The sequence below is a fragment of the Geotrypetes seraphini genome, chromosome 12, assembly GCF_902459505.1.
Source record: "Geotrypetes seraphini chromosome 12, aGeoSer1.1, whole genome shotgun sequence".
In the NCBI taxonomy this organism is placed as follows: Eukaryota; Metazoa; Chordata; class Amphibia; order Gymnophiona; family Dermophiidae; genus Geotrypetes; species Geotrypetes seraphini.
In genome coordinates, this window is record NC_047095.1 from 105641782 (window position 1) to 105692838 (window position 51057).

The 51057-nt window shown below is 42.4% G+C and overlaps 1 protein-coding gene across 1 annotated transcript; it reads left to right on the forward strand.

Moving 5' to 3' along the window:
• The first annotated feature begins 237 nt into the window (after positions 1–237).
• Positions 238–34518, forward strand: LOC117346235 (extracellular calcium-sensing receptor-like). Its single transcript, XM_033915640.1, has 6 exons — positions 238–510; positions 6228–7028; positions 14271–14438; positions 22555–22782; positions 24758–24884; positions 33572–34518. Exons 1-6 carry the CDS (start codon positions 238–240, stop codon positions 34516–34518), a joined length of 2544 nt encoding a protein of 847 aa, XP_033771531.1.
• Positions 34519–51057: the final 16539 nt, after the last annotated feature.

The window sequence follows — 51057 nt, forward strand, 5'->3', positions numbered from 1 at the left end:
GTGCTCAGAACCATTGTCAGTCGAAAGACCACAACCTGGGTCTAGCCCTTAAAAGCAGCTTTCTTGGTCTATCATAGCACAAGGACATAACACATAACATAAATCTGTGTGTTCAAGATCCTGAATTGCCTGCATGATATAGGTATGAAATAAGTGCATATTTGGATTTGTTTCCAAGAACCTTGATTAAAAAAAATGTTATCTCCTTAATATCATTACAGCTACCTTCCATTTAACATGTATAATTTATTGGCCTTTGTGTTTGCGGTGGAGGAAATTAACAACAGCACTGAGCTCTTACCCAATCTCACTCTGGGTGTCAACATTTATGAGTCTTTTGGCAATTCACATATGTTAATTATCAATGCAGCACGGATCTTTTCTGAAACGCTCATCACTCTAAATTACAACTGCAAATTATCTAGGCCCCTGGCAGCTATCATTGAAGGCCTTTCAGCTGAGGAATCAACTAATCTCTACAACACGTTCAACATATACCACTACCCACAGGTCAGGGAAGTCATAATTTTACTTTACACAGTATACTATATAAACAGGTTATACAGACCATCATATTCCTCAAGATGATTTCATTATTCAGACACTGAAAATTGACAAACTGTAGATTAATGGATAATTAATAGAAAATAGATGAAAGTTAATAACTATGAGGGGAATTGGTAAAAACTTGCTTCACTAATTGAAGTGAAATCTTATCCAAAAACTGATGCCAATAGAATCTAAGGAAATTTGCACATGGAGAGTAAAGAGAGAAGAAAGTACAAGGGTGACATTTCAATGCATCAAGTTTGATCCCACAGAGTGATGATGTATCTAAACATCACTCAACTCTTACATCAGCAAAGTTACATAATGTATCCAATCAGACCAATATCCCACCCTCTGATCAGCTATTTCCCATGGCTTAGAATGTAGGAATAGGAAGGTACACAAGAGATAGAGAAAGTCAAAATTAATGTGTACAAGCTGAACTGTTGATGTTGGGCAAAGGGAGTATTTCAAGCTCAGATCTTGAATATATGCAAAACACAAATGTCACTGAAGGGCTGCAGCCTGAAGTACAGGAAGTGAAATATCAGAGAAACTCTACCCAAGAACCCCTGTGTCAGTGATATTCTTCCCTAGGACCTTAGGCAGAGAATCTCTAAGCCAGGTATCTGGAGTGACAGACCTTCTTCTCTTGAGTCAAAGTTATGATATCCTAGGACACAAGAGCACCCAATGTTCCCACCTACTTATCTATTTCCCATCCCTCTCACTATCCTCTGTCTATTAGTCTAACATAACTCCTACCCAACCTACAAGTCCCTGATGAGCTCCTCATACTTATGCATTCTACAGAAAGCCTTCTCCTTTTTCTCCATCTCCTCCTAGGCCTTTCCTTTATCCTTCAGTCTTAACCACCAGCAATTTAAAAATTTCTGGGGTCATCAGGATCTTAGGCCAAAGTACTTCAGTCTTTCCTAGGCCCTGGGATAAAGTCACTGTCTTTCTTGAGTTTCAAGACAGAAGATTTCTCAGGGGTGTTACATATGAGAAGAGGGATTCTGACTTGGTGGTTTCAGTATGAAATGGAGAACCTGGCATATCTAGTTGATCTAAAAAGATGTGTTACACTTTGATTACTTTTCACTTTGTAGTATGCATTTCCCTCCAAATTCTTTAAATAATGTCTAAAGCAATGTTCACAAATTGTACAGTATGTCCAGTAATGGAATAGAGTCAGTTATGTATAAACATAATTATCTAATTGGTGAAAAACTTTCACTCAATTGTAGTAGTACAGGCATTCCCCAGATTATGAACATTTGACTTATGTCAGACTCATAGTTATGAATGGGGGTCCTTCTTGTCCCTTCCAAGTTCCAACATACCCCTCTTCCCCCCTTAAGTGTCACAACATGCTCCCTCCTTCCGTGTCCCAATGCACCCTTCTCCCTCCATTCTGCATCCCCAGTTCATGCCCTCTCCTGCTCATGCCCTCTCCTGTGTTCTGGTCATCTCCCTCCTCCTGCTGCCTTCCAGCTGCACTTGTTTCTCTTTGCAAAGCTGTGGGCAGCAGGTCCTATACATGGCCCATGGCTGACCTGGAAGCATTCCCTCTGACACCAGAGTGAAGGCTTCTGGGTCAGTCATGGGCTGTGTGCAGGAGCTGCTGTCCATGACTGTGCAGCTGAAAGGTAGCAGGAGTAGGAAACCAGCCAGAACAGGTAGACACCCAAGGGATGGAGGCATAAACCTGGGACAAATAGAGAGAGGGAGGGAGGGATGGAAAGGGGTGCATTGGGACGTGGAAGGAGGGAACACAAACTTCAGGCAAAGGATGTAAGGAAGAAAAGAAGAAGATATTGGGCATGAACTTGGGATACAGAATGGAGGGAGGGAGCATGTACTTGGGACATAGGATGAAAGAATGGAGTGAGTGAGTGAAAGAGATGCTGCAGCGGGGGGAAGGGAATAGAGAGGGAGAATTGTTGGGCATGAGTGTCTGAAATGGTGCATATGGGGAAATGAAGAAAAAGGAAATTTGGGGGGCATAGAAAGGAAGAGAAAATTATTAGACATGGTGGTGTGAAAGGATGCATAAAGAAGAGGGAGATAAGAGGGAGAAATGTTGGATGTGGTGATGGAACAGTGGAATGGATGGAAATAGATGCAAGAGGGGCCTCAAGGATCTGGAGAAGGTGGGAAGAATACTGGGATCAGACTTTGGGAAGGAAAAATAAAATTTCCCACTACTTTGTGCTCAGAGGGAAGGTTTCAAGGTCAGCTGCAAGCAGCATGTAGGAAATGCTGCCCATGGCTTTGTGAAGAGAAACAAATGTGTAAGTGTAAACCTCCACTTTTTCTTTCTATTTAAACTACATTGCTTTATTTTGAGAACTGTTTCTTTCATGTTTAATGTTTTTATAAACTGTGTACTGCACAGAAGAACATAAATACACACAGATTCTCACATGATCCAACTTACATTCAAATTCAACTTAAGAACGGTTTTAAAAATGGAACTCGTTCTAATCCAGGGACTGCCTGTACTACTACTACTACTAATAATAATAACTTTATTCTTCTATACCGCCACAATCTTGCGACTTCTAGGCGGTTTACAATCAAGAGTGCTGGACATTCAGCGAAATACAATAAGTAGATATTCAGAGGAAATACAGAGATCAGAGACCTCAGGAGGCAATAGTATAGAAATACAATTTGCTGAGCGAAAATGTAATATGGACATTTTAGTAGGTAATGTCCGACAGGACCTGTTGGGGATAAATAGCAACGTAAAGTTACGATAAAATGAAGATAACAGATTATATTTGTAACAGTACTGTAAGTTCAGGTGGAATAGGGAGGGGGGAGGGAGAGGGAGAGCGGGTCAATTGTTTAGGTATTTCTGGAACAGGTATGTTTTTAGGCGTTTCCTGAATTCCCCGTATGTAGTGGGTGACAGCAGTTAACAAGCACTAATTGTCATATGTTGCATACATAACGGTCCCTATTCTATGAAATGAGGGCCAGATTCTACAAATGTCACCATAATTGACAGCCACCTAAAAAAATGTTGCCGATCATGTATCAATCATGCTCCAGTGCCATTTACAGAATTGTGGTTGACGTCAAAAATAGTCACTGCAAATGGAGGCCAGGGTTTTGTAGACCTACATTTCTGGCACCTACCTTTGATGAGAATCACATCTACAGATGGTGCCTAAGGTTATTTCTGGCGTAAACCACACCTACTGTGAACTTAGGAAAGGTTAGGCACCTCTGTAGACACTTTAGGCCCTCTAACACCACTTCCAGCATTAGCCACACCCAAAGTAAAATTAGGAGGCCTAAAGTGCCCATGGAGGTATGATTCTGGTGCCAAATATTTAAGCGCCAGTAGGTGATTTGAAACTAACTGAAAACCATTGTTTCAACAGCATTTTTTATTGAGTTTGAGTGCCTACTGAAGCCGTTTAGAGAATTCAGGCCTAAATTTATCAGGTTAGGTGCAGAATATCCATGCATAATCAGGTAAGTCAGACATGTCTGGGTTAGCAGTAGGCATTAACCATGAATATTCAGCATGATATAACCCATTAGCTCCTGCTGAATATTTATGGTTAGCTGCATGAATGCTATTTAATTGACCATCAGTCATTTCTGACCAGCTGAAATAGGGCTGAATATTGGGGGGATTATTGCTAAGGTTTCATTTATTGAAATAAAAATATATGCAACCTGTAGCATCAAACAATTCTGTGTGGGGTACAATAAAACATATAAAATAAAATGGATACAACACGGTATAGAAATTTTAAAAATAAATAAATAAATTAAACAAACAGAAGACAACAAGATTATATTAAGAAGCTATAGGAACATAGGACTGATAGTTTCTCATCCACTGCACAAAGTTAAGTAGAGGGCTTCTTTCCTTAGTCTAATATGTTATATTCAGCATCCTTTATTTGTTTTATGACTGGCTTGTTTACAAGCCAAGTTTGGCCACTGAACCAATATTTGTTTTTGTCTTCTCCATCCCTATCACTGCTTAGCTATATAAAATCAATTTCTAGCCTTATAGCAATTTATATGACCAAAATCTGATCACCTAAGTCACAGAATATTTCTTCAAAATCCCTTATGTGCATAGTTAGCTCTTCCGATTCCACAAAATGATGTTTAAACATTGAACTCAGAGGGTTCTAGAGAGTTAATTTTCCTTCTAAAGAAAAGAGCCTGTAATATTGATAGAGGTATCTGAATATTAGTGTAGAGATACCTAAGTTTGTATTTTTGTATTTTTAACTGGTAATGCATTGGTAAGTTGAGACAGCAGAGACCCCTAGTGGCTGTTTAAAAGTAGTATATGGTGACCTTTTGGTTCCACGTACATTTACAGGTCCTTTTATTAAGATGCGGTAGCCGATTTAGTGTGCGCTAAATGCTAATGCTTGCTAATGCGTCCATAGGATATAATGGATGTATTAGCATGCATTAGCATTTAGCGCATGCTAAAACAGCTAGCACACCTTAGTAAAAGGACCCCTTTAAGGTTCTTTTACTAAGGTGTGATAACCATTTTACCATGCGCTAAATATTAGTGCATGCTAAACACTAGCGCGTGCCAATGCGTCCATTATATCCTATGGGCGCGTTGGTGTGCATTAGCATTTAGCGCATGCTAATTTTTAGCACGTGCTAAAATGGCTACCGCACCTTCATAAAAGAGGGGGCTAGTGTCACAACATGAAAGTATTCTCTGCAGCAGGGAAGTAATGGTGGGAGAAAACCTCACTCAGAAAATTTTGAACAAGCATAAAAATAATACAACCCAAAGGCAGTTAGCTACCTTTGGTTACATCACAAGAGAAGAGTAAAAGTCCTTTGTTGACACATCCATTGAACTAGTATAGCTTGTACCTTCTGGACCCTGCCTCCACTTTTTTTCTGGTCTATACGGCGGTAGCTAATTATTTTTTTATTGTTATGTATATATTAACTGGTTTATACCATACCACCTCCCACACATATATGCTATACTTGATTGCTCCTATCTGTACGTTCTTCCAGTCACTGGTCAATGTGTCTGTTGAACCTAATGTGCCCTCCACACTGTGAGGGAGTCCTACAATCACAGTCTTGCAAGTGTGTGTATGTGTCTGTGTGTGTGGGGGGGTAGATATTTAAATATCATGTTTTCAATCATCCAAGATGGGCAGATCTTTAACAGTTCTATAGAACCTGCCTATTTTTGCCATTGAAAATGTGATATGAAATCAGCTCCACCACTGGCAAGAATATAGGTAGAAGACTCTTCCACAGCTTAGGGGGAACATTGGTTGGACCTTGCCTCCATATTTGCCTATCCCACATGACTGTCAGCAAGTGTTCCCAGCATGCTTTGTTACAGTGTACCTGAAAATCATTATTTCAATTACAAGGGACAGACAAGTACATCTCTTCCAACAAGAACACACAAGCAAGATGCCTGTGCAACTGAATTTTGGATTATGCGGCTCACGTCAATCAAAGTCTAATTTTTCCCTTGTTACCACCATCACATACCCCTTAAGCAAAAAAAAAAAAAATGGCTGAAAATGTTAACACATCACTTCCAAATAGACTCATAGAGATAAAACTATTTGAAATGTATTATACATGTTTTAAATTATCTCATTATGACAAACTGATGATGAGTATATTTTTGTCAACAGATCAGTTACAAATCATGGGATTATTTAATGAGTGACACCATTAAGTTCCCTTATTTCTACCGCACTGTCCCCACTAATTTTCATCTCTGGGCTGGGATAGCCAAGCTCCTGAAGCATTTTGGCTGGAACTGGGTTGGTTTAATTACACCCAATGATGACAGCAATGTAAGGGATGTCAAGATACTGAAAGGAGAGATTGAGCGCAATGGTGGTTGTGTTGAATTTGAAGTAACATTCAAGCACACAGTTGATTTTTCAGGCAACCAAATAAAAGAACTAAATAATCTTCTTCATCAATCATCATCTATTGTGATCATTTTCTATTGTAATACAGACAATGCATGGAGACTGTACATTAATTTGTTTGTTCGCCTTCTGCAGACATCTGGTAAGGTTTTCATCATCATGAATGCGTTGCACTTCTCAGCGAGTATTCCCACTCACTATGATTTGAAAAACAATACCTTGACAGTCATAAATTTTGGAAAGAGCATTCCACATTTTTCAAACTTTGTTCGTGAGATGAAGCCTATTCAGCTATCAGGAGATTTTTTTGCTCAGGACTGGTGGCAGAGTCTGTGTGATAGCCAATGCCCAAGAAGTATCAAAAGATCCTGCAATACCAATAGAACAATTTCAGGCTTTAAGCATTGTTCCATGAAATACTTTGCAAGCAGCTATAATGTGTACAATGCTGTGTATGCCTTAGCGCATGCACTGCATGAAATGATCATGTCTGGATCAGGAAACAATACAATACAGAGGGAAAGATGGAGATTTGTTGATTATTTGCCATGGAAGGTAATATGATATCTTAGTGGAATCTTATAGTCAGAAGAATGGTTTAAATTGTGACTAATGCTGCTTATGGACACAAAGTGCTTTTCATCCAAAAACTTAAAACACAGAGATGTTCATAATCAAAATGGAAATACATCTAAAAAAACTACCTAAATTGGCACTTGGATGATCAAAAAGACAGGTCGTCTAAGTGCCGATAATCAAAACAGGTTTTAGACTTATCTAAAAGCAGCTTAGGCCTTTTTCACTGCCACTGAGTAAAAGAGACATTTTCGAGGGATTGGTTAAGGCAGAAGGTAGGCGGGATATGGGCCAACCTAGACTTAGTCATCCTGCAGTGATAATCAAAAGTTTAATGAGACTACCTAGACAGGTCTAAATGCCCAGGAGGTATCCAAAGTGACAAGATAACTACTGCAGGGACAAAGTAGAGATCACCACACACACCCCCAGTGATTACTCCCCTCCACCACCATAAAAATTAGAATAAAAAGTGCATGCCTGCCTCCAGAACATAAGCATCTGGCATAGGAAAGCCTAGTCTGGGAGGTGGGTTAGTGAGTCATAGAGAGGAGGACCAAGGCTCATAAGCTACTCTAACCACTACATTCATGGTGAAAAATGTGTACCCACCAAAATCCCCCAAAAGCCTACTGTACTACCATATAGGTGACACCTCTAACCATAAAGGCTATTGCGGTGGTAGACAGATGGTTTTGGGGGCTCACTATGAACTATAAGGGAGTTGTGGTGAGATGTTTATGTGGCACCCTCTTTGTGAAGTTCACAGCAGTGAGTCGTGGCTCGTGGCTCGTGGCCAGCGTGCTGTTTATGGGACGATATTGGAATGGATGTTAGGGTGATAGTGCAGTATTTTTGTGGACGTTTTTCTACAAAAGGCCAGTTTTTCGTATGATTCTGGGTAATTCTAGTTAGACAAACATCTGTGTTAGTTAAGGACCGCGCCCAAATAGAAGCGTACGGAAAAATAGGTGAATAAAAATTTAAATATAATGTAGCTAAGGCCAGAGAAAAACACACTAAGGATTAATATAAGGGAAAGCATAATAATATCTTTATGTACTTTGCTATTAAGCCAGATCATAGAGGAAATTAGGTAAAGCGTAACATACATGCATAGAGATATTAAGAACTCCATCTTGGTTCCCTGCTGTTCTTTGTCCTCTCTGGTTCTTTGTTCAGCTTCCCGCCTTTAGCCTCGTGGTTCTAATTGATAACAGATGTGCTTAGGCCAGTTAGGAAGAGCATATTAGACTCCATATTCCAAACTGAGATATAACGTGTATTAAGTATGAATGTGTGCAAGGGGCCCCGAATGAACGAAGGAATGATTGATATATGAGAGATATATGAAAGAATGGTGTGTACTTAATTTCTAATATTTTATATATTTTAAACCTGAAGAAACACTAAGGAAAAATCCTGAGCACAACATCTGGAAGTAATTAGAGTCAGTCTCAAGAATAGGAAGAAGGGGGGCATTGGAAGCTCACGCTTCAGGAAGAGGAGAAGGGGATTTACCCCCCCCCCCTCTTCCTCCAGAGTAAGGTTTCTGTGTAAGGCCATGCAATTTGAATCTGTCAGCTTAGGAAGAGTTTTTTCCTTTACGGCTGAGAATTTCTCAGCACCATGTTAATAATTATAGATTCTCTTGAATGTTATAATGTTAATTCAGAAATCAAAAGTAATTTTATGAAAACTTTGTATAACTTTTAAACATGGAGGAATGTTTCTTTGTCTAAACTTTAAGACCACCCATAGAAATGTTATTGGTCGTTAAACTTGATGATGTCACTAAACCAAAAGTTATATAATAGAATGTAATGAGATAGAGAGACGAGACCATTGTGAGAAGGCCAGCCTTTGGCCACGATGATGATCTCCCATGAGCGCAACGTAAGCAATTATGCTGTTCTTTTGATCTAATAATGGAAAAATAGAACCAATAATTCAATAAATCCTGGTTATAATTTTAAAACCTTGCGCTGGTGTCATTTTGCATGTAGAATTATTTTCAAACCTGAAGCTTTCACAAATGGCGTCAATGTCCCTTGCTCAAGCAGGCCCACTTCTTTGTTGCCATGTCTGGGTGGCCAGTCTATCACTTTGCTGACCTTTCCCACATCCAAAAGATCTTTTTCTAGGCGTTTTGGACTTGGATGATTTTTTGGATGAAAATGGGGTATAAAAATAGAGAACTTAGCAGTATGAATGATCAAATGGCTGGATGTAGAAGTAGACGATTCTCAAAAAAAATATATTTTGGATATATTTTTCAAGATTGGACTTTGGATGCTGCCGACTTTGGACAACTATCACCATAAGCCCAAAACGGATTTAGACTTTTTTTTATTATTATTATGCCACTCAGAGTTTTATATCAATAATAGTTTTTTTGTTTTTTTTTGGTAAATCATAAATTTAGGGTGAATATAAATTAATATAATCATGCAAGTGTGCTTCTTAGAATAATTGTGATACAGGATACAAATGTGTACGCTTAAGACAGGCAATCAGACTTTCTACTCTGGTCAAAGGAAAATAATTTTTTCTTACACTTAAATATTATTTTTTCCCTATACAGTTCCTATTCTATGAACTTATCTGCTTACTTTCACAGTGACATCGTTAGCTATTTATTACCATGTTACCATGGTATTCCAGCTCTGTCCCCTTCTCTTATCTTTTAGGTAAGTCTGCAAAAAATGTGTACTTCTCATATATTTCTTTCAGGCTGTTATGGAGGAATAGCACTATACATAAAGGACACCGTTCACTCGACTGAAATGGATACGGCAGCGAAGGCAGAAGGATTGGAATCATTATGGGTCAAATTACCAGGAAGAAATGGGGCTGACATAAAATTGGGACTGTACTATCGCCCACCTGGACAAACAGAAGCAAACGACAAAGAACTGGAAGCAGAATTGAGGCGGAAATGCAAAAGCAGAAGTATGATGGTAATGGGGGATTTTAACTACCCAGGGATAGACTGGAGTATTGGAAGCTCCAACTGTGCGAGGGAAGCAGAATTCCTAGAGGTTGTGAGGGACTGCTTCATGGAACAGCTTGTCAAGGAATCAATGCGAGGGGATGTCACTCTTGTCCTAATCCTCAATGGGCTAGGGGATCCTGCAAAGAATGTGGAACTAGTAGGGCCGCTAGGAAACAGTGATCACAACATGATCCAGTACAAATTGGAAGTAGGAATATCAAAAGTGAAGAGAACCACAGCGACAACGCTCAACTTCAAGAAAGGGAACTACGATGCTATGAGGAAGATGGTGAGGAAGAAACTCAAAAATGGCCCAAAAAGGATGGAGACGTAGAGAAAGCCTGGTCCCTATTCAAGGGCACGGTGCAAGAAGCACAAAACCTGTACATCCCCAGGTTTAGGAAAGTGCAAAAAAAATTGAACAAAAGACCCAGTATGGATAACAAATGAAACGAAGAAAGCGATAGTGACAAGAAAAAATTGTTTTGAAAATGTAAAAAGGACCAAAACGGGGAGAACTGGAAGAAGCACAAAAAACACCAAAAAGAATGTCACCAAGTGGTTAGGAAATCAAAAAGAGAATACGAAGAGAGGCTGGCTGGGGAAGCAAGAAACTTCAAAATGTTCTTCAGATACGTTAAAGGGAAGCCACCAGCGAGGGAGGAAGTAGGACCGTTGGATGATGGAGGCAAAAAGGGAGTGGTAAAGGAGGAAAAAGAGGTAGCAGACAGGTTAAACAAGTTCTTCTCATCAGTCTTCACGAGCGAGGACACATCCAATGTACCAGAACCCGAAGAGATCATAAGTGGAGATCAAGAAGAAAAACTGTCGAAATTAGAGGTAAGCCATGAGGATGTCCTCAAACAGATTGATAGATTGAAAAGTGACAAATCAACAGGCCCAGATGAAATCCACCCAAGGGTATTAAAAGAACTAAGAAACGAGATAGCGGAAATACTCCGACAAATTTGTAACCTATCCTTGAAAACTGAGGAGATCCCGGAGGACTGGAAAATTGCAAACATCACACCTATCTTCAGAAAGGTATCAAGGGGTGACCCGGGGAACTACAAGCCGGTAAGCTTGACTTCAGTTCCAGACAAGATGGTAGAAGCACTGATAAAAGACAGCATCTGTGAGCACATAGAAAAAAATGGACAACTGAAAGCGAGCCAGCATGGCTTCTGCAAAGGAAGATCGTGCCAAACAAACTTACTGCACTTCTTTGAAGGGATAAACAGCCAGATGGACAAAGGGGAACCCATAGACATCATTTATCTCGACTTCCAAAAAGCCTTTGACAAGGTACCTCATGAGCGGCTACTTAGGAAGCTGTGGAACCATGGGGTGGAAGGGGACGTATACAGATGGATTAAACACTGGTTGGCAGGCAGAAAGCAAAGGGTTGGTGTGAAGGGCCACTACTCGGACTGGAGGAGGGTCACGAGTGGTGTCCCGCAGGAGTCGGTGCTCGGACCGCTGCTGTTCAATGTATTTATAAATGACCTAGAAACGGGAACAAAGTGTGAAGTCATAAAATTTGCTGATGACACGAAACAATGTAGCAGGGTTAGAACCGCGGAAGATTGTGAAGACCTACAAAGGGACCTAAACAAACTGGAAGAGTGGGCAAAAAAATGGCAAATGAGCTTCAATATAGAGAAATGCAAGGTCATGCATATAGGTAAAAAGAACCCGATGTTCAGCTACAAAATGGGGGGATCAGTGCTAGGGGAAAGTACCCTTGAAAAAGACCTGGGTGTGCTGGTGGACACAACAATGAAATCAACAGCACAATGTGCGGTAGCCTCAAAGAAAGCAAACCGAATGTTGGGTATTATTAAGAAGGGTATTACAACAAGGACGAAGGAAGTCATCCTGCCGCTGTATCGCACGATGGTGTGCCCACATCTGGAATACTGTATCCAGTATTGGTCACCGTACCTCAAGAAAGACATGGCGATACTTGAGAGGGTTCAGAGAAGAGCAATGAAAATGATAAAAGGTATGGAAAACCTTTCATACTCAAACAGGTTAGAAAGGCTGGGGCTCTTCTCCCTGGAAAAGCGGAGACTCAGAGGAGACATGATAGAGACCTTCAAGATCATGAAGGCATAAAGAAGGTAGAAAGGGACAGATTCTTTAGCCTACTGGGAACCACTAGAACAAGGGGGCACTCTGAGAAATTGAAAGGGGACAGGTTTAGAACCAATGCTAGGAAATTCTTTTTTACTCAGAGGGTGGTGGGCACCTGGAATGCGCTTCCGGAGGTTGTGATAGGACAGAGTACACTACGGGTTTCAAGGATGGATTGGATAAGTTCCTGAAAGATAAGGGGATTGAGGAATACAGATAGAGGTAGAGATAGGTTATGATAGTGCATAGATAGAAGGACAAGGGGGCTTAAATGATTTAAACAGGGATCACCTTACAGGTCATGGACCTGATGGGCCGCCACGGGAGTGGACTGCTGGGTGCGATGGACCTCTGGTCTGACCCAGCGGAGGCAACTTCTTATGTTCTTAAACCTTTTTGAGTACATCTTTTTTTTTGTTCTTTTAAATTCCTTCAGATTTGTGACATGCATATAGCATGATTATATTACAACTCTTTCACTTGACACAGTTTGAATGGGAAGTTTTCACAGAAGGAAGAGGCAAAAAAATCAAAAGCTACACAGATGCTCTATCACCATGGTGACATGGTTCATCAGATTGAGACAGCTTTGCAGTGATGGGTGATACAATTAATAAGGAGAAAATCACAAATCTACCCTCTTTGTCCTGAATAACTTTATTCATGTGAAAAGGAAGTTGCTTGTGACTCAAAAGAGCCACCCCTCATTGACAGCTGCTATTAGAGGAGTAATAGATTTCTCCAACCCAATCCCATCTCTGTTTCTTATGTTCTACTGTCGTGATGTGTTTCTTGTAGGAAGGCAATATCAAAATGCTTTTTATGAAACCATATAAACACATTCTTTCTCTTAATAGGGGAATGAATCCCGTCTACATTAAGTGTTGAGATTTTCAATTTAACCATACTCTACGGATCCCTGCATTATCACTAAAAAAAATTATTTAAAAAAAGGAGAAAAAATTAAGGGCTCCCTTTACAAAGCCATGACATAGGTTTCTACCATTGCTCAGCAAAGTAAATGCTTTGATGCTCAAAGGAATTCTATGAGCGTCAAAGTATTTACCTCACTGAGACAACAGTAGAAACCTCCACCATGGCTTTGTAAAACCCAACGTAAGTAATTTGGCGCTGGCCCTCCTTCAGCAACAAAATCTGGAAGGAAGACTACAGAAATAGTGACAATGAAATGTTGGGAGAGAAGAAGGCATGCAGGACCTCAAACCCTGAGGTTATGGGTTCAAACCCTGTGCTGCTCCTTGTGATCCTGGGCAAGTCACTTAATCCTCCACTGTCCCAGGTACAGTGACCATGAGACTTTCAGGACAGATAGGACAGATGGGAAAAATGCTTGAATACCTGATTGTAAACCACTTAATGCACCTTACCCATGCTGTACATCAAATTCTACTCCCTTTGAAACAATGGAAAAGAATAGCTATTTTTCTGCATCTTAAATGAAAAAAGGAAACCTTTGGACTTTTACCCTGTAGATTCGGAATCTTTATAATAACACCATATACATATCTATTTATTTATTTATTTCATTTTCTATCTCATTTCCCTAAATAACTCTGAACAAGTTACAGATCAAACATACATGGAGTGACATATAATAATAATAATAATAATAATAAAAAAGTCCAAGTCAGTTTTTGACCTAAGGCACTAGTCACTCAAAGTCAGCAGCAGGAAAATGTCCTTTCTTGAAATGTACAACCAAAATGTTTTGTTGTTGTTTTTTAATTGGCCTACATGTAAGTCTGGGTGTTTAATCACCCAGACTGCCACTATGTCTATCTTTATACCATATTCTCAACCAAATATTTGCCCAAGTCCCAAATGCCCAAAACAACCAGTTCAGTGTCATAAAAGCTGGTTAGAGAATCGAGGAACCCATCCCCCCACAAACACTACCAGCAGGAAGGATACCTAATCCCTCCTGCCGGACTTCTACCCCCACCTCCTGTAAAGATCAGCAGCAGGATGGATGCCCAGTCCCTCCTGCAAGACCATCCCTGGCTGCAGCATTCAGCATTTGTTTTTCTGCTGTGAAATTATTCTCTTTATATGTGGCCTGAAATCTATAGGTTCCTGATGAAGGGGTCTTCCTGAAACCAAGCTCGGTTTCCAGCTACAGCCATGGAATGAATACATATAATGCTGGTTCAACTCAGTGGTTAATGCCCCACAGGGATGATGATGAGAGGAAGGATGGAGTCTACAAAGGTATTTTTATCACCATCAGGAGGCATGGTGTACAGGGGTCCAGGTTGGAGCTGGAAGGGTGAATAGTGTCTAGTATATTGGTGTTGTCATCGTAACAGTTTCAAAGTAACCCCCTCTTTTATGAACCCATATCACGGGTTTTAGTGCCAGCAGTGGCGATAACTTCTCCAAAGCTCATAGGAATTCTATGAGCATTGGAGCAGTTACCGCCGTTGCTGGTGCTAAAATTCACACTACAGGTTTATAAACGAGGGTCTAAGTTAGGTTCTCAGCTGTAGTTTTAATTATTTTGTCTGAGTTATGGGGGACAACATCTGTAGAATGGTGGAGTCAAGGTGAGACCGTATTTTGTCTACTTTGTCAGAAAAATAGTCTGAGAGTATTGAGTTCAGTGTTAAGGCACTGGTTGTCTCCTTGCAATGTTTGGAGTATCATTTTTGTTACTTTAAAAATGTTTTTGATCTATTGGGGTCTTTAATGATTGTTTGGAGTGTTATATCTTTTTAGCATCTAGGGTGGCTTTCTTTATATTCTTCATGCAGTTTCTTCCATTTGGACCTGCCACTGTTAAGCCTGATTTGTACCCTTTCCATTCTCCTTAGTTCTCTTTTATTAATTCTTAAGTTTTCAGTAAACAAGGGGGAGGAGTATTTGTTGGCAAAGTATTTGATCTCTTTGACTGGGGATAGCCCTTCGTATAGGGTTTTTACCTCAATGTGCCACGGCGTCCTTGTCAACAGATTTAGAATTTGGTTTTGATGTTCTCACTAGGTTTGAAAGGCCTCTGGAGAGATCCTTTAAGTTGATAGCATCATTGTTATATATCATCTTATGTTGGGGTTGCTTTATGGTTGATGGTTGATTCATAATGTAGGTGTGTTTGAATGTGATCAGATGGTGATCAGACCAGGGCACTGGTCTGGTGGTACAGGCTTGGGTTTGTGTAGTGTATTTTTTTTAATTAAGATTAGGTCTAGGATGTGGCCCACAGAGTGAGTTGGTAAGGGGGCCATTTGCTTGAAATCTAGGTCCAATAGTGAAGTGATGAAGCCTTCCAGGGAACCAGTCTCATTTGGATAGCTTGCAAAGTTAAAGTCTTCAAGTAAGATGTCTTGGTTGTATATGATAACCAGTTTGCTAAGGATGGATAGTAGGTCATCTAAGATGATCATTGGAAAGTGTGGTGCTCTATCAAGGCAAAGGTTAGGTCTCTGTTGTGACTCACTGAGAAGGTGAGACACTCTAGTGCATCTAATGAGATGGTATCTATCAATGTTGAGTAGAGGTTGGACTTAATGATGGTGGATACACCTCTACATCTAGTGCTGGTGCATGAGTAAGCTTTCACTTGGTATCCTGGTGGGCAAAACATACTCAAGGTAGCTCCATTGTTATATTTGAGCCAGGTTTCAGTAATTATGAAGATTTCCCAGTTATTATTTGTGAGGAGTTCATTTAGTATAGTTTCTTTGTTGTTTACAGACCTTGCATTTGCCAGTGCTATTTTGAGCTTATTGGGTATGAGTGATGTGGATAGGGCTAAAGTATCAGGGTCTGTGTGGTAAGGATTTTTTTGTGGAGAAGGTGACAGATATCATCATATCTACCCTGGCTTATGATGACTGGGAATACATGCTGGCAAGGAGAGTAATTGGCATGAAATAGCAGAACACAGATTGTGGCATTGGTATTATGAAGGTAGTGTAATTTTGAATGATTGTGGTGGCTAAATTGGGAATACAGGGCTTTGGTAGGATTTGGTTGGGTAACAGGTAAACTGTATTGGGGATGATTGGTGGGTGGGTTGAAGGGAGGGTGGGAGGGCCTTGGACAGAATGTATAGGGTGGCTATAGAGACTATTTCAAAAAGGTTCCCAGGAGTTACTATTTTCTTTGCCAAAGAGGTATTCCTCAAATGTAGAGTCAGAATTGTACAGTTCAGAGGCTAATATGCTCAAAATAGACAAAGAAGTAAGTAAATAAATAAATAAAGGATTGTTATCCTAGTGCCTAACTTCGGGTAATCTATAGATAATTATCCTCTTGATTAGTTTCTGCCTGTGAAAAGTAGAGCTGGAAAGAGACTGGTTCTGTGTTGTAACAATAAATAACTTCTGTACCTGAATTAACTTACCTAGAATTACTAAGACAGTAATGAGATAAATCCAAATCCCTTTTACCTAAATCTAAATTCCTGTATACTATATTGCATGCTGAAACTAGGAATGACCATCACCCCTGCCCTAACAGACTCATTGCCAGAGGATGTAGTAACAGAAGTTAGCATATAAGAACATAAGAAGTTGCCTCCGCTGAGGCAGACCAGAGGTCCATCTCGCCCAGCGGTCCGCTCCCGCGGCGGCCCATCAGGCCCATTGCCTGAGCAATGGTCCCAGACTATCCCTATAACCTACCGCTACTCTTATCTGTACCCTTCAATTCCTTTATCCTCTAGGAACCTATCCAAACCTTCTTTGAAGCCTTGTAACGTGCTCCGGCCTATCACAGCCTCCGGGAGCGCGTTCCATGTGTCCACCACCCTCTGGGTGAAAAAGAACTTTCTGGCATTTGTTTTAAACCTGTCTCCTTTTAATTTTTCCGAGTGCCCCCTTGTACTTGTGGTTCCCCGTAATCTGAAAAATCTGTCCCTGTCTACTTTTTCTATACCCTTCAGGATCTTGAAGGTTTCTATCATGTCTCCTCTAAGTCTCCGCTTTTCCAGGGAGAACAGCCCCAGCTTTTTCAGTCTGTCAGTATATGAGAGGTTTTCCATACCTCTTATCAGTTTAGTTGCTCTTCTCTGGACTCCCTCAAGTACCGCCATGTCCTTTTTGAGGTACGGCGACCAATATTGGACACAGTACTCCAGATGCGGTCGCACCATTGCACGATACAGTGGCAGGATGACCTCCTTCGTCCTGGTCGTGATACCCTTCTTAATGATACCCAACATTTTGTTTGCTTTTCTTGAGGCTGTGGCGCACTGTGCCGACGCCTTTAAAGACGTGTCCACCATCACTCCCAGGTCTCTTTCAAGGTTACTTACCCCTAGCAGTGATCCTCCCATTTTGTAGCTGAACATCGGGTTCTTTTTCCCTACATGCATGACCTTGCATTTCCCTACATTAAAGTTCATTTGCCATTTTTTGGCCCATTCTTCTAGCGTCGTTAGGTCCCTTTGCAGATCTTCGCAGTCTTCCATGGTTTCAACCCTGCGGTAGAGTTTGGTGTCATCCGCAAATTTAATAACTTCGCAATTTGTTCCCGCCTCCAGGTCATTAATAAATATATTGAACAGGAGCGGTCCCAGCACCGACCCCTGCGGAACTCCGCTCGTGACCCCATGCCAGTCTGAGTAATGGCCCTTCACTCCAACCCTCTGTTTCCTGTCTGCCAGCCAGTTTTTGATCCATCGGTGGACCTCCCCTTGCACCCCGTGTCTCCACAGTTTTTTAAGCAATCTTTCGTGCGGTACCTTGTCAAAGGCTTTTTGAAAGTCAAGGTAAATGATGTCAATGGATTCTCCTTTATCCACCTGTCTATTTACTCCCTCAAAGAAGTACAATAAGTTTGTGAGGCATGACCTACCCTTGCAGAAGCCGTGCTGGCTCGTCTTTAGCTGTCCATTGTTTTCTATGTGTTCACAGATACTGTCCTTAATCAGTGCTTCCATCATTTTTCCCGGGACCGAGGTCAAGCTCACCGGCCTGTAGTTCCCTGGGTCCCCCCTTGAACCCTTCTTGAAGATGGGCGTGACATTTGCAATTTTCCAATCCTCCGGGATCTCTCCAGTCTTTAAGGATAGGTTACATATTTGGCGAAGTGGCTCTGCTATTACGTTCCTTAGTTCCTTTAGTACCCTTGGGTGAATGCCGTCCGGACCTGGCGATTTGTCGCTCTTTAGTCTGTCTATCTGTCTGAGGACATCCTCTTGGCTTACCTCTAGTTGGACCAGCTTTTCATCCCGATCCCCATTTACGATGTCCTCCGGTTCCGGAATATTGGATGTATCCTCCCTCGTGAAGACTGACGTGAAGAACTTATTTAACCTGTCTGCTATCTCTTTTTCCTCTTTTACCACTCCTTTTTTGTCTCCATCATCCAATGGCCCCACTTCTTCCCTTGCCGGTTGCTTCCCCTTCACATATCTGAAGAACGATTTGAAGTTTGTTGCTTCCCCCGCCAGTCTCTCCTCATATTCCCTTTTAGCTTTTTTAACCACACGGTGACACTTCCTTTGGTGTTCTTTGTGTTCCATTTGGTTGTCCTTTGTTTGGTCCTTTTTCCATTTTTTGAACGATGTTTTCTTGTCACTTATCGCCTTTTTCACTGCAGTTGTTATCCACGCTGGGTTTTTTGTTCGGTTTTTTTTGCACCCCTTCCTGAATCTGGGGATGTACAGGTTCTGTGCCTCTTGCACCGTGCCCTTGAGTAGGGACCAGGCTTTTTCTACAGACTCCATCTTCCTTTCGCTACCATTGAGTTTCTTTCCCACCAGTTTCCTCATGCCATCATAATTCCCTTTTTTGAAGTTGAGTGCTGTTGCTGTGGATCTTTTCACCTTTGATGGTCCAATTTCCAGCTTGCACTGGATCATGTTGTGATCGCTGTTTCCTAGGGGTTCTAGCACCGCCACCTCCTTTGCAGGTCCCCCTAGCCCATTGAGGATTAGGTCGAGAGTTGCATCCCCCCGTGTTGGTTCCGTGACCAGCTGTTCCATGAAACAGTCCCTCGTGGTTTCCAGGAATTTGGTCTCCCTTGTGCAGTTTGAGTGTCCAATACTCCAGTCTATCCCAGGGTAGTTGAAGTCTCCCATCACCATCACGCTTCCGCTTTTGCATATCTGCCTCAGCTCAGCCTCCAGGTCCTGGTCGAGTGCTTCCGTTTGTCCAGGTGAGCGATAGTACAGGCCCAATTTTATGTCTGCTCCAGCTCCTCCAGGTAGCTTAATCCATAGTGATTCCAAGTCGTCCGCCCTTACTGTTGTTTCTATCCTGGTTGAAGGTATGGAGTCCTTTATATAAAGCGCTATTCCTCCACCCTTCTTGTGTGTCCTGTCCCTCCTGTAGAGTTTGTACCCTGGTATGGCCACATCCCATTTGTTGTCGTCAGTCCACCACGTTTCTGTGACTCCTATTATGTCCAGGTCCTTTGTATTGGCTATGACTTCTAGTTCTCCCATTTTGGCTCTTAGGCTCCTAGCATTAGTGTATAGGCAATTTAAGTCCTGGTTGTTTGCCTTTTCCGCTGGTTTTCCTCGTGGTTTGGCGCCCCTGCCAACCTCCTCATGGGTTGCCAGCCCCGGAGCTTTGTTGTGTTCATCCCCATCTTGCGGTGTGTATATGTTGTCCTCAGCCTGCTCCCCCATGTTTGGATGACCCTCTGGCTCCTGTTGCTCTCTCTTAATTCTGCTTGCTAGGTTCGTTTGTGCATTGGCTCCCTGCATTGCATCCATGTATCCTTTTCCCAAAAGTTCCCTCACAGTCCCGAGCCCTCTTTTACAAATTTCTGGTTCAGTATCCTTGTTTGATACTTTGGTCCGATGTGTCGAGGTCAGGTCGACTGTCGGCTTTCCCCTTCTCCTCAGTTTAAAGCCAAGTCTATGCTGCTCTGGACGTTGCGTGCCAGCAACCTCGTCCCAACCGTGCTCAGGTGCAGTCCGTCCCTCCTGTAGAGCTTGTTCTTCCCCCAGAAAGTTGTCCAGTTCCGTACAAATTGGAAACCCTCCTCTTCGCACCATCTCCTCAGCCAACCGTTTACTGCTTGCAGCTCGGTCTGTCTCTTAGCATCTGCCCTCGGTACTGGCAGGATCTCCGAGAAGGCTATCCTCCTTGTCCTCAGCTTCAGTTTCCTCCCCAGGATCCTGAACTGCTCAGTTAGTGTAGTCCTGTTGTAGCTCCTCCTGCTGATGTCGTTGGTTCCAACGTGGATTATCACCGCTGTCTCCTCTGTTTCAGCTCCGTCCAGGATTCTCTCTATTCTGTCAATGACGTCCTTCGTTCTCGCCCCTGGGAGACATGTCACTAGTCGGTCCTCTCTCCCTCCTGCTATGTGACTGTCCACTTCTCTCAGGATTGAGTCTCCCACTACAATTGCAGACTTCCCCTTCCTTGGTTGTCTCTCTGGTCTCAGGTCCGTGTCGCGATCCGTTAGAATTTCCTCTGGGTTCGGTTGGGTCACTATCTCCTCTGTCTGTCCAGCTCCTCCGCAAGGTCCTACTCTCATGGCGTCTGGTGGATTCTGTCCAATTGTTGGTTCCATTCCGATGTGCTGTTTGTCCTGAGCCGCCACCATCCTGCAGGCCTCCTCGATGAATTTCTCGAGCTCTCTTACTTGCTCCGTGACGTGACTCTCTCCGGTGGTATCCTCCGTTGTCCAGCATGGTTCCTCTAAGGTGCACAGTCCTTCCAGCTCCTGGACCTTGGCCTGCAGTCTCCCGACCTCCTTCCTCAGGCTATCCAGTTCCTGACATCGACCGCATATGTACGCCTGCCTCCCGGAGGGGAGGTAGTCATACATATGACACTCGATGCAGTACACTGGGTAGCTCCGCTGGGTTCCTACAGCCTCCATTTCTTTTTCCCTGCTCCTTTGGTTCCTCGGTGTGTATGAGTGGTGTCCGGCGTGCAGCTAGCTGAAAGGGTAGAGAGAGAAGAGAGTAATGAGTGAGAAAAAAGATTTTTGCTGCTGCTGCTGTCTGGGCTCCTTCTCAAGGCTCCTTCGCAAAGGCGCTCTCGCTAAGGCGAGCGCCTTTGCCGCTCGCCTTCGCCGTGCGCCGAACGGCTGGGCGCCGTTGGCTCCCTTCTTCTTATAGGGGGAGCCCGGGCCCGATGTAACCTCTGACGCGGGTGGGGGTGGGCGGAGCTAACTCTCGCCGCGACCCCGGTCTAACAGCCTGCTCTGGCTGTTTCCTTCTGCCTTCCCCTCTGCCTCTCCGCTCCTGCAATTAAAAGAAAAAAAACAGAAACGCTGCCGGGTTTACCTCGTGCCCTGGCTCCCTTCTTCTTATAGGGGGAGCCCGGGCCCGATGTAACCTCTGACGCGGGTGGGGGTGGGCGGAGCTAACTCTCGCCGCGACCCCGGTCTAACAGCCTGCTCTGGCTGTTTCCTTCTGCCTTCCCCTCTGCCTCTCCGCTCCTGCAATTAAAAGAAAAAAAACAGAAACGCTGCCGGGTTTACCTCGTGCCCTGGCTCCCTTCTTCTTATAGGGGGAGCCCGGGCCCGATGTAACCTCTGACGCGGGTGGGGGTGGGCGGAGCTAACTCTCGCCGCGACCCCGGTCTAACAGCCTGCTCTGGCTGTTTCCTTCTGCCTTCCCCTCTGCCTCTCCGCTCCTGCAATTAAAAGAAAAAAAACAGAAACGCTGCCGGGTTTACCTCGTGCCCTGGCTCCCTTCTTCTTATAGGGGGAGCCCGGGCCCGATGTAACCTCTGACGCGGGTGGGGGTGGGCGGAGCTAACTCTCGCCGCGACCCCGGTCTAACAGCCTGCTCTGGCTGTTTCCTTCTGCCTTCCCCTCTGCCTCTCCGCTCCTGCAATTAAAAGAAAAAAAACAGAAACGCTGCCGGGTTTACCTCGTGCCCTGGCTCCCTTCTTCTTATAGGGGGAGCCCGGGCCCGATGTAACCTCTGACGCGGGTGGGGGTGGGCGGAGCTAACTCTCGCCGCGACCCCGGTCTAACAGCCTGCTCTGGCTGTTTCCTTCTGCCTTCCCCTCTGCCTCTCCGCTCCTGCAATTAAAAGAAAAAAAACAGAAACGCTGCCGGGTTTACCTCGTGCCCTGGCTCCCTTCCTATCTGTGTAAAAGGTTTGAACAATACCTTAGAAGACCAATTGGAATTTAGGTAGGCCAGGAAGCTCTATGGGGAGGGCTGTATAGGGAGTGGGTCACACAGAAAGGAACCATGCATTTCCCTAAACATGGGGAATTACATATAATTGAAAATGTTTGGGTTGTCCTCCTGTCACAGAAGAGACAGTTGTTAATAACTGTCTATCCCTACAAAGCACCAGTGGCAATGACTGAAAATTGTTCTCCACATAATTGTTTTTTTTTAAAGGTTTTTTCCTTGTTTTCTTGTTTATATGTATACTTGAAATTACCTATGTAACCTCCTAATGCTGAAAATGAACCCCTCACTCCTTAGTTTCATCGTTATCTGAGGAACCTCCACTTTAAGAATGGTATGGGGGAAGAGATATTTATGGATGAGAATGGAGACCTCGCTACTGGATACGATATTGTGAATTTGCTCTTTCTGCCTGATGAGACATGGAAATATGAAATTGTTGGCAGTTATAACCCTTATGCACCCCTGGAACAGGAATTTACCATTGATGAGAAGGCAATTGTGTGGGAGAGATCATTCACCCAGGTCAGATTTAAGTAATATGCACTAGAGTGAACATGATCAAAGATAATGAATCAAGCATCATGAACCTTGTTATACCATGGTGAGAATGGATGTTCATGATTGACTGTTTCAGGTTTTGCCCTTCAGAGTAACTGGCTACATTGGGGATTGAAAGGAATAACTAGAGAAAGGCCAGCTGGACCTTTTTTCAGTTTTTTTTCAAGTTAGGGAATTTTTTCTTTTTATGAAGCAGAAAGATCTTTTCATAAAGTCTTCATTTAATAGGAAAGGCATAGAATTATCAAAGCCATTACTCATGGTATTCCCTGTTTGACCTGCACCTCAGATGCTTGATTGCAAGCCACTTCATCTTTAGTTTACAAACTGGAGTCAAACCTTACCAGCTCGTTTACTAGAAAAGAGATGAATTTTCAGTAAGCTGCTCTGTGGTGAGAGAGCACGTATGCTATAGGCCCAGATACACTAAAGTCAGTGATCATTGCTAAACCTGTTTTGACAGCTTTAGCGATGATCGCATTTGCTGACCCTATGCAGAAAATGGCTCACTGCCTGGTTTTCTGCATGATCACTCATTCCCTGATCCAACCAAGCAAATAAGCGAATTAATATTTAAACCCCCATGACTGAGGAAAGGGAAGGGCACACATGTGGTAATAGGTAGTAAGGTGAGGGGCACCACTGCCCCGGGTGCTGCTCAACCTTACTACGGAAAACTGCAGGTACACGTACAATGATGCAGGCAAAGTTTATTTATATCAATAAATGCGGTTAAAAACAACACTTTAAAAACAAACCAAGAGACCCAACACGGTCCGTGTTTCAGTAACACGCCTTCATCAGGGGTCCTAATAAGCCAAACATAAAAATGACTCAAAATATGCGTCATAATAAAAATATGATAAAAATATCTATATATATCATCTGTGTGAATACATAAACATATATCATATAAGCATAAAAAGAAGGTGTGCAATGAAGAAATCAGAACTAAAAAAACCCCATAAAGGACAAGGATGGAAAATGAAAATAAATTGCAAACAAATTTTTAAAGGAATAATTAAAAGACATTTTAAGGTGTTGTTTTTAACCGCATTGATTGATATAAATAAACTTTGCCTGCATCATTGTACGTGTACCTGCAGTTTTCCTTGTTTTGTCTTTGTACCCCTCACTGCAGACCCTGTTGGTTCTTCCTTCTTGTTTGTTTTGCTCAACCTTATAAGGGAAATACTTTTTTTTTTACAAAAAGGATGGTAGATGCAAGAAAGAGTCTCCTAATAGAGGTGGTGGAAACAAAGACTGTGGGGTCCTTTTATCAAGCCGCACGAGCGGGGTTAGCGCGTCGGACATTTCATCATACGCTAACCCCCGTGGCCTGCTCAATGCAGGTGTTAGTGGCTAGCGTGGCAGGTGGTTTAACGCGCGGTATTACGCTGTGGTAGACAGCTGTGTCTGAGTTCAAGAAATTGTGAGACAGGCACGTGAGATCTCTTAGGGAGTGGAGTAGATATTGGATGCTGTAAATGGGCAGAGTGGATAGGCCATTTGGCCTTTATTTGCCATTGTTTTTCTCTGTTTCTAACCTCTTTAGACTTTCCTCATAAAAGAGATCTTCTATCCTCTTAATCAATTTGGTAATTGTTTTTCAAATCTTTTTTTTTTAATTCCTCTTTATCTTTTGTGAGATATTTCAACCAGACTTACACACATAACTCAGTATGAGAACACACCATGAAATGATACAGAGGCATTATAATATTCTTTGCCTTATTCTCATTGTTAGATGTTACCTAAAGGAACACTTTCAACCCATTTGATGTTGCTACATTTCAGTAGCTCAATGGTTTGTAAACAAACTCATGTTTTTTTTAAGTCAAGTGAAAATATCAACTCTGATGAAAAAAAAGAACACTGCTTTTAAAAATAACAGTCATTTGCCATAATAAGTTATTAAATCTGTCTCCCTAATTCTCAGACACCTCCATCATCCAGATGCAACCAAATGTGTCTTCCAGGTTATCGGAAATTCATCTATGAAGAACAGGTTTCTTGCTGTTATGACTGTATTCTCTGTCCAGAGGGAGAAATCTCCAACCAAACTGGTGAGTGAAATCATGGCATATGGTTATTCACTCTGGAACCTGTCTCTGTGAGATTAGGAAGGGCACCAAACCCCCAGATAATTCTCCAACATCCCAATCATGATGGTGGATATCTAAGAAGTGATACACATAGAGAACTACAGGTACAAAGCACTAGTTTCTGAGTTAGGGGTCACTGACGAATAAAAAGATCTTGAAGTCATTGTGGTCAATATGTTGAAATTTGCAATTCAGTGTGTCATGGTTACTGAAAGACAACTAATGTTAGAGATTATTGGAAAAGAGAAGGTGAACTAAACTTAGAATATCAGGTGACACCAAGGCACACCACAGTTCCATTTCCTTTTTACTTTTCCAACCATTTTTTACCTCTTGACTGCTGTCTGTGCAGCCATTTACCCCTTGAGGCTCACAATTATAGATAAACAAAGTAATAGAGGTTTATTTTGGCCGCAGCATTGAAACTCTTAACAATGACAATAATGTGACTATTGCGTAGACAGTAGAGTAAAGCCTATGGAGCTCATAATCAAAATGAAAAAATGTCCAAAAAAGTAAGCCTAAATTGGTACTTGAATGATCAAAAAGTACTGATAATCTAAGCTGGTTTTAGACGTATCTAAAACCAGCTAAGGCCTTTCCCATGCCTTTAAATGCATAGAGTGAAAAGAGGTGTTTTTAGAGGAGGGGAAAGGGTGGGAGGTGGGCGGGAGATAGGCCAACCTACACTTAGACGTACAGCAGGTATAAGCAAAACTCTTGACAGGTTGCCTAGTCGGCATTTATACGTTTTGTCTTAGACCAAGACAAAACAGGTATAAGTGCCGAAAAGGGGCCGCTGAGCTGATTGCGGCTGCTGTGATCAGCTAAGTGGCCCCAGCAACCTGCCCACCCCTCACCACAACAATCACGGCAGGAGAGATGCCTCATCTCCTCTGCTGTGATAACAATCCCCCAAAGTGCCACCAACCATGGCACTTCAGGGTGAGGTTCGTGGCAGGAGAGATGAGGCTTCTCTCCTGCTGTGATCCTTACCCTGAAGTGCCACGATTCCCAGCACTTCGGATCACTATTGCAGCAGGAGAGATAGCCAATCTCTCCTGCCATGATCCACCCTCCCACCGAACCGATCCAAGCAGGAGGGAGCCCAACCTCTCCTGCCCTTGCGACCCCCTACCCCCCACTCCCACTAAGATATGAGCAGGAGGGATCTCAGGTCCTCCTCCCATGATGCACTGCCCTAAGTCCGCCCCCCCAAACCCCCAACCACTGATCCTGCGACATCCACTGCTGACCCCAAGACACCCACCCCCGACACCCCGTAATCTAAAATAAGTTGGCCGGATGGATGGGACCCAAGCCTCTCTGCCCAGCAGGCCCACCATCCACTGAATGGCAGGCCTTAAAGCCTGATTGGGCCAGGTGCCTAAGGCCATGCCCACAGGAGGGGCCTTAGGTACCTGTGCCAACCAAACTTGGCCCAGATGCTTTAGGCTCCTCCTGTGGGCGGATCCTTAGGCACCTGGCCCAATCAGGCTTTAAGGCCTGCCATTCAGCGGATAGTAGGCCTGCTGGGTGGACGGGCTTGGGACCTGTCCATCCATCCAACTTATTTAAGATCAGGAGATGTCAGGGTGGGGGGTGGGTGTTGTGGGGTCAGCGGTTATGGGGGTTCAGGGGGCTGATCGGGGATTCTGGGGGTACGGCCATTGGGGGGTACATCATGGGCAGGAGGGGTTGGGCTCCCTCCTGCCCAGATCACATCGTGGGGTGGGGGTCACAGAGGCAGGAGAGGTTGGGCTCCCTCCTACCTGGGTCAGTTCAGTTGGGGGGGTGGATTGTGGCAGGAGAGATTGGCTATCTCTCCTGCCGCTATAGCGATCACTCCTCTACCTGAACTGCCACAAACCACGGCAGGAGAGATTGAGCATCTCTCCTGCTGTGGGTCATGGCAGTTTGGAGGTAGGCCGATCGCCATTGCAGCAGGAGAGATGAGCCATCTCTCCTGCCACAATCGTTATGGGGGGAATTCTGTAACTGGTGTTGTTTTTGATAGACACCGGTTACAGAATCCAGCTTTTAGGTGAAGGACTGGCCCCTCCTTTACCTAAATGGTCTGGTTTTGGGAGTTTGGTACTCAGGCAGTTTTTGGGTTGATAATGTTTTCTAAGAGTAGACGTAGTGGTGGTATGGCCTTTTAAACTGCTGAATGTAGAGGTAGGCCATTCTCAAGAAAAACCTCGTTTTGGATTTTTTTTTTTAGAATGGATATTTTCCCTGCTTCTACTTTCAGTGTTTAGGGCCTAGGCCAAAAAGGAACTTAGATTTTTTTTTTTAATTATTATGCCCCTCCACGCTGTCAGGTTATGATTTCCATGTGCTGGTTCAAACTATAGTAATTCAAAAACTAGACTACTATAGAGCACTTTATTTAGGCATTTTGTCAACATGGCACAGAGCCTTCTAAGTCATTCAAAATGTGGCCGCATGACTGATATAAGGCAGAAGTAGGTTTGAATAAGTTACACCAAGTTTGAGAAAACGCCACTGGTTGCCTATTAAATTTTGCATCGTCTTCAAGGTATTGGTTATGACTTTTAAAGTTATCCATGGTACTTGACACAATTGAGGAAGCTTTACCAGCCTCCTAGATCATTAAGATTAGAGGGAATGTTTCTATTATCAACAGATGGATTATCAAAAGTACATTATGCTAATATGAGAGCATCTATAATATCAGTTGCAGGCGCATTATTATGGAATATGTTGACAGGATATCTGATATTTCAAAATTTAAGCCACTGCTGAAAACAGCTTTACTTGTTGAGGCAGTCTCTTGCTTGAATTATGTTTCTGATTGTAAATGCTTTAAATGTGTTTATCTATTTATCTATGTGTTAGTTTTTTATGTAAACTGCTTGGGTTTAAGTGGGTTAGAAATTTTTTAAATAAATAAATAAAAGACCAGCAATTCATACAATACAATGTATAATCCATGCATCAGTAACCTTCACAGGGGGCTAGTTTTTCAGACACAGAGCTCAATCCTTCATACTAGCAGATATTTAAGAAGCACCTTTTGCTTCACCAATATCCATGGACCATGGAGGATCTGGTATGTCCTCTTCACTATGGGAATGGTTATAAAAGAACCTTTCACCCTACTTGTATCTTCCAATAATTAAATTTGCTCTCGCAGTCCATTCCATCAATGTCTGTGGTCAGCCACAGACATAGGCAGTGGAATGCTTTTTTTTGTTTGGGGAGCCCAAAGATCTGCCCTAGCCCCAGCATGGCAGGATCCTGCAGTATGACCTCTCTTTCCAGCTTCTGGGTCAGGCCTTCTCATTGACACTGTGCAGTGGTTGCCCGAAGATTTAAAATTGAAGTGACTAGGAAAAGTAGGTGGGGGAGTAGAGCCATAACTGACTCTTCTGACCACCAGTTTTTAGAGATGCCATGACCCCTGTGGCCTCCCCCATTCTAATGCCTATGACTGGATACTCATTGCCAACAACGCTGGCAAATAAGCATAACTAGAGCTCATTAATACATCAAAGTTAATGTTTCTCAGTCTGGGCAAATATCCTGTCAATACTGTGACATTGTTCCCTGTGCAGACCCAAGTTGGCTAGGCAGAGCAAGAGAATGGATGTCAAGGCAGAGGAAAAGATTATGTTGACATGTATATGAATCCTTAAGCTGTATCCAGTTCCAACCACCCCCAGTTCTGCTCCCTAGCTCCAATGGTTCATCTCTTTAAAGCTACCCCCTTCTAATTACCTACCCCTGGAGCCAGCCCTCCTAACCCATCTGGTTTTCTCTCCTTCCCTTTTGCTTTCATCCACTTTGTCTGCCTATTGGTACCCAGGACTCCAACCTGTTTGTATGTTACCACTCTAGTTGGCCCCTGTTTCTGGCTGTCCCATCTCCAAAAGGATATAGTTCAACTAGAAAAGGTTCAAAGAAGGTCAGCAAGGTGGCTAAATAGTGGAATTCAAAAGAGATTTGAGCAAGTGGAATTAAATCATAAAAACTAATCATTAAGGTATACTGTACAAGTACATTGGAGAGCCATGTTCATCCCTGGAAATTAAATATATTAATTAGATCTACATTTTGGGGTCTCCCAGGTACTTGTAGCCTAAACTGACTATTGTTGGAGATAGGATACGGGGTTCAATGCACCTCAGTTTGACTCTGCATGACTTTTCTTATTTCTTATGTTCTTATATACAGTATTTGTGTACATATCTTCAGTTTTTCTTTAAGCTTTCTGCAGACATGGAAATACTCATTGAATGTAACTCATCTTGTGCTACTAATGAAAAAGTATGAATTAAATTTAAAAAATCAATACATATATACCAGTTAAGCCTAGTTAAAGTAAAAATATTACATCTAAAGGTTAATCAATAAAATATAGAAACACTGGATTAGAAGCTGGTTGACGGACAGATGTCAGAGGGTGGTAGTAAATGGAATTTGCTTGTAGGAGGGTCTGGTGAGTAGTGGAGTGCCTCAAGGATCAGTGCTGGGACCGATTCTGTTCAATATGTTTGTGAGCGACATTGCTGAAGGGTTAGAAGGTAAGGTTTGCCTCTTTGTGGATGATATCAAGATTTGTAAAAGAGTGGACATCCCAGAGGGAGTGGAAAACATGAAAAAGGATCTGAAAAAGTTAGAAGAACAGTCTAACATCTGGCAACTAAAATGCAATGCGAAGAAGTGCAGAGTGATGCATTTGGGGGTAGAAATCTGAGGGAACCATATGTGCTGGGAAGTGAGAAGCTGATAAACACTGACAGAGAGAGGGATCTTGGGGTGATTGTGTCTGAGGATTTAAAGGCATATAAACAGTGTGATAAGGTGGTGGCTGTAGCAAAAGTATGCTAGGCTGTATAGAAAGAGGAATAACTAGCAGAAGAAGGGAGGTGTTGATGCCCTTGTATAGGTCATTGGTGAGGCCGCACTGTATTATGTTCAGTTTTGGAGGCCGTATCTGGTGAAGGATATAAAAAGATTTGAAGCAGTCCAGAAGAAGGCAACAAAAATGGTAAGGGGTTTGAACCAAAAGAAGTATGAGAAGAGACTGGAAGACCTAAATATGTATACACTGGAGAAGAGGATGGACAGGGGAGATATGATACAGATGTTTAAATACTTGAAAGGTATTTTTTAAAAAATCTTTATTAAGTTTTCAAAACTAACAAAAAGTGCAAACCAATATACATACATATATTAATAATCATAATAAGCACTTATAATCAATCAGTAACAATACAGAAAGAATAAAAACCCCTCTCCCTTCCAGCGTTTTCAATCAGGGAATAAAACCAAACAAAAGAGATATCCCCCCTTCTCTGGATGTGTGTGCTAAAACAACAGAAAATAAAGATAAAAGACAACTTTAACGAAGCCACAAAAGTCGTCAATGGACCCCAAACTAAATTGAATAACTTATTATGCTCTAGCATGTCAGCGTTCATCTTATACTTATAACATAAGCATAAATTCACCTACCAAAAAGTAAAACTAAGGCAATCCCAATTTTTCTCAATTGCGAGTAACCATTTGCATGGCTATACTGGTCCTAATAAGGAAAAGGTGACATTTATATCTGTCCATTGGGGGTTTAAGATGCAATATCATCTCACATATGATTACATCATATGTCAATGGAATCGATGACTCAAGTATGGTATTAATCTGTCCCCATATGGACCTCTAAAAGTTGAGTATCAAAGGACAATAGAACAACAAATGTTCCAGTGTCCCTATGTCTAGACGACAGTGCCAGCATCTATTAGATTTAGAACTATCTAATTTCTGCAAATGAACAGGGGTCCAGAAACTTCTATGTAACAAAAAACCATGTTTGTCTCATAGATACTGACACTGTACATCTCATCCTCCAAGTCCAAATCCTTGGCCATTGAGAAGCAGAAATTTGCTGCTTAATATCAATGCTCCATATGTCTATCAGACTAGTTTTTGATTTTTTGCTCAAATATTCTGATATTAATTTATATCACTTAGTGGCCTGATGCCCTAGGAAATCTGTCTGGAAGCATAGGCCCGGCAGGCTATACTGATTTTTAAAATTACGTCTCTCAGGGAACCCCTTCTGAATGGCCTGCTTCAACTGCAACCACTTATATGCTTGAGACTTTGAGATACTGAATGATTGTTGCAGTTGTGAAAAATCATGCATTTTTCCGTTTGATAGTACATTTAATGTGCATATGCTCAATGCTTCCAGAGGATCTTAGGCTCACCAATTTGAATCTTGGAGTTCAACCATAAGGATTGACACGTGGATTGTTGTACTGGCACAGATGTTAAATTATCAATAAATTTTAAGGTTTTCCAGATGGTAAAAAGAATGCTATTGTCCTTATAAATGCTGGGTAATTTGATACTCAACACATGACATATTCGTACTGAGGACATGAGTTGCCATTCTAATTAAAGCCAATCTAGAAGATGCTCCAAAACTTCAGGAAGGATCCAATACATACCCTGATGCAGAATAAATGCTTGATGGTATCTATAAAAATTTTGAAAATTTACCCCACCCGCTGCAATTGTTTTTTGCAAAGATATTAAAGCTATTCTAGTAGTTTTACCCAGCCAAACAAATTTAGTAAGAATACCATTTAATTTTTTACAAAAAGACCCTTGAAAATAAACAGGCAACATACTCATTTGGTAGCAAACTACAGGCAAAATCAGCATCTTGACAGTTTGGACTCTTCCCCACCAAAAAAGATTTAAAGGGTTCCAATGCTCACACATTTCTTTGACTTTCTGCAATAAAGATTTTACTGTCATTGTGTCTTCCAATGTTTTTTGAATCATGATGCCTAAATATTTTATATTCTCTTCCTTCCAAAGGAATGGGAATGGATCAACTAGTCCTTTTGCACAATGCACATTTAACAGAATAACCTCAGATTTGCTCCAATTTATTTTGTACCCAGAAAATTTTCCAAATCTATCAATCAATTCCAGTAAATGCGGAATTGTAGATTCAGGATTCTTCAAATGAAGCAAGATATCATCTGCATACGCAGAAATCTTATATTCCCGACCTGCATAAGGAATCCCCTGTATCTCCCTTGCCTGCTGTATAGCCAGCAACAAGCATTCCAGAACAATATTGAAAAGCAAAGGAGACAAGGGACATCCCTTTCTAACTCCTCTCCACAGACAAAAATGTTCAGAAAGTATATTATTAATATATAGCCTGGCAAAAAGGGAGCTATACAAGGTTTTAATCATTTGTATAAATCTGGATCCTATACCAAACCAATCAATTGCCTGATACATGAAAATCCATTCTACACAATCAAAGGCCTTCTCTGCATCCAATGATACAGCCTTCTCTGCATCCAGTGATACAGAGAAGGCCAGATTGTCTATTGTTTTTGTTAAATTTAACATATGTAGAGCCAATCTGATATTATTGAAAGAATGTCTCTGATCAACAAAACCCATTTGGTTCATACTGATCACATAAGGGAGAGCCTTGGCTAAACGCAAAGCCAATAGCTTAGTCAGGAGTTTTCCATCCACATTAATTAAAGAAATAGGCCTGTAGTTCGAAACCAAAAAAGGATCTTTATTTGGCTTCAGCAAAACAATGGTTAAAAATTCTGCCATAGTACCTGAAATACAACCTTTAGTTATTGTGACTGATATAAATTTATAAGATGAGATAAAAGTATCATTTGAAATGATTTGAAAAACTCCACTATAAAACCATCACCACCCAGAGTGGATCCAGCTCTGAAGGACTTCAATGCTGTCTGGTGTTCTTTGAATGATTTAGGTGCCTCAAGATTTCTTTTCATATGCTTGGGAATTTTAGGTCCCTTGATTAACTTTAAAAATTCTAAACATTCAACTTCTTTATCTGAATAAAGCTCAGAAAAATATAAGGCTGAATAAAAGTCCAAAAATTGTTTTAAAATATTCCCAATTTGAGTATGAATACTTGAAAGGTATTACTATAGAACCAAATCTTTTCCAGATAACAGAAAATGTTAAAACTAGAGGGCATAATTTGAGGTTGTGGGGAGTAAGACTCAGGAGCAATGTTAGGAAATTATTTTTCATAGAGAGGGTGGTTGATGCCTGGAATGCCCTCCCGAGGGAAGTGGTGGAGAGGAAAATGGTGATGGAATTAAAAAAAGCATGGGTTAAACATAGAGGATCTCTAAGTAGAAAATGAAGAAAATAAGTTGAAGAGCTAGGGCTGGTACTGGACAGACATGCACAGTCTGTGTCCCATATGTGATGATTTAGTGTAGGATTGGGCTGGGAAGGCATAAATGGGACCGCCACTAAATTGGAACATGAGGATGTTACTGGCTAGACTTTATGGTAAATATTCTGTAAACAGGATGGTTGGATAGGACAATACCAGGTAGACTTTACAGTCTATGACCCAGAAATATCAAAGAAGAGACAAGTTAATTTAATCATGTATTTTTAATGGATATAACTAATGGGCAGACTGGATGGACCATTCAGGTCCTTATCTGCCATCATTTACTATGTTACTGTGTTACATTCAAGGCTAGACTGAGCTAAAGTGTAAAATTATTCATAAAAGAGATAATGTCTTTATTGTTCTTTAACTAATACTTGAAAGATACTGAGAAAACATTCTTCCTTTTCAGATGTGGATACCTGTACAAGTTGCCCAGAGGACCAATGGTCCAATCAGAAGAGAGATGCTTGTATCCCTAAAATAATAACCTTTTTGTCCTATAAAGACCCTCTAGGGATAGCTTTGACTTCCACCAGCATTTTCTTCTTTCTGATCACGGCTGCCATCTTGGGAATCTTTATTAATTACCGAGACACTCCCATAGTGAAAGCCAACAACCGAGATCTCAGCTACGTTATCCTTATCTCTCTCATGCTTTCTTTTCTCTGCTCTTTGGTATTCATTGGCCATCCTGAGAATATAACCTGCATTCTCAGACAGACTGCCTTTGGGATCATTTTTTCCATCACTCTTTCCTCTATACTGGCAAAAACTATCACCGTTGTCATGGCCTTTCATGCCACCAAGCCTGGAAACAAGTTTCGGAAATGGATAGGTTCCAGGGTTTCAGTTTCTATAGTCCTTTGCTGTTCTCTTATTCAAACTGTTCTGTGTCTTGTCTGGTTGTTCACTGCTCCCCCATTCCCATATCTCAATATGAGATCAGAAATTGGAATAATAATAATTGAATGTAATGAAGGGTCAGCAATTGCATTTTACTGTGTTTTGGGTTATCTGGGATTTCTAGCTGGTGTCAGCTTCATCATAGCTTTCCTAGCAAGAAATCTACCCGACAGTTTCAATGAGGCTAAGTACATCACCTTCAGCATGCTGGTCTTCTGCAGTGTCTGGATCTCCTTCATCCCAACATACTTGAGCACCAAGGGCAAGTACATGGTGGCAGTGGAGATATTTGCTATTCTGGCCTCCACTGTTGGTATACTGGGCTGTATCTTTCTTCCTAAATGTTGCATTATTTTGATGAGGCCTGAAAGGAACAACAGAAAGTACATTAAAAAAAATGTAACGACTAAAGGTCTAGAAATACCAGCAGCAACATTTTCTTATAAAGGATAAACAATATACCCTATAAAAACAAAAGAATTTGAATATTGTGCTACTGTTATATTGAATTTAATATATATTCAAATGATTAAACAACTATTTCTCATCAATCAGAAGGTAAGAGGAGTAGCCTAATGTGTCACCAGTCTGACCATCTAGGCACATGGTTGAAATCCTGTTGCTGCTCCTTGGATAAGTCACTTGTGATCAATACTAAACCTTTGCACTTTGTAGCGGTGAAAAGGTTTGTCCTCATGCCAGCGGTGAACAGATATTGATTTTACCTGTTCCTGCAGTTTTACTGAAGACAACCACATTTAGCCACGGGAATGGGTCAATGTCATTCTCTACTTCAGAGGAACTACCACACTACATTATTTTGGCTGAAAATACTTGGGGTTTTTTTTTCATCTGAATTTCCTTTTTATACAAACTTATCTCCTGCCTCTATAATTGTTTTAAGTCAACTGTATATCCAATGAGTAAGGTCCTCTCTTGATCTTGTTTTACAAAAACACAGAAGAGGTTTTATGTGCCGGCTTATTCAATACTCTGCATTGATCTGACGTTCATACAAACTGTATGACCATTAGAACAGCACAGAACATTCAGTGTGCTGGCCAGTGCTAATAACCTCTTCCACTCTTTAGTAAAGGGGGGGGATTAGTTTCCTGCATTCCTTCTTTCTCACCAAAATGCTGTTATAGAATTCTAGTATAAACTGAAACTGACATGCAGACATAAGTGCAAAGTACACATGTTTAAAAGACAAGCCCATAGCCTACCCAACCTCTGTCCATATACAGTATATGCACCCTTGCAGTTACTCGCTATAGCACTTTAGTTAGACCTAATCGAATGGTACATAGTGCATTTATAGATGTACCTGCCAAAGTTTTGGTGCAGCTAAAGTACATATGTATTGGCTTCAAGTTATTGAATAAGCATGATAAAACTCCATTGGTTCAGGAACAAACTAAACCCTTCCTTTATGAAAGGATAGCATGGGTTTTAGCGCCGGCAGCAGCGGTAACTGCTCCTACACTCATAGGAATTCTATGAGCATTGGAGCAGTTACTGCTGCTGCCAGCAATATACCCCCGCTATCCTTTCATAAAGAAGGAAGTAAGGTTGTAAACCCTCCAGGGATAGGGAAATATCTAGTGTATCTGATTGTGACTCATCTTCAGCTACTAATGAAAAGGTTATTAGCTAAATCCAAAGAAGCAAGATGATCTTATGTCAATTGGTCCTGTTGAGTTTGCATGAGGTAATATATAGAAATGAAATATAAACATAAAGAAAAAAAATAATACTTTTTTAAAATTGGACTAACTTATTGTAGTTTTTGATTAGCTTTCAAAGGTAGCTTAAAAATATCCTGCATAATGCATCACATCTTGTATGCAAGTTCAGCTGAACCTCTCAAAAGACCTTTTCATCAATTTTTGATCCAATTCATCCAGAAAAATGAAGAAACAACTTCTGATCCTTTCACCAGCATCAGGAATTAAATACAAGTGAATATTTAACAAATGTCACACCTACATTGGCACAAAGACCGGGAACAACCTCCCGTTAACCATCAAAGCAGAACCCTACTATCCCAGATTTTGAAAGAAACTCTTCTCTTTAAGACAATATACTCCATTGACAATCAGTGGTTTGCTCAACTTCAATGAACAACATATCTTCAATTAATATAAACTGTGCTTCTAATGTCTACCGAAACAAAGAAATTGACCCTGGGAGAACCACAGAAAAGATAACCCAAGAGAAACCAAAAAACACTGTGGAATGACAATGTTCCTGAAATGGACTTTATTGAAAATTTAAAAGTTCCAAAAGTATACTTAAGCAATCCATGTAAAGATAAAATAATCCACATAAAAACCTTAAGGACCTAGTCCACTGAAAGTGTAGATCCCAACATGGTCAGTGTTTCGACAGAGTTTTATGCAGTGCATTCTCCATGATTATCCACGTATTTGTTATTCCATGTATCTACTACCATAGGATTTTCAGCGACCCCTGAAGAAGACTACTTGGTCAAAACACAGACCAAGGTTTTTATGTGGATTATTTTATCTTTACATGGATTGCTTAAGCAGACTTTGTGAACTTTTAAATTTTCAATAAAGTCTATTTCAGAACATCATCATTCCACAGTGTTTTTTTGTTTCTCTTCTAATGTCTACATTATACTTTCCTTGTAAAAGACTCAATCTGTAGATCTCCCACTTCTCCTTCTGGCATGCTGTCTTCTTATTTGTTTCCCTAGTATGCATTTTGTTTATCACTTGAATTGTATATCACCTTGAACCTAATTAGGCATAGAGACACTCATAAATTGTAGATTAGATTAGATTCCTAAGATCTGAGGAAGATGGGGTTACCTTTGAAAGATAATCATAAACTGCATTAAGTTAGTCCAATAAAAAGCTGTCATTTTTTTTTTCTTTATGTTTTTGTTTTATTGCTACATATCACCTTGATGAATGGACTAACCTGGACACCACATACTATTTCATCAGAAAATGTGAATAATAATTACACATGCTAGGTAGTACTAATTTTTCCTTCCCTGATGAGGTTCCAGAGTTCCCAGCCCTTCACCCCCCCCCCCCCCTCAGCTCTTACTGGGTATGTCCATCCTGGGTTAGTGGTAGGGTAAGTAAAATCCTATAATGCCTCTTTTACTTTATCAGTCTGGATTCAAATGGTAGTTCTGACTCATAGCTGTAGTTGCCAAATAAGGGCATACTGTTTTTATTTGGTGGATGGTGCCATAAGACTACAGCTGTGGATCAGAACAGCCATTTTGAATCCCAGCTTGCAATGGGGCAGAGAAGTCTGATGATTGCTCCTGCCTAACCCCCACAGACACTACCAGTACATGTTGGGGGGTCAAAATGGGTGAGTAAATGGTCTTGAATCTCATCAAGGTATCGGAGGAGGTCTGCAACATTATGAAATGAGAGAAGGGTAAGGATCTTGTCAGTGAAGTTTTAATATTTTTGAAGTCACACACACTAAATGGAAAAATTAGCATAGAACCTGCAGAAGAAAAAAAAATACTGGCATCTTGAAATAGACATAACATTTTAGTCAAGGACCTCATAGAGATTTAAAGACTTAATAATATTTTCATATAAAGAAAAACAACTATATGCTATAATAAAAAAAATGTGAGTTTATTCTGCTGTCACATTTGATTTCTTATGCAATGCAAACATGGTTTTAATATGCACATGAGCAGAAGTATATGTATAGGGGTTTCTTTAAATTGATCACCCAGAGGGCGGGGCTTTCATGCCTCATTTTAAGGAAAGCAAAAAACAAACAAACCCTAATGACTGCAAAATATTTCCTAAAACTCACAAACTGAGCAGTACTTGTCAACAAGGTTGGAGAAGAAGCCCCACTGTATAACCAACATCAAAATTATATAATAATGTTGAAGTATGTCCTCAGTGTGAGGTTGCAAGCTTGGGGAAGCACAAAGTTCAGAAAGAACCACAGCCACCACACTTAACCTGCCTGGGATTTTCCCTGAGTGAGATAAACTAACAACTTAGCCCCACATCACCACAGGAACATACTGTGTGTGAGTAAATATAGCGAATAAACTTATATAGTGCAATTACTATCTATATAATTCAGGAGGAGAGTGTGGTGCAGTGGTTAGATCAATACTCAGTATCAAAGGTCAATGTCTCAACTGTCTCATAAGATCAGAAAAGTCAGATATCGAGATGGTCTGTTAAAATTGAAAAAGGGGGACTTAATCTTGAAAAAGCCTCACGGCGAAACATGTCGATACGACAGGTCCCTGACCCGATCTTATCAAGGAAACAACTCTTTTAAGATAAGTTATTTCTTTGTAATTTATGAGAGCATCATGCACTTTATATAAAATAAGATAAAAAAACGATAAAAATATATATAAAAAATGTTAAAAGCTTTGAGCGAGTGGGCGAATGAAGAAGCCACAGCCATAGCCACTAAGACTGTTGTATCGCCAAAAAATTGGGCGAACAATTGGCATGTCTGAAGCCCCCAAAAAACGATAAAAATCTTATGAGACAGTTGAGACATTGACCTTTGATACTGAGTATATAATATTGGCCAATGTTGGAGGAGTAACTGGGATATGTACTTATACCGTGTGGTTAGATCAATAGTCTCAGCAACCTGAGGTCCAAATTCTGTAACTGCCACCTAATGTTAGGTACCTATTTTGGAGGTGCCCAACTAGATCCACGCCTATCTAAATTGAATAAGAAACTCAATTGAGCTTTTTAATCAGCACTAATTGAAGCATAGGCGCCTATTAAGAAAGAGCAATTCTGTAACAAGAAGCCTCTAAAAATTTAGGCGGCCTTCAAAAAATAGGCGCTATGCACGTTAGGCATGGGCATGGCTTCGTGTTAAGCGCTTGTATGGGCGCCTAACTTTTAGTTGTGCCTAGAGCTGGCCTATTTATTGGGTGCCTCCAAAATAGGTGCCGCTTTAGCGTGATTCACTAAACGGCACCCAATTTTACTTGAATCACACTAAATAAGAAAAAAAATATGCCCTCAAAACTCACCTAAAAAAAAACACGTAACGACAAATTCTATAAGTAAAATTGGGTGCTTTTTAATGAATCATGCTGACTGGAACCTATTTTGGAGATGCCCAAGATATAGGCCAACTCTAGGCACAACTGAAAGTTAAGAGCCTAGCTGAGCGCTTAAGCACGCTTAACAGGAGCCATTCTGTAACAAGGCATCTAACATGTAGCCATGCCCATGCCTAACATCTTTTTTTTTTATGGCCGCCTAAATTTTTGGAGGTACCTTGTTGCATTATCGCTCCTTCTTGATAGGCGCCTAAGTTTCAATTATTGCTCATTGAATAGCTTAATTGAGCTTGTTACTCAACTTAGATAGGCGCCTATCTAGATGGGTGCCTCCGAAATAGGTGCTTAACATTAGGTGCTGGTTACAGAATTTGGGCCTCAGTGCTGCAGAATATAAGCAGATATCACCAATCTCAAAGCTGGCTATGTACACATCCTGGAGGGGTGGGGCAAGGGAAGGGAAGGGAAGGGAATGGAATTTTGTGATTTTTATGAATAGTTTCATGAAGGTTTGATTTATTGATTGTATATTTAATGGGAGGAGGAAATTGCTTTGCTGCAGTAATAATTGAAAGTTCACTGTGCTTATTTTACAATTGTACTTATATGTGATTTATTTATGCTGCATTTGTAGTTTGAAAATCAATAAAGAATTAAAAAAAAGAAAGCGTTCAACTGAGTCTCTGTTTACTGTTTTGCGGTTCTTTCTTTGATCATTTTGATGTGTCAAAGAAGACAGTTTGGGCTAAACATCTTCTGTATTACAACAGAGCTCGGCATGGTTTACAAAACAATTAGAAGAGAGAACAAGAACAAAATTTATTTATTATATTATTTATATACCACTTATTTCCTAAGTGGTTTACATTCAGGTACTTTATCATATTTCCCTATCTGTCCTGTTGGGCTCAAACTGGACCATTCGGGTCTTTATCTGCCGTCATCTACTATGTTACTATGTTACTATGGCAGCCAAATTTTGGCTTTGCTGACTCTAAGCTGTTAGCTACCCTTGTGCACTTACCCTACTGTGACTATATTAGATATACTCTGGGGTGTTCTGTTATAACTGAAAGCAAGTTTGACTCAAATGTTTATGTTTTTGTTGTCCTAAAAAAAAACCACTGCTACCAAACATCAGAAATGGATTCTAAGAGCACTTGTAATAAATCAAAAGAAATTATACATTTGCATGTGTGAAAATGTCAATGAAATGCTTCCAAGGCTTGAGTAAATCACTAGGAGGAAAAAGCCTCAGAGCCCTGCCACTACTCTCCAGAGATCAGATAGTGTTCAAGCAGGGTTATTGTTATAACATCAGCATTAAAAAAAACCCTCCTGTCTCAAAATTATATCCTTGAGCCTTGTGCAAAGCAAAAATGCTACTAATGTATTTAATTGTAGAACTCAATAAACAGTAGAGGAACTTGACAGTGAAATACTTACCTCAACATTGGGGAATCTTGAAGATTCTCTAATGTTGAGATAAGTATTTCAAGCATGTCATTCTCTACTTGGGAGAACAGTATAGAAAATTGACTAAATAAATAGTGTGAAAAGTTTCAGCCTCTGATATTGTGACATCATAGTGCCTCATTCCACCAATAGGAGCCAATCTCATTAGTGATGTCACAATGGCTTGATTATCCTATACTTGGCTCACTTTTACTACCTTTTGATTTCTAGAGTGGTGCAGTCAAGCAGTGTTCCCTCTAAGCGGGCGGGTGTTGTGAGCAAACTTTTTTCACTGTGAGCTAAAAATATCGGGCGCCAGCAAGTTATGAGCCAAATAAATATGTTGCTTTCTACCACAGAACTTCCTTACGTTTGTATGGAATCTATCCCCTTTCAACTTTAGAGAGTGCCCTCTCGTTCTCCCTGCCTTAGCTACTAAGTCTATTCCCTTCAGTACCTTGAATGTTTCTATCATGTCCCCTCTCAATCTCCTCTGCTCAAGGGAGAAGAGGCCCAGTTTCTCTAATCTTTCGCTGTACGGCAACTCCTCCAGCCCCTTAACCATTTTAGTTGCTCTTCTCTGGATCCTTTCGAGTAGTACCGTGTCCTTCTTAAAGTACCAGTGCTGGACGCAGTACTCCAGGTGAGGGCGTACCATGGCCCGGTACAGCAGCATGATAACCTTCTCTGTCTCTTCAGTCCAGCATCTGCCCCTTCCATTCACTGTCTGTCTTTCCCTGCCATCTCTCCTCCTGCCCCCCCCCCACCCCCCAATTTGGTCTAGCATCCATCATCTTCCTTCTGTTCCCCTCATGGTCTGGCATCTCTATCCTTCCCTCCCCCCTGTGGTTTTTAGCATATCTCTCTTCTCATTTCCTCCACTCAGATCTGATCATTCTCTGCTCTCTCTTCTCTTTTCTTCTCTGGTCTTCCTTCTCTATTTTCTGCCTCCATCTAAATTAAATTCTTTCTTACTATTTAGTCCCGTTTCCCTCTTTTCACTGTGTCTACACACAGCTTGTCACCCCTTTCCCTCACCCCTCCATTATCTTACTATTTTCTTCCCCCTTTATTTATCTCCTCCTTCCATCCAGTATGTGTTCTTTCCCCACTTCCATTCAGCATCTGCTCTCCCTTCTCAACTGACATCCATCTGCCTTCTGCTCTCTCTCCTTTCTTCTCACTTCCATCATCTGTCCCCTTCTCTCTCTCTCTCATCTCCTCCATTCCATCATCTGCCCCTTCTCTCTCTCTCTCTCTCCCCCCCCCAACTTCCATCATCTGCCCCCCTTCCCCTCACCTTTGTGGGTCACTTTCTTTCCCCTGAGGGTGGCTCATGTCACAGGGGAAGCTTTGGCCGAGCAGAACCGCTTGATTGACAGTGGAACTTACTTGATTGATGTCGATGCTGGGGCCCGTTGCCGTTTGAAGGAAAAAAAAAAGGTGGAAAAAAGGAACCTGTAAAGGCGAGAGGAAGGGAAACCTCCAGGACAGCTGCTTTTTGCCCTCCTTCAGCGGCCCAAGAGTTCAGACCAGCAGCGGCAGCTCTGTATGCTTTTAACTTCGGCACAGAGCTGCCCCTAATCAATAGTTTAGCGCGGTTTCATGAGGCAGCCTCGGGGCCTTTGATAGCCGGCCCGCTTCGATGATGCGATGTGGGCCGGCCTAGCAAAGGCCCCGAGGCTGCCTTATGAAACCGCGCTAAACTATTGATTAGGGGCAGCTCTGTGCCGAAGTTAAAAGCATACACAGCTGCCGCTGCTGGTCTGGAGGTGCGGAGACAAGGCAGGAGGCAAACGCGGTGGAAGGCAGGAGTCCCGGCGAAGGCAGGAGTCCCGGCACAGTGACTGCAACAGGAAGTTGCAAGTCAGCTGACGCCGGCCTTTCGTTGCGGCGGGGACCGAATCCTTCGCGGACCGGCAAGATTTTGTTTGCGGACCGGCGGTTGAAGAACTGTGCTCTACACTGTGTGCGCTGTGACGAGAAACTTGTGCGCAGCGAGGTAATATTTTGTGCGTCAGCGCACCCCAGCGCAGCTTAGCGGGAACACTGCCTCGCCGCCTGCAGTGTAGAGAACGACATGGGGACAAATTTGTCCCTGCAGGAACTCAATTTCCCCATCCCATCCCTGAGAGTTTTGTTGCTATCCCTGTCCCTGTCTCATCCAGTAAGCTCTGCATTAATCACCAAGCCTCAAACACTTATGATTTTAAAGTGTTTTAGGCTTGTGCAGATGAGGACGGAGCTTGCAGGGATGGAGCAGGGACAGGAAAATATCTCATTGGGACAGGACAGGAAAATGAGTTCCCACAGAGATGGAGAAAAATTTGTCTTTGTTTCATTCTCTAATATATATTTTTCTGCCTGTTTGTACTTTTCTATACATAAACTACTGGCAGGGTTTTTTTTGTATTTACAGATTATAGAATTCCAGATTATAGATTATAGAATTCATGCCAGGTTTGTACTTGAGGCAGTGGATAGTTCCTTGTCTAAGATCACAAGGAGAAACCATAGGATTTGAATGTGATTATTCAAAGCAATAAATGGCTCAGCCCCCAATTACCTAAACAACCGCCTGAACCAAAATCTCGCCGCTAGACAAAGAAGATCTAAGACTCCATTTACCTACCCCCACTCAAAGGCACCCAGCATAAGAAGATGTTTGACAGTCTGCTAGCGACGCAAGCAATGAAATTGGACCATGCCATCTCCAACCTGCTGACGACAACAAGCGATTTCAAATCTTTTCGAAAAGAAATCAAAACCCATCTATTCAAAAAATTTATACAGATGGTTAAACTCCAACCATGATTCCCCTCAGAGTGACTCCACCATCCTCACTTCTTCACCAGTTACCCTTCCCCTCAAAGCCCAAGCTTGTCAACTGCTTCCCTAACTGCATATATACTGAAACTGCACTATATCCTAAGGGGGCAATAATAGTTTTTAAAAAAGTCTAAAAAGTGTCCTAAATGGTTATTTGGACGATCAAAAAGCCTGATCGTCCAAGTACCCATAACCAAAGCTGGTTTTTAGATGTATCTAAAAACAGCATAGGCCTTTCCCCTGCCTCTAAATGCACAGAGAGAAAAGAGGCGTGTTTAGAGGAGGGGAAAGGGCGGGCGGTGGGTGGGAGGTGGGCCGACCTACACCTAGGCGTACACTACCAATAACAAAAACAGTTTAGTCGGCACTTACACCTGTTTGACTTAGACGAAAGAAAACCAGGTCTAAGTGCCGAAAAACGGGCCGCTGAGCTGATGGCCACTGGCGCCATCAGTTCAGCGGCCCAGCAAGCTAACCATCATGGCAGGAGAGATGACTCATCTCCCCTACCGCGATGCCATCACTCTTCTATCCGAACTGCCGCAACCCACGGCAGTTCGGGTAGAGGAGTGATGGCATCGCGGTAGGGGAGATGAGGCATCTCTCCTGCCACGATGCATCACTACCCCCCAAACACAACATTGGGGCAAGAAGGAGCCCAAGCCCTCTTGCCCCGTGGCAGCTGCGACCCCCCCCCCCCCCCCCGACATGATCAGGGCAAGAGGGAGCCCAAGCCCTCTTGCCCTGCGGCAGCTGCGACTTCCCTGACATGATCAGGGCAAGAGGGAGCTCAAGCCCTCTTGCCATGCAGCAGCCGCGACCCCCTGACAACATCGGGGCAAGGGGGAGCTCAAGACCTCTTGCCCCAGCCAACCGTGGCACCCCCGACTCATTCGGGCCAGGAGGGAGCCCAAGCCCTCCTGGCCCTGGCGATCCCCCCACCGCTAAATGAATGGGGCAGGAGGGAGCCCAAACTCTCCTGGTCCCGGCGACCCCCTACCCCCACCCCCCACTACAATACAAGCAGGAGGGATCCCAGGCCCTCCTGCCCTCGACGAACCCCCTCCACACAACGTCAGCCCCCCCAGAACTCCCGATCAGCCCCCCTCCCAGCCGACCCGTGACCCCCCGTTCGTCCCCACGTCCCCCCCCCACCCCACCCCCTTCCCTGTACCTCTTTTTCATTGGCCGGACAGACGGGTGCCAAACCTGTCCGTCCGGCAGGCAGCTCTCTGAAAAATGGGGCCAGATTGGCCCAGCCTAACCAAAGCCCCACCTACTGGTGGGGCCTAAGGCGCCTGGGCCAATCAGAATAGGTCTGGGCCCAACCCGGGCCATGTGCCTAAGGCCCCGCCCACTGGAGGGACCTAAGGCTCCCGGGCCTATTCTGATTGGCCCAGGTGCCTTAGGCCCCACCAGTAGGCGGGGCTTTGGTTAGGCTGGGCCAATCCGGCCCCATTCTTCGGAGGGCTGCCTGCCGGACGGACGGGTTTGGCATCCGTCTGTCCGGCCAACGAAAAAGAGGTACAGGGAAGGGGGATGGGGTGGGGGAGTCATAAGGTCGGCCGGGGGGTTGTGGGTCGGCTGGGAGGGGGGCCGATCAGTGGTTCTGGAGGGGGACAGACATTGTGGGGAGGTGGGGTCGTTGAGGGCAGGAGGGCCTGGGATCCCTCCTTTCCGTAATATAGTGGGGTATGGGGGTAGAGGATCGGCTGGGCCAGGAGTGCTTGGGCTCCCTCCTGGCCCAAACAAGTCCGGGGGGGAGACGATCGGCGGGGCAAGAGGGCTTGGGCTCCTTCTTGCCCCGATGTAGTCGGGGAGTCAGCGGGGCAAGAGGTCTTGAGCTCCCTCTTGCCCCGATGTTGTCGGGGGGTCGCGGCTGCTGCATGGCAAGAGGGCTTGAGCTCCCTCTTGCCCTGATCATGTCAGGGGAGTCGCAGCTGCCGCAGGGCAAGAGGGCTTGGGCTCCCTCTTGCCCTGATCATGTCGGGGGGGGTCGCAGCTGCCACGGGGCAAGAGGGCTTGGGCTCCCTCTTGCCCTAATGTTGTGTTTGGGGGGTAGTGATGCATCGTGGCAGGAGAGATGCCTCATCTCCCCTACCGCGATGCCATCACTCCTCTACCCGAACTGCCGTGGGTCGCGGCAGTTCGGATAGAAGAGTGATGGCATCGCGGTAGGGGAGATGAGGCATCTCTCCTGCCATGATGGTTAGCTTACCGGGCCGCTGAACTGATGGCGCCAGTGGCCATCAGCTCAGCGGCCCGTTTTTCGGTACTTAGACCTGGTTTTCTTTCGTCTAAGTCAAACAGGTGTAAGTGCCAACTAAACTGTTTTTGTTATTGGTAGTGTACGCCTAGGTGTAGGTCGGCCCACCTCCCACCCACCGCCCGCCCTTTCCCCTCCTCTAAACACGCCTCTTTTCTCTCTGTGCGTTTAGAGGCAGGGGAAAGGCCTAAGCTGTTTTTAGATACATCTAAAAACCAGCTTTGGTTATGGGTACTTGGACGATCAGGCTTTTTGATCGTCCAAGTAGCCATTTAGGACACTTTTTAGACTTTTTTTTAAATTATTATTGCTCCCTTAGGATATAGTGCAGTTTCAGTATATATGCAGTTAGGGAAGCAGTTGATAAGCTTGGGCTTTGAGGGGAAGGGTAACTGGTAAAGAAGTGAGGATGGTGGAGTCACTCTGAGGGGAATCATGGTTGAAGTTTAACCATCTGTATAAATTTTTTGAATAGATGGGTTTTGATTTCTTTTCGAAAAGATTTGAAATCGCTTGTTGTCGTCAGCAGGTTGGAGATGGCATGGTCCAATTTCATTGCTTGCGTCGCTAGCAGACTGTCAAACATCTTCTTATGCTGGGTGCCTTTGAGTGGGGGTAGGTAAATGGAGTCTTAGATCTTCTTTGTCTAGCGGCGAGATTTTGGTTCAGGCGGTTGTTTAGGTAATTGGGGGCTGAGCCATTTATTGCTTTGAATAATCACATTCAAATCCTATGGTTTCTCCTTGTGATCTTAGACAAGGAACTATCCACTGCCTCAAGTACAAACCTATAATAATAATAAGTAGGAGACTGACTATATTGATATTATATACCAGTGGGAAGAGAGCAAATGACTCCTAAAAACGCTCAGAGAAGTGAAACTCTGAAGGGGAGGTGGATACCTTCCCTTGGGACAAGAGTTTACCGTCCAGTCATTGCATTTTACTTTACAGAACTTCACTTTCTAGCCACTGGTAAAATTGTGAACAGTTTAAATGTTTTGTAAATCGACAAAAATTGTTCAAAAATATTATACAAAAAGACTCTTGCTCATTGGAAACTGTACACTTATCTGTGCAAGCTTTTTAAAGTTTGTGGTTGTACAGGCTCTTAGGGGTCTCAACGCGGCCCCGTTTCGAATGTTCTGCTTCAGGAGACCCAATGCTACACACTGTGACACCTCTGTTGTAACCACATTATTCCAAGAGATCGTTTGGAGGTTTTGAAGTTAAAAAACGATCATCTCTTGGAATAATGTGGTTACAACAGAGGTGTCACAGTGTGTAGCATTGGGTCTCCTGAAGCAGAACATTCGAAACGGGGCCGCGTTGAGACCCCTAAGAGCCTGTACAACCACAAACTTTAAAAAGCTTGCACAGATAAGTGTACAGTTTCCAATGAGCAAGAGTCTTTTTGTATAATATTTTTGAACAATTTTTGTCGATTTACAAAACATTTAAACTGTTCACAATTTTACCAGTGGCTAGAAAGTGAAGTTCTGTAAAGTAAAATGCAATGACTGGACGGTAAACTCTTGTCCCAAGGGAAGGTATCCACCTCCCCTTCAGAGTTTCACTTCTCTGAGCGTTTTTAGGAGTCATTTGCTCTCTTCCCACTGGTATATAATATCAATATAGTCAGTCTCCTACTTATTATTTCATCTAATTTACTGACTAGTATTCACATGAGTCCCTGTATGTTGTTCTAATCAAGTACAAACCTGGCATGAATTATATAATCTATAATCTGGAATTCTATAATCTGTAAAGAGGGTTTGGGTTCCCTCTTGCCCCGATGTTGTCGGGAGGGGGGGGGGTCGCGGTTTGACATGGCAGGAGGGCTTGGACACCCTCCTGCCTGGATCGTTGTGGGGGGGATTCTGTAACCAGTGTTGTTTTTGACAGACACCGGTTACAGAATCCAGCTTTTAGGCGAATGACTGGCTCCTCCTTCGCCCAAAAGCCCTTCTGTTGGACGTTTTTGGCTTAGGCGTTTTTTGTTTCATTATGACTAAAAAGTGTAGACGTGCTGTGGGGGTACTTTTAGACGTAGTGGAGATTGGGCGTTTAGGCAGAGGAAGGCCATAATCAAAACATGGACGTTTGTTTTGGTTATGGACACTTTCCCTGCTTCTGGGTTGAACGTTTAGGGACTTAAGCCAAAAGGGGACTTAGACACTTTTTTTGATTATGCCCCTCCACCTGTACAGCATCCCGAATTGTATATCCACTAGAATAGCCCAATCCTCCTTGCCGTATCCCATTCCCTAAACTATACTACACCATTCTTCTTGTAACTCCTCTGGAAATGTTCTTCTTCTTGTAACTCTTCTGGAAAAGTCCAGAAGTCTCTTTGTAATCATCCTGGAAATGTCCAGATGTTTCTTTTGTAATCCACCCAGAACTGCAAGGTTGAGGCGGAATAGAAATCAGTAATGTAATGTAATGCAATTTCCCTGTTGCTAGCCTAGTGCTCTGACCACTTGACTTCTCATCCACAGGGTTCTCCAGGTCTACAGTTGTGACACTCATCTTTGCATGAATCATACCTGCCACTTCTGGTGTTGGCTACACCCATAATGGCATTCAGTGGCCTAAAGTGGTTATGTAATTGTAATTCTGGCAGCTTTTATTAAGGCACTGGTAGGTGCTTTAAGTTTGTTGTTTTTTTGCCATTTTAAACAGAATTTCTTCATTAACTTCGGTGTTAGTATGTACTGTTTCATTTACATCTTTGGGGGATGCTTACTTCTTTGCAGCAGTCATCTGGTCACTTTGCATACCTTTTTTGACACTTATTCACTCTTAAGACAGGTCTAGCCCCAAACATTTAAAATCTAAAATGTTTGATTATGATAGAAAAAGTTCTAGTCTTACCCACATTGTGCCTCTAACATGCCAAGGTTGAAATAAACACTAAAGAATGACACAGGATAGTTTCCATGGTTATCCATGGGGACAGGGACAAATTCTGTTCCTGTATCATTAGAAATGCAAGTGAACTGAATAGCATAGAAATCCATCTAGAAAAAGAGCCTTTAAAAAATAGTGGGTTTGGTGAGAAAAACATTCATTTGCCCCTTTATGCTCCTTATGCCCCTTTATGCCTTTATGGATGTCTTTAATTTTTGAATGAGTACTATATTATCTAGATATTGATGATCAGTATCTTGATATTTTTGAAACCGTGGTAGTCACTGTTTTTAAATAATGTTGAATTCAAAGGATGGATAAAGACAACATTGAAATAAAACAATGCCCAATGGCATGCCTCATTCTATGTGGCATAAATGCGCATGAGTCGAGTCTCTTTCATTTGAAAGGAAGCTCTGGAATGAGAGAGCATAGGATGAAGTAATCTAAGGAAATACTTTTTACAGAAAGGGTGGTAGATGTGTGGAACAGTCTCCCGGAAGAGGTGGAGGAGACAGAGACTGTGTCTGAATTCAAGAAAGCATGGGATAGGCACGTGGGTTCTCTTAGAGAAAGGAAGAGATGGTTACTGCGGATGGGAAGATTGGATGGGCCATTTAGCCTTTATCTGCCATCATGTGAAGCTAGTAAGTTCTTGTCAGTCGATGTTAGCAGTAGGGTGAGCAATACTATGGAATGCTCTTCCAGTTGATGTACAAAATGTTAACAATCTGGTTCAGTTTAGAAAGCTGGTGAAAACAATTTTATTCCAGAAATATTCTGGCTAATAAAGTCTTGGATTTTGCAGCTTTATAATGGTCAAATAGTTTGACCATTGAATAAATAATAATAATAATAACTTTATTTTTGTATTCCGCCATACCCCGAAGAGTTCTAGGCGGTTCACATTAGTTAAACAGAGATTACAAGTGGTTACATATCCAGTTGATCATAGAGTTACAATCAGCAAGGAGAGAGTAGTTACAAAAGGTTACATATCAAATTGAACGTAGAGTTGCGAATCGCAGGGAGAGAAGCACCTATCAAGTAGGGGGAAGAGGAGGGGGACGGGGGAGGGGAGAAGATTAGAAGAGGGGGAGGAGGAGGGTAGAAAAGGGGCATTAAGGGTCTTGGTCTCGAAAAAAGTGAGTTTTGAGTAGTTTTCTAAAGTCGAGGTAGTTGTAGGCCTTGAGGACCATTTGGGCTAGCCAGGGGTTTAGTTTGGCGGCTTGGAAGGCGTAGGTTTTGTCAAGGAATTTTTTTGAGTGGCATAGTTTTAGGGAGGGGTAGGTGAAGAGTTGAATTTTGCGGGAGTTCTTATAGTTGTGGTTGAGGGTGAAGTGGGGGCTGATGTAGCTTGGGGATAAACCAAATATTGTTTTGTAGCAGAAACAGGCGAATTTGAACATGATTCTGGATTCTAGAGGGAGCCAGTGGAGTTTGTGGTAGAAAGGGGTGATATGGTCCCATTTTTTCAGGTCAAATATGAGGCGGACAACGGTGTTCTGGATCATCCTTAGTCTCCTGATGGTTTTCTTTGAGGAGCTGAAGTAGATGATGTTGCAGTAGTCCAGTATGCTGAGGATGGAGGATTGTACCAAGATGCGGAATGAGGAGTCGTCGAAGTATTTACTTTTATTTGTGGATGGTTATGTCAGCCATTGAAGGCTAATGATGATACATAGTCGTATGATATATTTTGTGTATTTATGTTTTTATAGTGCGACTCACTCCGAATAGTAGGATGTAGTGAGTAATAAATAATGTTCCTATGTTTCTATGTTTATCATCTTATCAATCACCAGTTTGGTTAGAGATTTCTCCTTCTGAACAGCGAATATATTCATAACAGCAGATTGGAGCTCCTTCTCTGGTTAATTTTCTGGACCCAGGAGGGCAACTTGGGCTGCATCAAGATTGCAGAGGTGCCTGAGGATTGAGAAAAAAAAAACCTGATAAAGTTGATAAAACACCGAGTACTGAGTTCCTTTCAGATGCAGTGCTACTTTTCTTTGCAAACATGAGCTGGTTCTATCTTTTTCAGGGTTGTTTTTTAAAAAAAATCTTATTACCAAGCTGATTAGTAGAATATGGGGAGGGGGGTATGGTATAAACACTATTTTGATTTGGAATATAGATAAAATACAAGGGGATGCTGAAAAGATTTCAGCCCAAGCATCCAACTTCCTAAATTCTGAGCATTATTTTGCCCCTATAAGCTGAAAGGAATGCTATCTTATTTTGTTAAGTGCCAATCTGCAGAAGCAAAATTCTGTGCTTTGACATTGTTTAAGGTTATTGATTGAACCATATCCACACCGTTCTCGTCTTGGCTGGGCTGAGAACTTTTCAGCACCCCCTTGTATGAAACAGGATTGACTTGGAATCAGTCATTTAGGATGATTGAGGAATATCCTTATCAATGTCCCCTGTGCTAGTCACTCTTTAAATCCCTAGTTTAATTA

Excerpts from the sequence above, each read along its gene's own strand:
- LOC117346235 (XM_033915640.1), top strand. The coding sequence starts at position 238 with ATGTATAATTTATTGGCCTTTGTGTTTGCGGTGGAGGAAATTAACAAC. Across the intron at positions 511-6,227 it reads ACATATACCACTACCCACAG|ATCAGTTACAAATCATGGGA; the intron begins GTCAGGGAAGTC and ends TTTTGTCAACAG. Across the intron at positions 24,885-33,571 it reads AGAAATCTCCAACCAAACTG|ATGTGGATACCTGTACAAGT; the intron begins GTGAGTGAAATC and ends CTTCCTTTTCAG.